Below are 72,089 nucleotides of genomic sequence, written 5' to 3' on the forward strand. Positions count from 1 at the left end.
TTCTTATATATGTAAGAATATGATATAAGAATTCTTATATTCTTCTAATATATACATACATTTATATATATGTGTGTATATATATCCTTTTTCAGATTCTTTCCCATTATAAGTTCTTACAAGATATTGAATATAGTTGAATATAGTTTCCTGTGGTATATAGTAGGACTTTGCTGTTTATCTACAGAATGAATATGTTTTAATATTTTCAACAAAATAAAAAAAAAAGAGCTCTCTTAAGGTTTTTGAGAAAGCCAGTGGGTTACACTTTTCTTTTCTCTCCACCCCCACACTCCCCAGTCTCAGCCCTGTAGCTTCTAGCAGTCAGAGACTGGCACCTGCCCACCCACGCTTTCTTGGCCTGTGGCCAGCTGCGGTCAAACCGGCAGCAGAGGGGGCGGCGGGGGTGTGGGTAGTAAAGAAGGAAGAGAAAACATATTTTCCATGAGTAATCGAGAAAGAGAAACAAGAGTTAAATCAAATCGACCTAAGGCACTAGCATCCAAAAGAGTTTAATTACATATATTTAAATAAAAGGTATCAGGAGGACTGTTCTAGAAGGGATTAAAAGGCAATGGGTGGATGAGGGACCAGGATCTTAAAGTAGTAGCAACAGCTGCACAAGCTGTAATGTGGGTGGTGAGAAAGAACTGGGGGTCCCTGTGGACAAACCTGTTCTCTAGAAGTGTAGGAGAGAGAGAGAGAGAGAGAGGCAGATTGAGGTCCCATCAGAGAAGTGAAATGGCAAGACAGCAAGACTGGGCCCAGCACCAGAGGAAGGACAGGGAATGCTCCACCCTTCCTCACTGAAAACTCAACTCCTCTTCTTCCACTTTCCACCTGCTTGTTTCTTCTCCCACCTCTCTGCTCTTAGCCCCATTGCTTCACTTCACGTCTGTGAGGGGCTTTACTAGACCTCGACCCCCAGCCAAGGCTCTAGATGATAGATGTCTCCCCCGACCACATGTTTCTCAGTGGTTAGATGCTTAAAGCAAGTAAAATCTGAAATAAAGATTCTGATAATCTTGGAAGATGTAGAAATAGATCTCTGCTTGTTGCCTCTTTCTTTTTGCTTACTCATTTAACCTTGGTTCTCTGAATTGTTTCTACCTCCCCCTTGGTCAGAAAAGAAGGCTATGGAATGGTTTAGAGCTTCTAAATTAGGCTGTTAGAGGGGCCAGTGCCTCAGCCTACAGGCCTGGCTTGGAGGCCGCACCCAAGAATGTAAAATCTCTCTTTCGATGGGGCTTGCCTAGACATAAAGCTTTTACCATGTCTGTAAGCAGGGGAAGCTTGGGCCAAGATTATATTGGGCAGGTAATAAAATTAAGGGCAATAAAACTAGATAAGCCACCTATTTAGCAGCAATTTACTGGTGAAACCATTTCAACAAGAAGAGGTAAGATGGAGGACTCCATGGGCCTGCTCTCAAGTTCTTTCAAGTAGTTTCCTCTACAAAGAAAACATTTTTTTCAGGGGTCTTGGCTTGACTGAAATGGTGTAAGTGCATTTGTCGAGCACTCGGTGAGAGTAAGTAGCAGCTCAGAAGAGAGTCTCTGGAATTTGTATCCCTCACTCTGATGCTATGAATGATCACCACTGGGTTTCTCAAACCTCTCAGAACCTTTCATCAGCCATGGAATGAAGAGAGTAGAGGTACATACCTTCACTCCAATGTTCATTGTGGCATTAGTTAACAATAGCCAAGGTATGGAGGCAACCTAAGTGTCCACTGATAGATGAATGGATAAAGAAGATGTGGTACATATATAAAATGGAATATTACACAACCATAAAAATAAATGAAATCTTGCCATTTTTGACAACACGGATGGATCCTAGAGGGTATTATGCTAAGTCAAATAAGTCAGATGGAAAAAGGCAAATACCAGATGATCTCACTTATATGTAGAATCTAAAAAACAAACAAACAAAAAATGAAAATAGACATATAGGTACAGAGAACAAACAGAGGGGAGGGAGGTGTGAGTGGGAGGGACAAAATAGGTGAAGGGGATTTAGAGATACAAATCTTCAGTCATAAAATAAATAAACTATGGGGATATAATATACAGCACAAGGAACATGGTTAATAATATTGTAATAACTTTGTATGGGGACAGATGGTTACCAGACTTACCATGGTGATCATTTCATAATATATGCAATGTGAAATCACTGTGTAGTACATCTGAAACTAACATAATATTGTATGTCAACTATATTTCAATTAAAAATTAAATTTAAAAAAGAGAGTAGAGGTCTAGTACTAATCTGTCTAAGCTCAATTAATTGTTGATTGATTTGCACATTAAAAATCAAATATTCTGTAAAGATAGAGCCATTTTCTTAACCACACACATAGTAGTGATGTTATACTGCTTTTAAGGGATTAATTAAGAAGGAAAAACATGAAAGATCAGATTCTCAAAACTGCCTGACACCCAAACCCCTACATATATACACACACCTACATATATACACATATCTACACATGCATACACACCTACACACAGGTAAAATAACTTAATTAAGGTATACCTCTAAATAGCTTTTTTAAGCATTAGCATAATTTTTCTATCAATAAATACTTTCTCTTTTCAATATTAGTTCTGCAGAGTACAAACCTCTCTAAATCTCACTTGGTGATTGGGTCTCTAAATATTACATAAAATATCTTCCTAATGCTTGTAAACTGTATTTTTTAGTTAAGAAGAGGCACAAATGATTCAGTGACTGCATTATTCTTTGGAATCTGAGTTGTGGTTATGTGGGCACCTAGCCTTTTAGGACACAATGGTGAACCATTGGTTCATGAAACACTGCCAGGAATGGCCTTCATCCAGATCCCAGGGCCAGTTCAACCAGCACCAGGGAATCACCCAGGCCAGGAGAGACTAGTCAGAAGTACAAATTTCTGCCTTTGTCAGAATCCTGGAAACCTGGCAATTATTCTCAGTACCTCCCATTTCCCTCTGTCCTATATCCAGTCAATTACCAACATCTCTCAACTGCTTTCACCTCTGAAACGCCTCTCCAATCTGTCTACTCTTCTTTAACTCCACTGCTTCTTTCCTAGGTTCAGATAGCTGGATTCTTACAAAACCTTTCCAAGTGGCCTACACCCACCCACTTTTGTCCCCTTCCAATCAAGTCCCTATACCATGTCCAGATGGATTAAAAAAACCGAGCATGCACCTAAGCAGTCCTTCCTCTCCTTAACAGTTTCCATTGGGTTCCCTTTTGCTCTTAGATTGAAGATCAAAATCCACACCATGGCCTAGAGGCCATGAACCAGCTGCCCCTGCTCCACCCTCTACTCTCCTCCTATACTTCACATCACTGTTCCTCCATCCTCCCCACTGCCCTGGCTCCTCATAGCTCAGGAGATTTGGAAACAGAGGAGATCCAGGTACTTGAATTTTCCTCAAAGCTCCTTAGGTGACTCTGAACCACTACTATAATTGAAAGCAACTAGACTAAAGATGGAGCCATTGGAAACTTGCATTATGGTAAGTTTGTACCTGTTAGCATGAGCGTTGGCCTTGGGCCAACTCTACAAAGCAGGCCAGGAAAGTTTCTAAATCGGCAAGTCACTAGGCAAACTTTCTAGAAGAGGAGGTCACTGTTGCTACTTCTGCTACTCAAAAAGGGTTTAAAGAGTCAGTTGCATACAACCCACTTGGTAGATGCTTTTTGACTTCCTAGAAAACCTAAACCTAGCTAAAATATGCAATTCTGAGACTGAGGATGCATTCACAAAAGCACTGAAATGTTACCTTAGATGAAGAAGATGGTTCCTACGTAACCACAAACTCAGCCGGGAATGTCTTTTTCTGACTTTCATGTTTGTAGATTCCATTCAATCCTGTTGTAACAGAGCTTGTTAAGTGGATTTGGATGTGCTTTGAGTCCAGTTGTGTTCCAGAAACTAGACAACTTGTAAAGGCAAAGCCTGATCAAACTGGGTATTTCTCCTCTCTTCCAAATTCATTATAGAAAGAGTCCAATGTATTGTCAATTTCACTTTTCTGCAGATCTCTCATGAATTGCATTTGGAAAGCAGGATTGAATTTGTTTGTCCCTACTATTTATAGCACCCACTGAGTCCTCAGCCAGCTGTGGGAGGATGTGACTGCGTTTAGATTCCCATCCAAGTTGTATGTGACAGTATCTGGCACCCATTCAACAGCTGCAGTCATTACTTCGAGAGTAAGCACAAAGGGAAATAAATCAACTTTTAATGTCAGGATGTCACACCCTCTCTAACGTTTTTTGGATATGAATGAGGCACTAACTATATAATTAATCTTGATCTTGTCTCTCTATAGTCAGATGACTACTTTACCAAAAGATGCTATCTATAACACCAACAAAAAATTTTTAACATCTTTATTGGAGTATAATTGCTTTACAATGGTGTGTTAGTTTCTGCTTTATAACAAAGTGAATCAGCTATACATATACACATATCCCCATTTCTCTTCCTTCTTGCATCTCCCTCCCTCCCACCCTCCGTATCCCACCCCTCTAGGTGGTCACAAAGCACGAGCTGATCTCCCTGTGTTATGTGGCTGTTTCCCACTAGCTAGCTATTTTACATTTGGTAGTGTATATATGTCCATGCCACTCTCTCACTTTGTCCCAGCTTACCTTTCCCCCTCCCTGTGTCCTCAAGTCCATTCTCTAGTAGGTCTGCATGTTTATTCCTGTCCTGCCCCTAGGTTTTTCAGAACCATTTTTTATTTTTTAGATTCAATATATGTGTGTTAGCATATGGTATTTGTTTTTCTCTTTCTGACTTACTTCATTCTGTATGACAGTCTCTAGGTCCGTCTGCCTCACTACAAATAACTCAATTTCATTTCTTTTTATGGTTGAGTAATATTCCATTGTATTTGTGTCACATCTTCTTTATCCATTCATCTGTTGAAGGACACTTAGGTTGCTTCCATGTCCTGGCTGTTGTAAATAGAGCTGCAATGAACATTGTGGTACATGACTCTTTTTGAATTATGGTTTTCTCAGGGTATATGCCCAATAGTGGGATTGCTGGGTCGTATGGTAGTTCTATTTTTAGTTTTTTAAGGAACCTCCATACTGTTCTCCATAGTGACTGTATCAATTTACATTCCCACCAACAGTGCAAGAGGGTTCTCTTTTCTCCACACCCTCTCCAGCATTTATTGTGTGTAGATTTTTTGATGATGGCCATTCTGACTGGTGTGAGATGATACCTCATTGTAGTTTTGATTTGTATTTCTCTAATGATTAGTGATGTTGAGCATCCTTTCATGTGTTTGTTGGCAATCTGTATATCTTCTTTGGAGAAATGTCTATTTAGGTCTTCTGCCCATTTTTGGATTGGGTTGTTTGTTTTTTTAATATTGAGCTGCATGAACTGCTTGTAAATTTTGGAGATTAATCCTTTGTCAGTTGCTTGATTTGCAAATATTTTCTCCCATTCTGAGGGTTGTCTTTTCATCTTGTTTATGGTTTCCTTTGCTGTGCAAAAGCTTTTAAGTTTCATTAGGTCCCATTTGTTTATTTTTGTTTTTATTTCCATTTCTCTAGGAGGTAAGTCAAAAAGGATCTTGCTGTGATTTATGTCATAGAGTGTTCTGCCTATGTTTTCCTCTAACAAATTTTATTTAATTAAAAAAAGAAGCTTTTTGGACCTAGAGAGTGTCATACAGAGTGAAATGAGTCAGAAAGAGAAAAGTAAATATCGTATGATAACGCATATATGTGGAATCTAGAAAAATGGTATGGATGATCTTATTTGCAAAGCAGAAATAGAGACACAGATGTAGAGAACAAATGTATGGATACAAAGGGGGAAAGAGGTGGAGTGGGAGGAATTGGGAGACTGGGATTGACACATATGCATTATTGATACTATGTATAAACTAGACAACTGATGGGAACATACTGTATAGCACAGGGAACTCTACCTAATGCATTGTGGTAACCTAAATGGGAGGGAAGTCCAAAAGGGAGGGGATATCTGTACATGTATGGCTGATTCATTTTGTTGTGCAGTAGAGACTAACACAACATTGTAAAGCAACCATACTCCAATAAAAATTAATTTTAAAAAAAGCTTTCCAGCCTAGACAAAAATGTCTTCTTAAAAAATAATGACTTTATGAAGGTAATATGTATGAAAGTTCCAAAAGTCAAAATGTTCAAAAGAACATACAATGAAAAATATATCAACTCCCACACCTGTCCTTCAGCCATCCAATTCCTTAGGTAAACACAGTAACCAGGTTTTTATTTATCTGTCCAGAAATATCTTATGCATTTACAAACACACACACACATGCACAGACACACACACACAATGCTGAACATCTTGCTTTTCCCCTATATTTATTTATTTTTTTCTTTTTCTTTTTCTTTTTGGCCATGTGGCTTGTGGGATCTTAGTTCTCTGACCAGGGATTGAACCAACGCTCTCAGCAGTGAGAGCGTGGAATCCTAACCACTGGACCGCCAGGGAATTCCCTCCTTTTTAAAATAGTATATGCTAATTGTGCCACATCACATACATAGAGATGGGCCTAATTTCATTGCTAATGGCTGTGTTTCATGCATAATTTCTTGACTGCCCAGTAACCCTTTTCCACCATGAAGACCTTTGTGGTTTCTCGGCTCTCAGGTATGACACAGAAAGGTCTCCACAACCATCTCTCGGCAACTATTCTTTAACCTGTTTTCTCTCCTCCAATTAAGCTGACCTACTGTGGCTCTTGAATGGAGCTCTAATCCCTGCTCTTTCATTAACTCACTGTCTGGCTTCAGACAGGTGATCTCACTCTTCTGGCCCTTGGTCTTCTCATCCCTGAATTAGGGGTGGTAGAAGGAGGGGGAAAGGGGTGGACCCATTTCTAAGGTCCTTTTCAGCTCTCACGTTCTGTGAATCTGTGACTAGATGAGGTCAAAGGGCCTTTCCAAGTCTACACTTTGATCAGCAACTTAAATTTTTATGGGTTTGGTCCTGTTTTCTCAATTGTCTGTAAGCTCTTTAAGGATGAGACTATCTCTTTATACAGTATCCCCCAGAATGTCCTGCTAGAATCATTGCTGCAGAAATGTTTGTTGATTTTCTGGGTTATCACTTAAGTGCTGTGCATTAATAATTGCTCCAATCCTATTGCTGGAAATAGGTCAGTTAATGCAGTTTCTTTCCTTGAGGACAAGTGATAAGAATTACAATGCTTGTGCTCTATCAGAACAATTGAGAACAATTCTTGATTTGAGCAGTAGGTCTCAACAATACATCTAACTTAGGCAATCTATGCATTCCTGGCATGATATATATAAATATTTTTAGCAATTTGAAGGGTAAAAGAGTAGAGTTTTAGAAATAAAGAGGACATTGGGGATGACAAAATTCAAACTTTTTATTTTATAGACGTGGAAAACCAAGGCCTAGAATTTAAGAGGTTTGTCTAAGGATTATTACTCATCTAGAGGTAGAACCAGGGCTAGGATCTAGGTCTCCTGACTCTTGTTCTAGAGGAAAAAAAAAAGGCGAAAGAGAACCTTTACAGAGTGTCTGTTATATGCTGTCATTAATTGGAACTTACTGTTCCATGAAACTACATGTACGTACTACATAGGATATTATGGTTTGTATCTTACTACACTTCCTCATCTGAAAAATTAGATTAATAAACCTACTTACCTTACAAGGTGGTAGAAGGATTACATGAGATACCTGTAGGGTCCAAGGAAAGCCCCAGGTACATAATTGTTACCAATGTTACCTATAATTATTATTTAAAGATCTTCACAATGAAAAGTCATTTGTAATATAATTTCCTTTTTACTTGATTTTTTTTAGGGGAGAGGGAGTTGGATTTAAATATCAGGTTTTGTTAAAGGAAGGCACACCTCTCTATTAATGAACGTCATAGCCACTCATTGACTTAAACTTCATCTTAAAATGGGAGAATTATTCCTTGCTTTTCCCCATCTTTCAGTGACTACGAAGATTATGAAAATTTCATTTATTCACGCATATCTTCATGACTTTTGCCAAATCTGCAAAACATCTCTATTATTATTTACTTATGTTTTTATTTAAATAGACCAACTTTTAATTTAAATAATTTATGTATAGTTATATTACAATATAGAACTTTTTAAATAAAAAGGTTTTTTCCTATGCCACTTAGGAAACACTGATATAGTGAAATGCATTGAGTTGAAGGATTAGAAGACTTGGGTTCAAATCCCACCTTTGCTGTTTGCTAGTCATGTAATTTTGAGCAAATTGTCTCAGTTTCTTTATCTATAGAATGATGAGCACAATATATAATTCACAGTGTTTTTACGGTAATAAATAGGATCAGGTATACGATAGCACTTTGAAAAATTTAAGACTCAGTGTACATTATTAGCTATTGTTCAATTGAGAGAAAATTAGCATGTTGGGAAAAGAAAGTGGTACCATTTAATAGTGGACAGTTTATTCAGAAGGTGGGAGGGTGTAGAAAACATCAACATCTTAAGGAATGGATATAGATCAATGCACTATGAGATGGGTTGAAAATGGCAAAAAAGTTAACAAAAATACTGCAAAAGGAGAGGGCATAATCCATTTACATTCAGTTTGATGAAAAGAACTTGCCCAACATGAAATTGTGGCAAGTTTATGTAAAGCTTTAAAAATAGGGCTTCAAGTGTTAAAACTTAATCATATATATAATGAATAAAAGGTATCTTAACAGTAATTAATGTTTTCTATATTCTTTTGGAATCATTAATTTTCTAAGACTAATAGAATTTTTTTACTTCATCTTTAGAGTTTAATGTAAACCATGTCAATGCTCCCGTATACTTATGACTTAATTGCAAAGGGTAGGAATAGTCAAGACTACAAGCTCCCCAGACTCAAACCATGCTTACTTTAATAAAAATCTCTTTGGAACGTATTCCAACCCTTTTCCAGTCTCTTTACTTCCCTGATTACCTGCTGTGCCCTCCTATTCTCGCTGGTGACCTTGTCTGCAATCTCATGAAGAAACTAGAGGGAGCCCACTGGACCGCCGTCAATTTCCTGTCTCCAAATCTCCATGGCAACACTGCCTTCCCCTTCTCCTTGGACCTCCTGTCTGGATCTGAAGCATCCTACTTCTTATTGGAACTTTGCACTCTCCATGCCTTCTGCTCTCCCTGTGGCTCTAACCTCGCCCCCACTGCAGCTTTTTCCCATCAGCATTAAAGACTTTCACTCTTCCCCCTAGCAGGTTCCCACCTCCACAGGTTCCCACCTAGCACTGCTTTGACTCTCTAGCCCTTACTCAAACGTGTCCAACGAACTCTCTTCCTAATGCCCTATTTTGTCCTCTTCTGCATTCCTCACCTCTTAAGTTAGCCTCCATATTCCCTTTTCCTCCAAGAATATGATTTTTTCCTCCAAAATTGAATCCATAGGAAGTTTTTTTTTTTGTTTTTTTTTTGTTTTTGCGGTACGCGGGCCTCTCACTGTTGTGGCCTCTCCCGTTGCGGAGCATGGGATCCGGACGCACAGGCTCAGCGGCCATGGCTCACGGGCCCAGCCGCTCAGCGGCATGTGGGATCCTCCCGGACTGGGGCACGAACCCGCGTCCCCTGCATCGGCAGGCGGACTCTCAACCACTGTGCCACCGGGGAAGCCCCCATAGGAAGTTTTATATACTATTACACAAGTAGTAAAAGAATAGATATATAAAATTTGGCTGTAGTGCCAAATAAATTGTAGTGTCACAAAAATTTTCCACGTGCTCCCATTTCCCCTTATGTGACTTTTTTTTTTTTTGCATGTGAGTAGGTTTTTAGTAGTCATAGCAGCCACACTGACTTTTCTATCCACTCTAGGAATAAAAGTATAGCCTGATACAAAAACAACTGGTCTACCTGAGAGATTGTTGCCTTTGTTTATCTGAGTACATTCTTATGAAGATCGACAAAGACTTCCATCCCACTAAATCCACAGTAATCTTAAATCTAGACTTGAAGCTCAACTTCCTAGTAGTGTTTGATGCAGCTGATCACCCCTTGATGACAACTTCTTTTTCCCTGGTTTTGTGATGGTAAAGCTTTCTGGTGACACATCTACCTTGGCTATTCCTTCTCAGTTTTCCTGATGGCTCTTTCCCCTCTACTGTCATTCCACACTGAAATTCCTAAGGGCTCCACGCTGAGTTCCTCTACTCTTGTCACTCTACCAACTGTCCGTAGGGAGTCTCACTTACTTTTTAAAATAAATAAATTTATTTATTTATTTATTTATTTATTTATTTATTTATTTATGGCTGCGTTGGGTCTTTGTTGCTGCGTGCGGGCTTTTCTCTAGTTGCGGCGAGCAGAGGCTACTCTTCACTGTGGTGCACGGGCTTCTCATTGCAGTGGCTTCTCTTGTTGCAGAGCATGGGCTCTAGGCTCACAGACTCAGCAGTTGTGGCACATGGGCTCAGTTGCTCTGCGGCATGTGGGATCTTCCCAGACCAGGGCTCGAGCCCATGTCCCCTACATTGGCAGGCGGATTCCTAACCACTTTGCCACCAGGGAAGCCCCAGTCTCACTTACTCTTCAGACTCCCATTACCATCTTCATGCTGGTGATCCTCAAATTCATTTCTCCAGCAAAGACCTTCCCCAGAACTTCATATCTGTCTTTATTGTGGTCAACTAGATATGTCCACGGAATGTTTCATAATAGGCATGCAAATCTCAATATTTTCTAAAACAGAACTCACCTTCCTACTCCCAAATTTTTATCTTCTCAAGTGTTCTCTAACTTAGTAGAGGCCACCACCATCCACTCAGTTGCTTAAGCCTGAAACTTAGGAGTCATCATCGATTTATCCTTTACTTACCTCTTCCTTGCCACCCTCTTCCCATTAATTAATTAACAAGTCTTTTTACTCTTATACACTTCTTTAATCCATTTACCTCCCTCAATTGTCACTATCATCACACCAAGTGCAAGGTACCATCACCTTTCAACTGGATTCTGTGACAATCTCTTACTCTCCCACTAAAGCACATGTGATTGTGCCACTCTCTCTTTACACTCTTTAATGGTTTCCCATTGCCTTTAGGATAAAAGCTCGAACCCTTAAGGCCTCCCAGGCTCTGTGTGATTTTCCTTTTGCCTAGTTGTAGAGGTTCAACGTGTGTCATTCGGTTCCTCACCTTTTCCATTCCAGAAACTGGCCTCTGGGTTCTTTACAATGAGAAGACACCTTTCTTCTTACCTTAGGACTTTGCCTGGAATACATTAGCTTAACTTTCAAGCCCCCTACTGCTCTCCCTCCTCAATTCTCCAGACCTCCCCCGACCACAGCTTTAACATAATTATCTTATTCTTTAGGTCTTAACACAAAAATTTCATCCTCAAAAAAGTCTTTGTGAACCCTCTAAACCCTTACATAACAGCTTGTACTCTTTCTCAGCATTTTCATAATTATATTTGCATAAGTTTTCTATGTCTTTCCAGCTACTAATCTGTAAGCTCCCTGAAGGCAGTGAACTTGCATTGTGCCTGAAACATACTGGGGTATAGAATAAATATTTGATGAAGGAATAATTTATTTTTGAGAAATCCTTTACTTCTGCCTATTAACATTTTTAAGATTTATTTATAGCAATAGATTTGAGTAACTTCTTTCACTCTTTTTTTTTTAAAATTTTTGACTGCGTTGGGTCTTTGTTGCTGTGCATGGGCTTTCTCTAGTTGCAGCGAGCGGGGGGTGAGTGGGGCCTACTCTTTGTTGCGGTCCGTGGGCTTCTCATTGTGGTGGTTCCTCTTGTTGCAGAGCACGGGCTCTAGGCGCCAGGGCTTCAGGAGTTGTGGCTCACGGGCTCTGGAGCGCAGACTCAGTAGTTGTGGCATGGACTTAGTTACTCCGCGGCATGTGGGATCTTCCCGGACCAGGGCTCGAACCCATGTCCCCTGCATTGGCAGGCAGATTCTTAACCACTGCGCCACCAGGGAAGCCCCGTTTCACTCTTTAGGCTGCAATAATTGGAAGTATGAAGATTTAAGAAAAACTTTTGAAAAAATAATGTGTAAATAAATTGAAGGCTTAAGAAAAAAAAATCATTTCCCCCCCAAGACTTTATATCTCTCTGTGGAGGGGGTTTCACCCGTGAGTAAGAAAAAAAGATTTCCAAAATGAGAAATGGATAATACCAATAGCTGTCATTGGTCAGGCATTTGCTATTTTTCAGGGATAGTCCTCAGTGCAAAGAGTATACTAATTAATTTAAAACAACTCTATGATGTGGTTACTATTTCCACCCTTGTGTTGGAGTGTGATTGCCATCACTTTGTTTACCGCTCCGAGGGAAGCATGAAGGCACACTCTCCATCTGTTGCTGACACACCTCTTAATTAGGTCATATTTTACAGTTACACTAGATTCTGATAATGACCGGGATTCTTTCCTGGCTGCCTAGAAAGATCTCGGGCCACGCTGCCAGAGGGCTGTCTCCCATCATGTGTTGCCTCTTGCATCACAGATTCTTCCTGGGTGGACTTGGCTCCATCCTATCTAATTCCTGCCAGAGGAATTTATCTAGTCATGCATTGCCCTTGAGGCCACAGTAGCTAGTCCTTGTGATTTTTTTTTTTAAACACTGCAGTTCCTAAACAGTGTTCAGAACAGAGGATTCTTCAGTGTGCCCACGCTGGCTCCTATCCAAGGAGGCCTCTGGAAGCATAAGGATAGGAAGCAGTGAGTGTGTGAGGGGGAGCTGGAGAGTAACATACCTCACTTCATTCATTCAGTCATTCATTCATTCCTCCATCCATTTATTAATTAAATTTATTCCATAAATATTTATTGCTTATCTGTCGTGTGCCAAGTTGCATATTAACTGTTGGGGACATAACACTGAAGGAGAAATTCCTGTCCTCAAGGAGCTTATAGTCTAGTTGCAGATGCAGATAAGTAAATATAGCACATGCTGTTGAAGGAGCATAAGAGAGGAGTGTTGTAAAGTTAGTCCTCATGGTGACAAGAGTCATAAACCCAACTGAAAAATTGATTAGGCGTAACTGTGAATATTTATTGGCTTAAGGAAAAGGAAAACCAATTGGAATAAGGATACTCTGAGAAGGGCTGTGGCAAAGGACTCAGTACCAACTAGATCCAGGCACTTGGATGTCCCCAGGAGCCTTACTGTTCTTGGTCCAAGTGTAGGCACTTTCCTCTCTTACTGCAGAACAGCTCTCCTCACAGGTCAAGAAGCAGGGCCTCCATCCGCTCAGGGTTTGACTCAGAGAGGACTGGTTCCTCTTTTTCAATTCTAATCAAAAAACCCCAGGGAAGAACTCAAATCAACTCAACTGGGTCATATCCCGTCTCTAGATCGGTGATTCTCAACTGTAGGTGGTTTTGCCCCTCAAGGGATATTTGGCAATGTCTGAAGGTGTGTTCTTTTTTTAAAATGTTTTATTTATTTATTTTTTGTCTGTGTCGGGTCTTCATTGCTGCATGCGGGGTTTCTCTAGTTGCAGCGAGCAGGGACTACTCTTCGTTGCAGTGCTCGAGCTTCTCACTGCGGTGGCTTCTCTTACTGTGGTGTGCAGGCTTCTCATTGTGGGGGCTTCTCTTGCTGTGGAGCACAGGCTCTAGGCACATGGGCTTCAGTAGTTGTGGTTCACGGGCTTAGTTGTTCCGTGGCATGTGGGATCTTCCCTGACCAGGGCTCGAACCTGTGTCCCCTACATTGGCAGGTGGATTCTTAACCACTGTGCCACCAGGGAAGTCCTGAAGATGTGTTCTGTTGTCATGACTAGTACGGTGGAGAGGTCATTACTGGTATGACCAGGAGGCCAGGGATGCTGCTGAACATCCTACAATGTACAGGACAGCCCCCCACAACAAAGAACTACCCGGCACAAAATGTCAATAGTGCTAATGTTGAGAAACTCTATTCTAGACCAATGAATTGTGGTCAAGGGGAGGGTCAAGAGGGGCGTCGGTGTTTTCTAAAAGACACTTAAAGGATGAGTAGGAGCTGTCCAGGTAAAGAGGGAGGGAAGGCTGATCCATGGAGGAAGGTCTGTGAGCAAAGAGCAAGGACTGCCCAGAACATGTTCCCATAAATAGCAGTAGTCACTCCGCTTCCCATTACTACCTGATGAAATATCATGAATCTATGGAAGGCTCGTGTGGGGCAGAGTGTCTTGTGCTTCAATACTATCATTATCCTGCAAGGCAATTTATCAAGCACAAATCATAGGTTATATACATTTCCTCTACTGTACTAAGCTTTTTGTCAAAGACTAGTGTTTCATCTGAGATTCATTTATATTTATCCGGAGATAGTTTTAGTCAGGTATTAAAACACATCAATGGACAAGACCTAGTAGTTAGGAGCATTGGCTCTGGAATCAAATGGACCTGACTTTGAATTCAGGCCCTTTGTCTGCCTACGGGTGACCACAGCCACCACAAGTAGACAGGCCAGTGCTAGGGAAATGCAGAAAGGAGGCCATGTGATGGAGGGAGGAGGACCCTAGACTTTTTAGGATGAGAAAAAATTGGGTAAATAGAAGGGAGGAAGGTATTCTAGGTGGAGAAAGCAGCACCTGCTAAGGCTTGGAGTTGTGTGTGTGGGAAATGAGAGATTAGAAGATGAAGGTGACTTGAGTAAGAACAAGGAGTGTAATTTTGGACACACAACAAGCATTTCCTGTGGAAGATCTAAGTAGGGATGTTCAGAGAACAGTCAGAGTTACAGGCAGGATTCAAATTCAGGTGAGGGGTAAAGAGCTGGAGATTTATATATGTGAGAAAGAACTCTTCCTTAATGTAAAGAGCTTTGAGAGAAGGAGAAAAGAGGAAAGGAATGTTTGTTGAAAGAAAGGAAGGAAGGAAAAAAGAAGGTAGGGAAAGGGGTAGAGAAAAAGAACACAGATGAGTGTGTGAAGAAAGAGAGAAAGGAATAAAATCATGACAATGTGGTGTCATGGGTGCCCAAGGAGGAGAGAATCTGAAGAAAGGAAGAGCTGTGAGTCGTGTCAAATACTGCAAAGAGGCCAAAGATTACTAGAGCTGTTACAGAGATCACTGGACACATACAGTGCAATTTAAGATGTGTATTTCTAGGTGGAGGGTAGAGGTAGATATCCAATAAAGGGACTCCCAGAGTAAATGCAGGTAAGCATTTGGAGACAGCTAGTGTATAATAGCCTTTTACAAATTTGGATACAAGACAAAGATGCCCATTATTATTGCTATTATTTCACATTGATTTGAAACTTCCAACCCAATATACACGAGCAAGAGAAAGAAAGAGGAATAACAATTGAAAATAAGTTAGCAAAACACATTCACTATTTATAAATTATTTTACCTTCTACCTATGGTGCCTCAAAAATGCAAAAAAAAAAACTACTAAACTAAAAAAAAACCTATTAAGGCTAATACAATAGCTCAAAAGTTGAATAATTATAAAGTAGATATATATGGCCATCAGTTAGTTAAAAAGCAATCCAGTTTGCAAGAGGAACTCAGAGTGACTAAAAAAGAGGGACTGAATCAGTAGAAGACCTAAGATGTTCAATACTGTATATGTATCAATTATCCTCTAATTAATTTAAATGCTTAGTATAACTCCAATCAAAACCCCAGTGCACTCTTGGGGTCACTTGATAAATCAAGTCAAAATACCATTAAGGGTAGAAGTCTGGATCCTGCAGAGAGAGGTGGTCAGTAAGAAATTCTTCTTTGTGGGGTAACAAAAGATTTCACAAAAGGGATATTAATATTCACTTTTATCTCATATATTCAATATAACCGCCTTCTATTTTCCCAGACATTCAGTAAAATCTGCTAAATATAGAAACGTCTTTTATGGCAGTTTCAGGGGAGAAAATCTGAACAAAAGAGATGGAGTTCCACCTTTAAATTAGTGGGGAACAGGGGCTTCCCTGGTGGCGCAGTGGTTGAGAGTCCACCTGCCGATGCAGGGCACACGGGTTCGTGCCCCGGTCCGGGAAGATCCCACATGCCGCGGAGCGGCTGGGCCCGTGAGGCATGACCACTGAGCTTGCGCGTCCGGAGCCTGTGCTCCGCAATGGGAGAGGCCACAGCAGTGAGAGGCCCGCGTACTGCAAAAAAAAAAAAATAGTGAGGAACAGAGAAAAAGAACAGCTTGAGAAGGTGAATTTATGGTTAAATCCAGTGGAATCAGAACTAGGAGCCAGAAATAATTATGTAAACCCCTGGGAATTTGAAGCAATCTTAAAGAATGAATTGCAACCTCATTGAGATTTAGGAGGAACCTTGAGCCACCTTATTCTATTATCTCAAAGTTCAGAGTAATTTCAGTTGACATCTCACTTACGAATGTGAAATCTTAATCTTTTTTAAAGAAATTCCTAGAAAAAAGACAAACTATTACTAGTGCTTATCTCTGCAGTATTAAATTATAAATGATTTTAGCTTTTTATACTTTTGAGTTTTCTGAATTTTCTATGATGAGCATAAGTTCTTTTTCTTTCTTTTCTTTCTTTCTTTTTTTTTTTTTTTGGCTGCACCGTGCAGCTTGCAGGATCTTAGTTCCTTGACCAGGGATTGAACCCGGACCCCAGCAGTGAAAGTGCTGTGTCCTAACCACTGGACTACTAGGGAATCCCCATAAGTTATTTTTCTAAGAAAAGTTTGTCAGTGAAAAAAAGAGAAGTAGGAAGAATGCTTGGGTGGAAATCAGGGTCAAGTAAAGCTTTTCAAGTTCATTTGCTTGGTGGTTTCTAGAAAGGTCATGGTAAATGATTCTCTGTATCTCATCTTCAACCATAATTATTGTGGTTCTCATTTTATGTGTTTTACTGTAATTTTGGAACTAAGGGTCACCAAGTTGCACCAAGGGTCAGCAACACATTTCTATCCATTGATACCTCTCTCTTCTGACTTTCCACACAGACTACACCAATTATACACTTTCCTGAGTTGTCTAGTTGTTTCATGTGCTTACCTATTATCTTGCTAACTAGGTTACAAACTTGTCTATAAACTTGTCATGTCTTATATTTCTGCTGATTCTCCTGTGGTACCTAATAGATAAAACTGGTTTTGTGCTTAATTAAAAAAATTTTTAAATTACCTCATAACAGGAATAGAGGTGAATGTTCAGTGATTTTCAAGAAAAACTGAACTCGTAATAACTCTTTAAGATCACATAGATGATATAGCAATAGTGTAAGTTTCCAATTTTTCATGAGATTTTCCTATGAGGTAGCCTGGGAAGACGCCTACCATACTTAACCAAGCTATGCTTGATGAACTGATGGTAGGTTGATTCTAATTCCTTATTGCTGTAGAGCTATAGAATTGTATTTTATATTTATATCTGTATTTAGAGCTGTAGAGCTTTATTTTATCAAATCAGTGCCTTCCTGTGTAAGTTCCTCGAAGACACTCACGTTTGTATTCTTCCCCCATTGTAATGCTTGGCACATAGCAAAAACTCAGTAAATGTTTGGAGGAAGTGACCTCATTTGGCTTCCAAGCAATTCAGTGAGAGAATCAAATAAAGATAGTTAAGGACAAAAACAAAATAACAAGAATTACTAATGTTTATTGAGTACATCCTATGTGTCAGGCATTATGTTAAACATCTTGCATAGGGTACCTCATTTACTCCTTAGAATAACTCCAAGAGGTAGGTGCTATGAATATTTCAGTTTATGGATGGGGATGGAACCGCAGAAAGGTTAAATGGTTTGACTAGTGTCTATCTAAGAAGTTGCAGAGCTGAGAGAAAAACTAAGGTCGTCTAATGATAAAATCAGGGCTCTTTCCATTTTCTTCTTCCGCCTTTCATAAAACCAAATTTTGTCTCAATATTTGGAATCCTCTTCTTGCTTTTTGGGAAAAAAAAAAACCCTGAGCTCCTGAAAATAAAATCTAAGGAGTCCTAAAGTATATAATAATACCAATCTGCATAGTACAAAAGGATGAAATATTTAGTACCAAGGTCAGCAACCCAACAACACAAAGAAAGATTTTAGGCCAATAGGAGACTGACTTTTTATTTTTTTATTATTATTTTTAAAAATATTTTTAAAATTTATTTATCTATTTGTTTATTTGGTTGCACCGGGTCTTTGTTGCGGCATGCATGTGGGGTCTAGTTCCCTGACCAGGGATCTGACCTGGGCCCCCTGCATTGGGAGTGTGGACTCATCTACTGTGCCACCAGGGAAGTCCTGGGACTGACTTTTTAGATCATTAAATTTAGGGGAAAAAAGAGCTTGATTTCAGTTTGAACTGGTTCACAGGAGAAAACATTTGGCCTATCTACCCCAACACCCCGTCTTTATAAAATGTTATCAAATTTATCTCTGTATTTAAAGTGGTGACGGCCATATTAATTATTAAGTTTGTCACATATGAAGCAGATTGGGGCAACTCCAAACCACATCAAGTGAATTCTGCCTTTGTTCCCTAGACTTTCCAAACTAGTTCTTTAGATCACTTCTTATTACTCTTTGAGCAGAAATTCAGGGTGAGAGTGGAAACAGGTATGTACCTCTGTTTAAAAACCCTTGATGGGCAGGACTCTGGTCCTGCCCGTGCCCCCACTACCGTTGTCACCATTCTGCCACCCCCATCTCCAGTCCTTCCAGCTTGTTGGCTCACACAAGGAAAACACCCAGAACAGGTATCATCCCGTTGTCCTGCCCCACTCTCCCTCCTTACAGTTCTCAAAGGTGAGCATGGTGCAAGGACAGGTTTGCTGGACAATCAGCTAAGTGTTGCTTGGCAGGCAGCTGTGTGCATCTGGGGTACAGTGGATCAGAGCACTGCTTGGCTGAGGTGGCAGAGGAAGACAGACTCCTTGTACACCCATTGCCCTGAAATATACACGAGGCAGGTTAGCGATATGAATTGCCTGTGGTCTAAAGACTGCAGGATGGGAGGCAGTGGGCATGAGAGGGCAGGGAGAACTGGGGGTGGATTTGGCAGTACGTCGCTTAATTTCCTGAAGCCCTAGGGTGATGGGGGACAGCTGACTGAGTCCCTTTCACTGCACACATCTTCCCACTTCCCATGATGGGACCTGGGAACCTGGGAAGATTCTTACCTGGTCAGAACCATTCAGCTACTGAAAGTGGCAGCAAAAGTGGGAACTATAATTTTGAAATTTTATAATATATTTTTTTCCTCTGGGATCCACAGGCACCATATAACACGTGTATTAATTTGCTATTGCTGCTATAACATATTACTACATATGTAACAGCTTCAACATGACAAATATATTAGCTTACATTTCTGTAGGTCAGAGGTCTAACATGGGTCTGCTGGACTGCGTTCCTTCTAGAGGCTGTAGGGGAGAATCGGTTTCCTTGCCTTTTCCAGCTTTTAGAGGCCCCTTCCTCCATCTTCAAAGGTAGATTATGGTGTCTCCTCTTCTTCTGATATCTTGCCTCTTTCTCATAAGGACCTTTGTGATTACAGTGGGTCCACCTAAGTAATCCAGAATAATCTCTCCAGCTCAAGATCCTTAATTTAATCATAGCTGCAAAATTCCTTAAGCCATGTAAGGTAACATATTTGCAGGTTCTGGGGATTAGGATGTGGACGTCCTTGGGGGCCACTATACAGTTTCACAGCATGTGAATCTCATTTTCCATTTTCACAATCTGATCTTCCAACACATTTGCAGAAATGCACAGACATGTATTGTATATTAAAGTAGAGGGCTACCTGCAGTGAGGTAGAAATATATTTCATTCGAAAATAAAATATGGCCTGCACTCTGCTCTTATCATATTAAGAGATACTACTCGGTTTTTAAAAATAACTTTATTTATTTATTTATTTATGGCTTCATTGGGTCTTTGTTGCTGCGCGCAGGTTTTCTCTAGCTGCGGCGGGCAGGGGCTACTCGTCATTGCTGTGTGTTGGCTTCTCATTGCGGCGGCTTCTCTTGTTGCGGAGCACGGGCACATGCGCAAGGGCTTAGTTGCTCTGCAGCGTGTGGGATCGAACCTGTGTTCCCTGTATTGGAAGGCGGATTCTTAACCACTGCGCCACCAGGGAAGTTCCCAGGTGGAATTTTTGCATCCTAGATGCTAATAAGGACTGTGAATGTCATGGAATTCCCGGTTTAGCTGTTTCTATTTCCCCCTGCCTAGTTGTAGGACAAAAGGCCGCCCCTCCTGGATCTGGACCACGCCCCTTCCTCTCCACCACCTGTGAATAGAGCCTTCGGGGCGCTGAATCACTCTGTGGTTTTCCTTCCCTGCTTTGGACCCACAGAGCGCCGTGTCACACTCAGTGAATTCTGTATCTATCTGCCAGCTTGTAATCAGTGTGACTGTCACTAAAGAAATGAAGTAGGGCTTCCCTGGTGGCGCAGTGGTTGAGACTCCGCCTGCCGATGCAGCGGACACGGGTTCGTGCCCCGGTCCAGGAAGATCCCACATGCCGCGGAGCGGCTGGGCCCTTGAGCCATGGCCGCTGAGCCTGCGCGTCCGGAGCCTGTGCTCCGCAACGGGAGAGGCCACAACAGTGAGAGGCCCGCGTAACGTGCAAAAAAAAAAAAAAAAAAAAAAAAGAAATGAAGTAATTTTACACTCTCTTTCAAAAGCAAACAAACCTGGACGTCCCCGTGAACCTCGCAGGGAGTCCCCACGCTGTGAAAGTGGACGCTGTGAGGAGGAAAGGCAGTGTTGCTTTTGGAAGTTCACAGGGACATGCTAAGCTAACTTTGATCCTTTTTTCTGGCACCCTGGCTCCCCAAACCACCCTCTGCTACCCAATGAGATGATGAAACCCTCTGGCAATTTGATATGCTTGATTTGAGGTGCCAGGGATGCCTAGATGGCATGTATGACGCAGGGCTGTCACATGGGGTTGGGCTATGGGCTGATCCACCCAGGAGAGCTCAGTCTGTACCCCCTAAATTTTTTGTATGAATAAAATCTGGTTAACATGAATCTGCAGAGCCTTCGGATGGCAGCATGTGAAGGCAAAAAAGGGAACAACCATAGCTCCTGTGCTAAGAGTAAAAGATATTAAAGGATGATTGTGTTGATGGGAACTTCAGGTCCTATTTGGCACTGGCTAAACCAGCCCTTCTCCCTCTGCTGCCCCCTTAAGACACTCCCCAGATGCCTGGGTTCAAAGTTTGGGGCCTAGGAAAATTTTCAGAATTCAGTACAGGTGACAGTGTACAGACCCAGATTTGAAAGCATGAGAAAAGGAGAGAAAAACCCTAGGTCCAAAGGCCAAAGGCTCTCTCATTCTCCCTGAGGACCATCAACTAATCTTCCTTTACCTCTTCTTCTTTTTCTTTTCTTTTCTTTCTTTCTTTTTTTTTTCTTTTTTCTTTTTTTAACTCTCCATTCAGGAGCATAGCAGTGACTTAATGGGTGACATAGAAAAAGAACAGCATTCGATAACAACAGTTCTCGGTACTATGATTAGTAGTTGCTGCTGCTTGTCATAAAAACATCAGAAAAACAGCAACCCATCTGTTCCAAATTGATACAGCAAAGGTTCCGCAAGAAGTGTTTATCCAGATTCTAAGGGAAAGTGTCTGCGTTTTACGGCATATTGACATGTGTGCCCGTGCAGCTAAAAGATGTCAGATGCCAGCTTTCTATCTAGCCGTGTATCATGTGACATCTATCACCACAATAGCTAAGAGTTTTGACAAGTGGGCTGTTTTAGCGTGAAAATGTCCAAGCGGGAGGAAGAATCTCCTTTGCTGGAAGTGAAATGCCACTTCAAGTCTCCAGCACCACTTGGACTAGTCTGTAGTGAGGATATAATAGGAAATGGAATCAAACCATCTCCAACCCACAAAGCAAATTGCTCTAACGCTCTGTGTTGGCGTCTCCCAGGCACCTCTCACTGGTGGTAATTAGCAGCACATAAATGCTAATGACTAATTAGCTTAGCCTACTTGATTCAGGAGAATCAAAGTAAACTATTGTCCAAAAGCCTGACTTAACAGATATATAGACAGTAAACCTGCAAGTTTTTTTTTTGGCTGCTTTGGGTCTTCATTGCTGCATGCAGGCTTTCTCTAGTTGTGCTGAGCGGGGGCTACTATTATTATTATTATTATTATTATTATTATTTGCGGTACGCGGGCCTCTAGCTGTTGTGGCCTCTCCCGTTGTGGAGCACAGGCTCCGGATGCGCAGGCTCAGTGGCCATGGCTCACGGGCCCAGCCACTCCGCGGCATGTGGGATCTTCCCAGACCGGGGCACGAACCCATGTCCCCTGCATCGGCAGGCGGACTCTCAACCACTGCGCCACCAGGGAAGCCCTCGGGGGCTACTCTTCGTTGCGGTGCACAGGCTTCTCATTGCAGTGGCTTCTCTTGTTGCAGAGCATGGGCTGTAGGCGTGCGGGCTTCAATAGTTGCAGCTTGTGGGCCCAGTAGCTGCGGTGCGTGGGCTTAGTTGCTCCATGGCATGTGGCATCTTCCCCGGCCAGGGATCAAACCCGTGGCCCCTGCACTGGCAGGCGGATTCTTAACCACCGCGCCACGAGGGAAGTCCCAAAACTGTAAGTTTTAATAGCTTTCAATAACCCCTGGGTTGAGGCAATGGTAGGCGAGGGGAGAGCTGGGTGGATGGGAGGGAGGGTATGTGAATAAATTAATGTTATTTACATGTTAGGAGGTAGAACTGGGTAATTCTCAGCCTCTGTATGCCAAGGTCTCAGAAAATAAATTTAATTCACAGACATATGAATTCTCTGTATACATTGACTTGAAGGTCTGTTTTTCCTCTGTTGTCAGAAAGTGTGATACCTAAAACTTACTGCAGGAACATCTGGTATCCTTAATAAAACATGTCAGATAAATGGGTGGCTTCTGCACAGCATATGTGGATATAAGTGGAAATAAATAATTCACTTTTCTGGAAAAATATCAAGGTCAAAGAGAAGACTCTTTACAACAAGTTGTTAATGATGTGTCACAAGAACAGACGGCTCTGACTACCAAAGACCCCTTACTGTGACCTTGAGTGAGTGAAGCTTCCAGAATCTCTATAAAGAATGGTTTAAGCTGTGACAAAGCGAGAGAGAGGCATGGACATATATACACTACCAAACATAAGGTAGATAGCTAGGAGGAGGCAGCCGCATAGCACAGGGAGATCAGCTCGGTGCTTTGTGACCACCTGGATGGGTGGGATAGGGAGGGTGGGAGGGAGGGAGACGCAAGAGGGAAGGGATATGGGAACATATGTATACGTATAACTGATTCACTTTGTTATGAAGCAGAAACTAATACACCATTGTGAAACAATTATACTCCAATAGAGTTGTAAAAAAAAAAAAAAAGAAAAAAGAATGGTTTAGGGACAGCAGTGAGTTACCAGAATGGACTGGAGAGCTTGTCTTGAAGCTGCGTTGGCTAAACAACAAGATCATCATCCTCTCCTCACCCCAAACTCATTCTTTTTCTTGTCTTTTTCTGATTCATTTAATGACATTTCTACCCACCCTGACCCCCAGGCTAAAAACTAGAGGATCTGCCTTGACTCATGGCTAACGTTTAACCAATTCTACCTCTTTAAGGGGCTAAATATTTCCTGAATCCTTCGGCTCTTCTTCACTCCTGATTCAGACCCTCCTCCTCCCTCGACAGGGTACTGCAATACCCTCCTAACTGGTTTCCTTTCTCAAGTCAGGTAAGTGTCAATTTTATACATACTCTTTTACTTGGAAACATTGCTGTTTGGAGAGGCTTGACTCCGTTTTAAAAGAACCATTGGTCTTGATTGTCAGTTAATGTGTACTCTACTTATCCTCCTCCCCTCATCCCTGATTATCACCTTGTCCTTTACTCCTTTAGTTAGCCCAAGGATGGAAATGATGTCACCACTTACTCAGAAGTGAAATGGCAGTCAGAGATGGGGTAAGATTTAGGAATGGGGTAGAGGTTAGAGCTATCTATTGAATATATTACTGATTGTAAATTGGCGCAGCCACTATGGAGAACAGTATGAAGGTTCCTTAAAAAACTAAAAATAGAGTTACCACATGACCCAGCAATCCCACTCCTGGGCATATACCCTGAGAAAACCATACTTCAGAAATATACATGCACTCCCAATGTTCATTGCAGCACTGTTTACGATAGCCAAGACATGGAAGCAGCCTAGATGTCCATCGACAGATGAATGGATAAAGAAGATGTGGTACATATATACAATGGACTATTACTCATCCATAAAAAGGAATGAAATAGTGCCATTTGCAGCAACATGGATGAACCTAGAGATTATCGTACTAAGTGAAATAAGTCAGAGAAAGGCAAATATCATATGATATGACTTAGATGTGGAATCTGAAAAAATGATACAAATGAACTTATTTACAAAACAGAAACAGACTCAGAGACAGAAAGAAAACTTATGGTTACCAAAGGGGAAAGGTGGGGGGAGGAATAAATTGGGAGTTTGGGATTAGCAGATACACACTACTATATTCAAAACAGATAATCAACAAGGACCTACTGTAGAGCACAGGGAACTCTACTCAGTATTCTGTAATAATCTAGATGGGAAAAGAATCTGAAGAAGGATATATTATGTATAAGTGAATCACGTTGCTGTACACCTGAAACTAACACAACACTGTAAATCAACTATATACCAATACAAAATAAATTTTTTTTAAAAATGAATTAAAAAAATAGTAAAAAAAATACCAGTAAAAAAAAAATAGTAAAAAGAAACAAAAAGTCCTACTTTACTCCAGTTTTGTCCCCTGTGGACACTGTTGGTACCCTGTTCAAATTGCTTTCATCCCTTTCACCACCTCTGTTTGTCCACCCCCAGGCTGTGCATGCTTTTCTGGAACTGTATTGGAAAGAGGACTGTCCTTTGGCAATGGAGCTGCATAGCCCACAGGGAAAACAGGAACTGCCCAAGAGTCTACATTTCCCCCAGAGTGGCCATTAGGTGACAACTAAATGGTGTGGGAGTACAAAACCCCAGCTACTTGCCTTAAGTTGGGGCAAACTCTGAGGTGTAATTTTTTTTTGTTGTTACTGAAGTACAGTTGATTTACAATGTTGTGTTAGTTTCAGGTGTACACCACAGTGATTCAGTTATATATTTATAACTGAATATATATATGTATAACTGAATACATATATATATATATTCTTTTTCAGATTATTTTCCCTTTTAGGAAAATATTGAGTATTGGGAATTTCCTGGTGGTCCAGTGGTTAGGACTCTGTGCTTTCACTGCTGAGGGCCTGGGTTCAATCCCTGGTTGGGGAACTAAGATCCCACAAGCCGCATGGTGTGGCCAAAAAATAAAAATAAAAATTGCGTATAGTTCCCTGTGCTATACAGTACATCCTTGTTGGTTATCTTTTTTATATATAGTAGTGTGTATATATTAATCCCAAACAGCTAATTTATACCTCCCAGCCTCCCTTTCCCCTTCGGTAACTATAAGTGTTCTTTCTTTGTCTGTGAGTCTATTTCTGTTTTGTACATAAGTTCATTTGTATCTTTTTTTTATTAGATTCCACACATAAGTGATATCATATGATATTTGTCTTTGACTTACCTCACTCAGTACGATCATCACTAGGTCCATCAATGCTGCTGCAAATGGCATTATTTCATTCTTTTTTTTTGTGGCTGAGTGATATTCCATTGCACATATGTAGCACATCTTCTTTGTCTATTCATCTGTCGATGGACATTTAGGTTGCTTCCATGTCCTGGCTATTGTGAATAGTGCTGCAATGAACTGAGGTGTACTTTATACTCCAGAGCTCCACACAGGATCAGGCTGAGTCTAGGATTGAACTTGAAACTGCTCCTGTGCTTGGCTTCTTACCTTTCTCTATCCTGTTTCTCCTACTTACTTACTAGTTTCTTCTGGAATAATTTCCTTAAAAATATCACTTGCACTCAAATCCTTGGTTCAGGGTCTGCTTCTGGGAGAACCCCACTTACACCTGCCTATAAAATTCCTTCACCAGAAATCTATTTAAAATAAAGATCCGACCATGTCACTCTCCTGCTAAAGTCTTCAGTAGGTGGTTGTTACCTACGTGACGCCTTCATGGGACATTCAAGGCTGGCCGCTGTTGGCCTTTGCCTACCAAGTCTACCATATCCCAGTATCCTAACCTATGGGGCACTAGGGTTGAACGGCTTTGGTTCCCCATTCAGCTCCTTGTCATCTGCTTGGTTTCTGGTGTTCCCATTACCTGTGAAATTTCCAGAAGCCCCTTAGCTTCCACACCTCCCCCAGATGGGTTAAGGCTTCTCTTTTGTACTCTTCTAATAACGTAGTCAATCACTTTTTTTTTTTTTTTTTGCGGTACGCGGGCCTCTCACTGTTGTGGCCCCTCCCGTTGCGGAGCACAGGCTCCGGATGCGCAGGCTCAGCGGCCATGGCTCACGGGCCCAGTGGCTCCGCGGCATGTGGGATCTTCCCGGACCAGGGCACGAACCCGCATCCCCTGCATCGGCAGGCGGACCCTCAACCACTGCGCCACCAGGGAAGCCCATCAATCACTTTTAAATGTGTTCCATTTACTACATCACAGTGCAGTTCTCTTGTTTGTCTCCCCAGCTAGACAGCCATATCCTCAAAAGCAGGGAGCATGCCGTCATCATTTTAAAATCCCCACTGCCTAGCACAATGCCTAACACATAGAAGGCTGTCATTAAAGTTTTTGAGTGAATTCACATAACCATTTTTTTCATGCCGAGTAACCAGAGATAGGAGGTAATTATAGCAGTATGCACTCCAATTCTATCACATGGAAACGAGAAACATACTCTTAGAATAATAAAAGTGGCAAAGACTTTCAAAATATTTATGCTTCTGGCAGTCAAGGCGTAACTCCAGTGGTTAAACTGATTAGGCATATATATGTATTAGGGCTTCATCCTACAATGTAAACCTTGGGCTTTTTTGCTCAAAATTCTTTTACTCCATCTTGGATTATATAACTGGATGGTTAGAGCCTTTATGTAACCATTGTTGTTTTTTTAGTGGCTTTGTTTACAAAATATTTTTTTTAACTTTGTGGTTTTTGTGGACTCCACAGGACTGCTCCCTGACCTACCTCCTGAATTGGGAACACAGCCTACTAGTTCCACGGCAGCCACCATGCCTCATTCCTTAGCTGGGTTGGCATAAGTGAAAATGCCACAGGAAAAACAAGAGAGAGCACTAAAATAAGCTCACTTGGTTTCATCCTGCCAAAAACTATTTGGGAAAATAATTCAATATCCATCAAATGTGAAGATGTCAAAATTAGACAAAAAAGAAACGTATTTGCTACTTTTACAGAAAAGTCACATCCCATTAATTGGAGAAGAATGTTTGCAACATTCAGAAACTTGGCAATAAAATCTGTGGCATGAAGAGCCGGGCTCGTAGTGGGGTGAGAGGTCAGAGCAAACACTGTCCACAGACATTCAGCTGGGCAAGGGGAGGTTTTTCTTTATATACAAATGGTCCACATCTGGAAGATATAGAGCATTGGGGGCACCCAGAGAATCACAACATATGTGTCATGGAAAGTCTGATTGAGGGTCATTTTCTCTCTTACGTTTCTCAGATTATGGTCTACCTGCCGCTCACTCCCATCCCGTCTTGCCTACTCAGGGACGTTGCTATCCCTTCTCTTTACCACATCATAAGTTTTTTCTTTCCACTGGACCATTCCCATCAACATCAACCCAGTTATTTCTTCTTTGTCTTCTAAATCCTTTCTTTCTTTCTTTTTTTTTTTTCTGCGGTACACGGGCCTCTCACTGTTGTGGCCTCTCCCGTTGCGGAGCACAGGCTCCGGATGCGCAGGCTCAGCAGCCATGGCTCACGGGCCCAGCCGCTCCGCAGCATGTGGGATCTTCCTGGACCGGGCCACGAACCCGTGTCCCCTGCATCGGCAGGTGGACTCTCAACCACTGCGCCACCAGGGAAGCCCCCCAAATCCTTTCTTTATCCTCCCTTTTCCCAATGGCTCCTGTGCCATTTCACTTCTCGCATGAGATGCAAGAGGGAGGAGATATGGGGATATATGTATACATATAGCTGATTCACTTTGTCAGAAAGCAGAAACTAACACACCATTGTAAGGCAATTATACTCCAATAAAGATGTTAAAAACAAACAGACAAAAGTTCTTTTAAAGCTTTTCTCTATTACTGTGTCCAGTTATCTCCTCACGTCCTCAGTTTAACCCTCTCCAGTGAGGCTTTTGCTCTCTCCCTCCACCAAACCTACTCTTGTCAAGGTTACCACTGACCATCACAATGCTAAAGCCAATGGTCAGTTCTCAGTCTTCAACTTACTTGATCCACCAGCAGCATTTAGCACAGTTGTTCACGCCCTCTTTAAAAACACTTCTCTCCCCTGCCCCGCCCCTACCAGGGCTTCCAGGAAAAGGCACACGCCTGGTTTTCCTCCTAGCCCACTGGTCCCTCCTTCTCAGACTCTATGCTGATTCCTCTTCAGCTATTTGACTTCTTGACACTGAAGTGCTATATACCCAGTCCTTTGAACTCTTTTCTTTTCTCTCTACTTTCTTAATGAGTTCATCCAGTCTTGTGCTTTAAACACCATTTCCATGCTAATGACTTCTAAAGCTATATTTTCAGTCTAGAATTCTCCCCTGAACTCTAGATTCATCTCTACTTGGATTCCTACCATGCATCTCAAACTTAACAGGTTTTCCCTGAAAACCTCTTCACGAACTTTTCCCCCATTTCAGTGCTATCAGAGAGTTGCTCAGGTTTAAGTTCTAGGACTCATGCTTGACTCCCCTCTTTTATTGAAACCCCAAATACAAGTCATGAGCAAGTCCTGTTGGCTCTACCTTCAAGATCTATCCAAATCTGACCACTTCTCACTGTCTGCATTGTTGTCATTATGGTCTAACTCACCATCATCTGTTTCTCCTGGATTATGACAGTGACTTCCTAATTGGTCTCCCTGCTTCTACCTATTTAAAAATGACGCCAACACTACATTCCTTGTTTTGTTTTCCTCTATACCATTTACTAACATATATGTATATATACATAATACATATATACATATACATATATATGATACAATTTAAAATACCCATTATTTTAAGTGTGCATTTCAATGAGTTTGAAAAATTTAATACACCTGGAACTACTACCACAATCAAGATATAGAACATTTCCATCATGTTAAAAAATTTCCTTTTGCCCCTTTCTTTGCGGTACATTTATTTCCCCAATCCTGGCTCCAGGCAACAACTGAAGTGCTGCTTAATGACAGGGGTGGAAGTGAGAGAAAGAACAGCATGTTTTATTCTAATGGGAAAGATCCAGCAGAGAAGACAAATAGATGATACAGATCACTATAGAATGTATTTGCCCTTTCTAGAATTTTACATAAATGGAATTACAGTATGTATTCTCTTGTGTCTGGTGTCTTTTATCAGCATAATTTGTTTTTTTTGAGATTCATTCATGTTGTTGCATCTGTAAGTAGTTCATTCCTTTTTATTTTGGGATAATCTTTGATTTTAAGGAATACACCACAACTTGTTTATTAATTCACTAGTTGATGGCCATTTGGATTATTTCCAAGTTGAAACTCTTATGAGCAAAGTTGAACAAATGCTAATAAAACATTTGTGTACAAAACTTTGCATGGATATGTTTTCAGTTTTCTTGGGTAAATACTTAGAATTTCTAGGTCATATGGTAAGAATATATTTAACTTTATAAGAAACTGCCAAATTGTTTTCCAAAGCTATTGTTCCATTTTACCTTCTCACCAGCAGTTGCTCTACATCCTTGGAGACACTTGATATTTTCAGTCTTTTTACTCTCAGCTATTCTGGTGGGTGTGTAGTGGTATCTCCTTCTGGGTTTAATTTGCATTTGCATTTCTCTCTGACTGATAAGGCTAAGTGTCTTTTCATTTGCTGATCAGCCATCCATACATCTTCTTTGGTAAAGTATCTGTTCATATCACTTGCCCATGTTTTTAACTGGGTTATTGTTTCCTGATTGAGTTGTAAGGGTTCTCTATAGTTTCTGGACACGGGTCCTTTGTCAGCTATTTGTACTACATGTATTTCCTCCCAGTACACAGGGTGCTTTTCTTTTTCTTAATGGTGTCTTTTGAAGAGAAGATACAATATTTCAAAATTTTTGATGAAGTCTAACTTATGAATTTTTTCTTATTATTTTAGCTGTTTGTGTCCTAAGGAAACTGCTTGCATCAAAGTTGTGAAGATTTTCTCTTGTAACAAGTATATTTTGTTTATTTTATTTTGTCTCCCACAAGATAAAAAAAAATGCTACTAATGGTACAAAGTGCTAGACAATATTTGAATATTTGACATAACTGTGTATGTCTACACTTTCCAATTGATAGTGTAACTAGACTATACTGTCTTACTTTGCTGATGAGCTTTTATAGGCAGACACTATAGCATAGTGGTTAAAGGTAAAGACATGCAAAATAGATCTGGAACTGAAATCTGCTGTCTATGCACAGTGGCCTTGATTGGGCAAGTCACTTCTCAGAGCCTCTTTTGTCATAGGCAAAATAGAAAGAATGATGATTTTATGAGATAATACACACAATCCTGGGCACATGGATAGGGCTGAGTGAATTTTAAATGCCATCATCATCCTTATTAAATATTTATTTATTTGGTTGTGCTGGGTCTTAGTTGCGGCAGGTAGCCTCCTTAGTTGCGGCATGCAAACTCTTAGTTGTAGCATGCATGTGGGATCTAGTTCCCAGACCAGGGATCGAACCCAGGCTCCCTGCATTGGGAGCCCAGAGTCTTAACCACTACACCACCAGGGAAGTCCCTCATCATTATTATTAAAGTAAACTTGAAGCCTCCAGTGTGAACTTAGCCAACAGGCTACGGTAAATAGTATTTATAAAATATTCAGAAGTTTAAAGTATTGCTATGATTATTATTAAATTATTATCCAAACATTTCCCAAATAGTAATAAGCCACACATTTCACAGTTGGCAGTATATTTTCCTAACAAACATTTAGGGGTGTTTGTAATTTGTTAGAGCCATATGTCAACAGATTCCTTCCAAACTTCTAAGAATAGAATAACCTCAAATTATTTATTACCACAAAAGGACCATCTAAAAGTGTCTTGCGGACTTCCCTGGTGGCCCAGTGGTTAAGAATCTGCCTGGCGATACCGGGGACACGGGTTCAAGCCCTGGTCTGGGAAGATTCCACATGCCGCTGAGCAACTAAACCAGTGGGCCACAACTACTGAGCCTGCGCTCTAGATCCCGTGCACCACAACTACTGAAGCCTGACCCATGCTCTGTAACTAGAGAAGCCACTGCAGTGAGAAGCCCAAGCACCCTGTGCACCGCGACAAAGAGCGGTCCCTGCTTGCTGCAACTAGAGAAAGCCTGCACGTAGCAACAAAGACCCAACGCAGCCAAAAATTAAAAAAAAAAAAAAAAGTCTTGGCTTGTGCTGCTTCTGTTTCATAAAGTCAGGTCGGGATAAGTTTTTGTAAGTTTAATGTATTTGTAGCAATTGCTTGTTTGTTCTCTTTTTATCCTTTACCGTGGCAACCATTCATAAGTCATATGCTAGGTCTTAGGACAGAATATCATTTATTTGCTATATTTCTTTCCCATTCACCTTCTTTAATACCACATTTACAGAAATGTGATTAAGAGAGCTTTCAGGTCCCCCTCATTATTTGTATGTCATTTATAATTAAGTTGGCTTGTTGCATTTAGAATCTTGGACTGAATATTTAATAAGCAATCTGCACTCAAACATTGGTTGCATTTTAATAAATATTTTAAACCAGCCCCTCAAAAAGGATGACTTTTGGGTTTCTTCTGATAACTGCTAAGCCATATGCACAAAATCTCATTATTTGTTCTGCTGTGATTTTCCTGGAGGATGTAAACACAGTAAAAACTGATTTTGATGTAAATAGGCTGTGATGACCCAGGGGCTTTTGCTGTTCGGATTGCTTTAAACCTGCATTGCTTGGGTAGCAGTGCCCATTCTCCAGTGAAACATCCTGAAAGAACAAAATGACTCACACTCTCACTGATCTATCCGCTTCAATTCAAAGCACATGAGATACATACAGTTTGGTTTTGACTGTCTGTCGTATAGTTAAGTAGGATTTAGCTAAATGTTTATTTGCTTCCTTATTCTTGGATTATATTCTATCTATCTCCCCATGTTTGCTCAGGACATAATATTCCTTTTTCAGGGATAGGAAATCTCGTTCTTGTCATAACAGAATTATTCTGCTTTCTGATCACTTTTCAAGTCACATAGAAGTCTCTGGGTGTCAACGTGTTTTTTTTCTGTTTCTCCACTTCTTTTAGGTTTTGCAGGAGGCTGCTCCTGAGGGGGACCAACCAAGACACAGTCCTGTCAAGTGAAGCCCAGGGAGTTATGACCAGCAGGGCAAAAGAAGCAGGCTTCTTCTGGCCAAATAGATGTCCCGTTTCCTAAGCATGGGAGGAATGGAGGAGTGACACTGGGACACTGCCAGAGCCCGTCGCCCTTGGTGAATTAAAGTTTAATTCCCTTGGCTTTATTCTACCGTATAAACAAGTCTCATTATGTGTTCTGTCAGTGCTCCTAAGAGAGCAGCATTTTTAGATGATCAGCTTTGTGTGTTTGAATGTAAAAGGGTTCCTGATCATTTCTTGTGAAATGATGTCTGGAGAGGAGATACAGGAAGGAGGCAGAACCAAATAGAACATAAGAGTGCTGGGTATGTGAGGAGGGATGGAGGGCCATTGAAGGATAGGAAAGAAAAAGGATGCCAAAGCCCCAATCTTCATATTTTCCAGTTTGTCTGAGTAATGGAAGTGGAGCACAGAAGCCTTTGTGGTGATCAGACAGAAACCACAGCCTAAAGCAGTGGTTCTCCTTCCCCTTTACTTTAACATCACCTGGAAGGCTCTAAAACTACCTAAGCTTGGGCCTCACCCCTCACCTCCAGCCAGACTGATTTAACTGACCTGGGGTGGGCCCCAGACATCAGTATTTCATTCCCTCTGTCAGTGTTTTTCAAACGCAGCCGGAGTCAAGAACCTCAGCCAAAAGGAAGCTTCAGGACTCCCCAGGAGTGGGGATCCCCACTTTATCTTTTCTTAAGGAGCCTGGGGAAGTCCTAAAGACTGTTCAGCAATGGAAGAAATCCCCACTTCTGTTCTGTGGGAAGATGAGGAGATGGTCTGTCATCACCCCTGGAAACTCCCTGGGCCCTTCTGATTCTTCCTGGTCTCTCCACACAGATACTCACCACAGAATGCCTTCCGAAAGAAGTGCAGCCCGCTGCTCATGTCCAGTTTTTCACATTCTTTCAGGACCAAATTCCTTTGGAGATATTTACAATTACCCTTTTCTCAAGCTAGATTTCAGACAAGTTGGTATGGTTATAACATGATTTTCCAGTTTGGTGTGGATGGAGACCGAGTTCTCCAGTAGTAGGAAAACCTGTGGGGGTTTATGGCACGTTTCTTAAACACAGTCATAATGCAGTTTAAAACGACAACAGGTGTGGGAAAAATATGTAGTAATAGAAGCCAGTTTAAAATCAGATGAATGAGTCTGAGCTCCGAGGTTGGAACAAATTAAAAAAAAACTGTATCAGTTTTCTCATCTGAAAAATGGGATTGCAAAGACCTGTCTTTCCTGTCAAAGATTTGTTTATGAATATTAAATTAGAAAATTTAGGTGAGTTTAGTTAAAAACTGTGTATCACTTTTCAGAGGTGAGATACTAGATAGTCCAGTTAAAGTCTATTTTCAATTTAGATTTGATTGCATTGAAAAAATGCAACTTATTTAGCGAATTTCCAATTTGAGGAGGGTATGGAAGATAAAAATGTCTATATTAGCTCAGATATGTATATCAAGATTTGTTAAAAATATCTTGCATTGGTAAAGATTTACAGTTTTTTTTTTTAACTTTTCAGAGGTTTGGATCATTTTATCTTTACAATCACTCAGTAGAAAATAAACTCTCAACCTAAACAATTTTCAGCATATGGACTGTCTTGTTTTTTTCTAGACTCAAACCACTCCCTAGCCCCCCAGAAATGAATCCCAGACTCTTTTTAACCATTTCATTCATAAGTACTTCAATATTTAACATGCTTTTGAGGTAAATGGTAGTGGGGTTTTTTTTAAGTGTTTTTTCTTTTTTGATGTGGACCATTTTTAAAGTTTTTATTGAATTTGTTACAATATGGCTTCTGTTTTATGTTTTGGTTTTTTGGCGGTGAGGCAAGTGGGATCTTAGCTCCCTGACCAGGGATCGAACCCACACCCTTGCATTGGAAGGCGAAGTCTTAACCACTGGACTGCCAGGGGAGTCCCAATGGTAGTGGTTGTAATGCTGACAATTGTGGAAACTTTTGGCACCCTGGCATCTAGCCAAAAGTCACATGACTTATCAGTAGAACTAAGACTTGAAACAAGCTTTTTAATGTTATTAGAAAGAAGTAAACCCCCCCCTTTTTTTTAGCTCATTAAAAAAAGTATCACATCTCATGGGTAAATATATATATATTCGATATTGTTTTTAACCAGTTGGGATTGGTTCTCATGGATCAGGGAATAAATAAGCTGTAGAAAAGAGTTGTAGAGTTAAAGATATAGATGGGACTTGATTATCTTTTTTTAAAATTCATTAATTAATTAATTTTATTTTTGGCTGCATTGGGTCTTTGTTGCTGTGTGGGCTTTCTCTGGTTGCAGCGAGCGGGGGCTACTCTTTGTTGAGGTGCACGGGCTTCTCACTGTGGTGGCTTCTCTTGTTGCAGAGCATGGGCTGTAGGCTCACGGGCTTCAGTAATTGCAGCACTCAGGCTCAGTAGTCGTGGCGCATGGGCTTAGCTGCTCTGCGGCATGCGGGATCTTCCTGGACCAGGGCTCGAAGGCATGTCCCCTGCATTAGCAGGAGGATTCTTAACCACTGCGCCACCAGGGAAGTCACTTGATTATCTTTTTTAAAGCCTGTATTCACTGTCTGGAACTTTATAAAGAGAATTAGTTGACATTTTACAAAGATGAGGCAAAAGATTTCAATGGGTAAAATAATTAAGAATTTGCTTTAAAAGAGTTGACAATTGAAATGAGTTCTACAAAGATTTTATATTATACTTTCTCAATATTGTGTCTCAGTGACACTAATACTGGTGATTTTAAAGGTTAGATAGTGATGACAATGGCTACGTGTCCAGACAGGTTAAGATTCATTTTGGAGCCAGTAAAGTAAAAGAAAGATCTTCATGGAGCAATGACTCTGGGCTGAAGAAATATGACAAAATATGATTATATTCAGAGCACATCTGGTCTAAAAGATTGTAGAAAGAAAAAGTTTGTTTTTGGGAAAAAAACAAACCCAACAGCATTTGATTCAATAGTTTCCTCTGGAACCCAGGTGGAAAGGTGTGTGTGCATTTGCAACCATCCATAGACAGTGACAAGCAGACTAGTAGAAGTTATAGCTGTAGAACTGTAGTCACAGGTCAGATAGGCTAGTGTCCTTCATGGATGTAATAGCAAGAGTTATGGTACCAGGGCAAGCAAGTTGGATGGGGTTCTAAGGAGAGCTTCCAGGGAGTTGGCACTCTGCCAGTATTCTTCTGAACACTGGAGGTTTTTAGATGCAATATCAGTGCCGTTACTATGTTGATTCTACCTGTTCCTTGAAAGATTTTGATTGATTACATTGGTGGCTTTCGACCATGGGGTGGTAAAAAAACCAAAACTAAAACAAAAAACAACACTGATGTGTGGGCCAATTCTTTTTTCTTTTTTTTTTTTTTTTGCGGTACGAGGGCCTCTCACTGTTGTGGCCTCTCCTGTTGGGGAGCACAGGCTCCGGACACGCAGGCTCAGTGGCCATGGCTCACGGGCCCAGCCGCTCCGCGGCATGTGGGATCTTCCCGGACCAGGGCACAAACCCGCGTCCCCTGCATCGGCAGGCGGACTCTCAACCACTGCGCCACCAGGGAAGCCCCCTTTTTTTTTTTTAAACATCTTTATGGGAGTATAATTGCTTTACAACGGTGGGTTAGTTTCTGCTGTATAATCAGGTGAATCAGCTATACATATACATACATCCCGATATCTCTTCCCTCTTGCGTCTCCCTCTCACCCTCTATCCCACCCCTCTAGGTGGTCACAAAGCACCGAGCTGATCTCCCTGTGCTATGCGGCTGCTTCCCACTAGCTATCTATTTTACGTTTAGTAGTGTATATATGTCCATGCCACTCTCTCACTTCATCCCAGCTTACCCTTCCCCTCACCCCGTGTCCTCAAGTCCATTCTCTACATCTGCATCTTTATTCCTGTCCTGCCCCTAGGTGCTTCAGAACCTTTTTTTTTTTTTTTTAGATTACACATATATGTGTTAGCATATGGTATTTGTTTTTCTCTTTCTGACTTACTTCACTCTGTAGGACAGTCTCTAGGTCCAGCCACCTCACTACAAATAACTCAATTTTGTTTCTTTTCATGGCTGAGTAATATTCCATTGTATATATGTGCCACATCTTTATCCATTCATCTGTCGATGGACACTTAGTTTGCTTCCATGTCCTGACTATTGTAAATAGAGCTGCAGTGAACACTGTGGTACATGATTCTTTTTGAATTATGGTTTTCTCAGGGTATATGCCCAGTAGTGGCATTGCTGGGTTGTATGGTAGTTCTATTTTTAGTTTTTTAAGGAACCTCCATACTGTTCTCCATAGTAGCTGTATCAATTTATATTCCTACCAACAGTGCAAGAGGGTTCCCTTTTCTCCACACCCTCTCTAGCATTTATTATTTGTAGATTATTTGATGATGGCCACTCTGACCAGTTTGAAGTGATACCTTATTGTAGTTTTAATTTGCATTTCTCTAATGATTAGTGACGTTGAGCATCCTTTCATGTGTTTATTGGCAATCTGTACATCTTCTTTGGAGAAATGTCTATTTAGATCTTCTGCCCATTTTTGGATTGGGTTGTTCATTTTTTGATGTTGAGCTACATGAGCTGTTTGTATATTTTTGAGATTAATCCTTTGTCAGTTGCTTCATTTGCAAATATTTTCTCCCATTCTGAGGGTTGTCTTTTCATCTTGTTTATGGTTTCCTTTGCTGTGCAAAAGCTTTGAAGTTTCATTAGGTCCCATTTGTTTATTTTTGTTTTTATTTCCATTTCTCTAGGAGGTAGGTCAAAAAGGATCTTGCTGTGATTTATGTCATAGAGTGTTCTGCCTATGTTTTCCCCTAAGAGTTTGATGGTGTCTGGCCTTACATTTAGGTCTTTAATCCCTTTTGAGTTTACTTTTGTGTATGGTGTTAGGGAGTGTTCTAATTTCATTCTTTTACATGTAGCTGTCCAGTTTTCCCAGCACCACTTACTGAAGAGACTGTCTTTTCTCCATTGTATATTCTTGCCTCCTTTATCAAAGATAAGGTGACCATAGGTGCGTGGGTTTATCTCTGGGCTTTCTATCCTGTTCCATTGATCTATATTTCCATTTTTGTACCATACTGTCTTGATTACTGTAGATTTGTAGTATAGTCTGAAGTCAGGGAGCTTGATTCCTCTGGCTCCGTTTTTCTTTCTCAAGATTACTTTGGCTATTCGGGGTCTTTTGTGTTTCCATACAAATTGTGAAATTTTTTGTTCTAGTTCTGTGAAAAATGCCAGTGGTAGTTTGATAGGGATTGCATTGAACCTGTAGATTGCTTTGGGTAGTAGAGTCATTTTCACAATGTTGATTCTTCCACTCCAAGAACATGGTATATCTCTCCATCTGTTTGTATCATCTTTCATTTCTTTCATCAGTGTCTTATAGTTTTCTGCATACAGGTCTTTTGTCTACTTACGTAGGTTTATTCCTAGGTATTTTATTCTTTTTCTTGCAATGGTAAATGAGAGTGCTTTCTTAATTTCACTTTCAGATTTTTCATCATTAATGTATAGGAATGTAAGAGATTTCTGTGCATTAATTTTGTATCCTGTTACTTTACCAAATTCATTGATTAGCTCTAGTAGTTTTCTGGTAGCACCTTTTTTTTTTTTTTTTTTTGCGGTATGCGGACCTCTCACTGTTGTGGCCTCTCCCGTTGTGGAGCACAGGCTCCGGATGCGCAGGCTCAGCGGCCATGGCTCACGGGCCCAGCTGCTCTGTGGCATGTGGGATCTCCCCAGACCGGGGCACAAACCCATGTCCCCTGCATCGGCAGGCAGACTCTCAACCACTGCGCCACCAGGGAAGCCCTGGTAGCACCTTTAAGATTCTCTGTGTATAGTATCATGTCATCTGCATGCAGTGACAGTTTTACTTCTTCTTTTCTGATTTGGATTCTTTTTATTTCTTTTTCTTCTCTGATTGCTGTGGCTAAAACTTCCAAAACTATGTTGAATAATAGTGGTGAGAGTGGTCAACCTTGTCTTCTTCCTGATCTTAGTGGAAATGGTTTCAGTTTCTCACAATTGAGAACAATGTTGGCTGTGGCTTTGTCATATATGGCCTTTATTATCTTGAGGTAAGTTCCCTCTATGCCTACTTTCTGGAGGGTTTTTATCATAAATGGGTGTTGAATTTTGTCGAAAGCTTTTTCTGCATCTATTGAGATGATCATATGGTTTTTCTCCTTCAGTTTGTTAATATGATTTATAACATTGACTGATTTGCGTATATTGAAGAATCCTTGAATTCCTGGGATAAACCCCACTTGATCATGGTGTATGATCCTTTTAATGTGCTGTTGGATTCTGTTTGCTAGTATTTTGTTGAGGATTTTTACATCTATGTTCATCAGTGATATTGGCCTGTAGTTTTCTTTCTTTTTGACATCTTTGTCTGGTTTTGGTATCAGGGTGATGGTGGCCTCATAGAATGAGTTTGGGAGTGTTCCTCCCTCTGCTATATTTTAGAAGAGTTTGAGAAGGATAGATGTTAGCTCTTCTCTAAATGTTTTATAGAATTTGCCTGTGAAGCCATCTGCTCTTGGGCTTTTGTTTGTTGGATGATTTTTTTTTTTTTTTTTTGTAGTACATGGGCCTCTCACTGTTGTGGCCTCTCCCATTGCGGAGCACAGGCTCTGGACACGCAGGTTCAGTGGCCATGACTCACGGCCCGGCCGCTCCTCAGCATGTGGGATCTTCCTGGACCAGGGCACGAACCCGTGTCCCCTGCATCGGCAGGTGGACTCTCAACCACTGCGCCACCAGGGAAGCCCTGTTGGATGATTTTTAATCACTGTTTCAATTTCAGTGCTTGTGATTGGTCTGTTCATATTTTCTATTTCTTCCTGGTTCAGTCTCAGAAGGTTGTGCATTTCTAAGAATTTTCCATTTCTTCCAGGTTGTCCATTTTTTTGGTGTATAGTTGCTTGTAGTAATCTCTCATGATCCTTTGTATTTCTGCAGTGTCAGTTGTTACGTCTCCTTTTTCATTTCTAATTCTATTGATTTGAGTCTTCTCCCTTTTTTTCTTGATAAGTCTGGCTAATGGTTTATCAATTTTGTTTATCTTCTCAAAGAACCAGATTTTAGTTTTATTGATCTTTGTTATCATTTCCTTCATTTCTTTTTTATTTATTTCTGACCTGATCTTTATGATTTCATTCCTTTTGATAACTTTGGACTTTTTTTTTGGTTCTTCTTTCTCTAATTGCTTTAGGTGTAAGGTTAGGTTGTTTATTTGAGATGTTTCTTGTTTCTTGAGGTAAGATTGTTTTGCTATAAACTTCCCTCTTAGAACTGCTTTTGCTGCATCCAATAGGTTTTGGGTCGTCGTGTTTTCATTGCCATTTGTTTCTAGGTATTTTTTGATTTCCTCTTTCTTTTCTTCAGTGATCTCTTGGTTATTTAGTACTGTGTTGTTTAGCTTCCATGTGTTTGTATTTTTACAGATTTTTTCCTGTCATTGATATCTAGTCTCATAACGTTGTGGTCAAAAAAGATACCTGATACGATTTCAATTTTCTTAAATTTACCAAGACTTGATTTGTGACCCAAGATATGATCTATCCTGGAGAATGTTCCATGAGCACTTGAGAAGAAAGTGTATTCTGTTGTTTTTGGAGGGAATGTCCTATAAATATCAATTAAGTCCATCTTGTTTAATGTGTCATTTAAAGCTTGTGTTTCCTTATTTATTTTCATTTTGGATGATCTGTCCATTGGTGAAGGTGGGGTGTTAAAGTCCCCTACTATGATTGTGTTACTGTCAATTTCCCCTTTTATGGCTGTTAGCATTTGCCTTATGTATTGAGGTGCTCGTATGTTGGGTGCATAAATATTTACAATTGTTGTATCTTCTTCTTGGATTGATCCCTTGATCATTATGTAGTGTCTTTCTTTGTCTCCTGTAATAGTCTTTATTTTAAAATCTATTTTGTCTGATATGAGAATTGCTACTCCAGCTTTCTTTTGATTTCCATTTGCATAGAATATCTTTTTCCTTCCCCTCACTTTCAGTCTGTATGCGTCCCTAGGTCTGAAGTGAGTCTCTTGTAGACAGCATATATATGGGTCTTGTTTTTTATCTGTTCAGCCAGTCTATGTCTTTTAGTTGGAACATTTAATCCATTTACATTTAAGGTAGTTATTGATAGGTATGTTCCTATTACCATTTTCTTAATTGTTTTCGGCTTTTTATTGTAAGTCTTTTGCTTCTCTTGTGTTTCCTGCCTAGAGAAGTTCCTTTAGCATTTGTTGTAGAGCTGGTTTGGTGATGCTGAATTCTCTTAGCTTTTGCTTGTCTGTAAAGGTTTTAATTTCTCCATCGAATCTGAATGAGATCCTTGCTGGGTAGAGTAATCTTGGTTGTAGGTTTTTCCCTTTCAGCACTTTAAATATATCCTGCCACTCCCTTCTGGCTTACAGAGTTTCTGCTGAAAGATCAGCTGTTAACCTTATGGGGATTCCCTTGTATGTTAATTGTTGCTTTTCCCTTACAGCTTTTAATATGTTTTCTTTGTATTTAATTTTTGACAGTTTGATTAATATGTGTCTTGGCGTGTTTCTCCTTGGATTTATCCTGTATGGGACTCTCTGCACTTCCCAGATTTGATTGACTATTTCCTTACGCATATTAGAGAAATTTTCAACTGTAATCTCTCCAAATATTTTCTCAGTCCCTTTTTTTCCCCTCTTCTTCTGGAACCCCTATAATTCAAATGTTGGGGGATTTTATGTTGCCCCAGAGGTCTCTGTGATTGTCCTCAGTTCTTTTCTTTCTTTTTTCTTTATTCTGCTCTGCAGTAGTTATTTCCACTATTTTATATTCCAGGTCACTTATCTGTTCTTCTGCCTCAGTTATTCTGCTATTGATTCCTTCTAGGGAATTTTTAATTTCATTTATTGTGCTGTTCATCATTGTTTTTTTGCTCTTTAGTTCTTCTAGGTCGTTATTAAAAGTTTCTTGTATTTTCTCTATTCTATTTCCAAGATTTTGGATCATCTTTAATATCATTACTCTGAATTCTTTTTCAGGTAGACTTCCTATTTCCTCTTCATTTGTTTGGTCTGGTGGGTTTTTACCTTGCTCCTTCATCTGCTGTGTATTTCTCTGTCTGCTCATTTTGCTTAAGTTACTCTGCTTAAGGTCTCCATTTAGCAGGCTGTAGGTTCGTACTTCCTGTTGTTTTTGGTGTCTGCTCCCAGTGGGTAAGATTGTTTCAGTGAGTTGTGTAGGCTTCCTGGTGGAGGGGATTAGTGCCTGTGCTCTGGTGGATGAAGCTGGATCTTGTCTTTCTGGTGGGCAGGACCACGTCCATTGGTGTGTTTTGGGGTGTCTGTGAACTTATTATGATTTTAGGCAGCCTCTCTGCTAATTGGTGGGTTTGTGGTCCTGTTTTGTTAGTTGTTTGGCATAGGGTGTCCAGCACTGTAGCTTGCTGGTCATTGAGTGGAGCTGGGTCTTAGCGTTGAGATGGACATCTCTGGGAGAGCTTTCACCATGTGATATTACGTGGGGCCAGGAGGTCTGTGGTGGATCAATGTCCTGAAGTCGGCTCTCCCACCTCAGAGGCTCAGGCTTGACACCCAGCCGGAACACCAAGACCCTGTCAGCCACATGGCTCAGAAGAAAAGGGAGAAAAAGAAAGAAAAAAAATACATAAATAAAATAAAATAAAGTTATTAAAATAGAAAAAATTGTTAAACATAAAACAATTAAAAAGTAATAATAAAGAGAGAGAGAAAGAAAGAAAAGAGCAACCAAACCAAAAAATAAATCTGCCAATGATAAAAGTGCTAAAAACTATACTAAAAAAAAAACCATCAAAAAGCAAACAAACAAACAAACAAAAAACAGACAGCCAGAACCCTAGGACAAATGGCAAAAGCAAAGCTATACAGACAACATCAACCAAAAAAGCATACACATACACACTCACAAAAAGAGAAAAAGGAAAAATATATATATATATAAAATTTAAAAAGGAAAGAGAGCAACCAAATCAATAAACAAATCTACCAATGATAATAAGCTCTAAATACTAAACTAAGGTAAGCATAAAACCAGAAATAAATTAGATTCAGAAAGCAAACCCCAAGGCTACAGTTGCTCACAAAGTCCACCGCCTCAATTTTGGGATGATTTGTTGTCTATTCAGGTATTCCACAGATGCACGGTACATCAAGTTGATTGTGGAGATTTAATCCGCTGCTCCTGAGGCTGCTGGGAGAGATTTCCCTTTCTCTTCTTTGTTCGCACAGCTCCTGGGGTTCAGCTTTGGATTGGCCCCGCCTCTGCATGTAAGTCACCTGAGGGTGTCTTTTGGGAAGTCTGAGGTCTTCTGCCAACGTTCAGTGGGTGTTCTATAGGAGTTGTTCCACATGTAGATGTAGTTTTGATGTATTTGTGGGGAGGAAGGTGATCTCCATGTCTTACTTCTCTGCCATCTTGAAGGTCCCCCTCCTGTATTCTTGAAAAGACATCATAGAGAATTGAGGTGTAAGTCTGTCTCCTCAGTTTTTCATGGCCGGCCAGTTAGCTGTGGCTTTCCTGTTCTCAGTTTGTCAAGTCAGAGAGTCCGGGTAAGATGGTAAATGCACAAAATAATCCACCTTGCTAACTCTGAAGGGCTGCTAAACCTTCAGGAAGTTCTGGGCAGACCTCGAGGATCCCAGAGATTCTTGATTTAATCGAAATGAGTGATACCTAGACAGTGGTATGTTTTTACATGCTTCTCAAGTGATTCTGAACTGTGCCTGGGTTGAGAACTGCTAGCTTAGGTGACGAGGAGCCCTTCCTGACTGGAGCTCTTCTGGGGGATGAGGCGATGCCTTCCTATAGTCAGGAGCCCTCCACATCACTTCCATATTCTCTGGGAGGATGTAGGGCCAGTTGGAATGGGGGCTAATAATGTGCTATCCATGTCCTCTCATTAAGTTGACTCCCTTTAGCTGGGTGGTCAAGTTCAACTGTGAAGACCCCTATATGTCATCAGATTTCTCATCATTGAAGACCAGGACAGCCTCTGAAACCAGAAGAGAAAAATATTTTTAGGTCAGATCTTAACAGAAGACTTCTCAGGACAAATTTCTATTCTGTGTCTGGCCTAGATATAACTATCAGGAGTTGCTTGTCAGATCAGCTCAAAGCAGTTCTGTGCTGCCTGTGAAGAAATGAGTATTATATGCCAGGAAGTCACTGACTGAAACCAGCCTGTCTTCTCAGGGCATATAGCCTTATTCTATGGCTCTTTGTGGCTGAACTTATACAGAAAGCATTATTTCCACTTTAGAATGAGAACTGAGAATGCAGATGGATTCTCTGAATTTGAGTGAATGAAGCAATGTCCACACCCTTTTCACCCAAAAGCAGGAAATGACTTTCTTTTTTATTTCCTATAACAAGATGTGTTTCTTATCAGGACAACTACATCAACTTTGTTACTGTAGGCAACTCATATTAAACAATTATTTCTCCCTTTAATAAATGGGTTTAAATATTTTTCTTTTTGTTATTTATTTTTGCATTAAAAAATACTACATATTTCATCAAGAAACCTTAATAATTTGGAAAGGAAAAATGAAAAAGAAAAAGAAAGGCTAACCTTACTATTCAGAATGTCACATTTACCATTTTGGTTTATGTCTTTTCAGATCTTGTTTTTGTTTTTTAATTTTAGGAAAAAGACAACTGACAAGAACAGGGCAGGACCCAATCCTAATAAGGAACTAGAGTAGTTAAAAGAGTCTAAGAAAAGATCAAGTCAGAAGCTCAGTTATAAGAAGTAAGAAGCCTAGTAATCAAACTTGGACACCACAAGAAATAGACATTGAATCACGGAGTGTTGGTCTGAAGGCTAAGAAGTGTTTGATTTCTCAGTGTAGGATAGGTTCTGGAAACTAGGATCAGGTGGGGATTTAAATGGCCCCATCTTTGGGGAAGTAGAGGGCTACAGAGTTCAGGAAATAAGCTGGGTCAAACAAGTATCTTTCTTATTATATCATGGGCATTTTTTCCTTTGAAATATCCTTTAAAACAATCCCTCCTCTCTACTCACGTAAAGCAAATGCAGACTGGTTGTCTTCTCTGACTGAGAATCTTCCTTTCTCCAGATGACCCTACATACTGCTGCCAGATGAGTCTCCTTAAATGGCTATTTTAACATTATCTTTCCCCTCCTTAGAGATAAAAAAAAAATGGCTCCAATTCTTGAATTGGGTCAGTTCCAAACTTCTCACCCTGGCTTTCACGGTTCTCTATAATGTAGCACTAACCCATTTATTCAGCTTTGTTTTTTATGTCATACTTTCATTCTCTCTCACTCCAATCAGGTTGAATGACTAATTGCCCTAAAAGTGCATCATTCTCCATACCATTGTCCCTACCCTCATCCCCATATTACCATCTTGTCTGGCATGTCCTACCTTCTTCCCTCTGCCTATTGTCAATCCTTCAAGGCTTGGATCTAGTAGCAGCTCCTTCACAATATGTCCCTCGATAAATCCACACTGATTTATGTTTTCTTAGACATACCACACCAGTCATAATTTACCACTACTTACTTACTACCTTGTATTAGTCACCATTTTATTTTTGTTATCTGTTCCTTTTCAACTTGATTGCAAGCTCACTGAAAATAAAATCTATAACTGGGTCATTTCTCATCTAGTATATAGTGTCAACTTTGTATAAATACATAAATACTCAGCTTATTAGATAGAATAGAGATTGTACATAGAAAAATTTAATATTCAAATTCTATTACAGTGGATTTTCCTAGGATTTTAAAAGAAATTATGTTTTGCTTTCTCCACTCACTGAAATAGTTTTCCTATTTATGCAACATAATTCAGCATATGCAACACAATACATAAACATTATACAACAAAATGCATCAATAATAAAGCTTAGGAAAGACTAATTTACGTATAATAATCAAACTCAAATATATTTTCCTCTCTTTTCATATTCATCAATGGCATTAAAACAGATTCACTCAAAGTAATCCAGGGTAGATATGAGTTTATCATCCTCATGATGACTTTATGTGCTCAAGGATAAGAAATTATATTCTTTTTTTAAATTAAATTAAATTAAATTAATTTATTTTTGGCTGCGTTGGGTCTTCACTGCTGCACACGGTCTTTCTCTAGTTGGGGCAAAAGGGGGATACTCTTCACTGCAGTGCGCGGGCCTCTCATTTTGGTGGCTTCTCTTGTTGTGGAGCATGGGCTTAGGCTCACAGGCTCAGTAGTTGTGACGCACAGGCTTAGTTCCTCCGCATGGCATTTGGGATTTTCCTGGACCAGAGCTCGAACCCGTGTCCCCTGCATTGGCAGGCAGATTCTTAACCACTGCGCCACCAGGGAAGCCCCAGAAGTTATATTCTTTTGTTGTTCTTGTTGTTATATTCTTTATCTAAGTTCATTTAACTACTATTTTATCTACGTTCGCCTTCCACAGTTATATTGGAATTTTATATTTAGAAAAAATAGAAACTTGGAGGACCCATATTTAAAGAACATGTAAAATTGTAATGATTATAAAATTAAATAAATTATAAAATAACAAGCCCAGCCATGAGAAAGTACCAGCGTAGATAAGAACTGTCATCTGGGTACCATTTCCTCTTGGAAGACAGAACCATGGATGTAGAGGGCTGACTGTGAGTTATACTCGGATTTTTGACTGTGTGTTGGGGGTTTGGCACCCTAACATCCACTTTGTTCAAGGTTCAACTGTATATCCTTTCAGTGCTTTCTAATGTAGATGGGTTCATAGCATATATCAAGTTATGTAACATTTTTCAGGGACATTTTCCCATGAAATATATGCAAATACACATTTTTATAGGCTTAGAGTCTTCCATTGGATTTAACCAATCTCTATCAATAGACATTAGTTTGATTCACAATATTCCATTGTCTCTAACCCTTTTTAGCCATTTAGTTTGCTTGTTTATTTTGTCTTTGCGCTAGTATAAACACTGCACAAAAACCATATATATTCTTGTAACTACATCTGTGTGCCCATGACAGATTAAGAAACATGATTTAAAATTTTTTCTTCTGCTTATGTATTCATTGAAAACAATCACAGAAATAAGCAAAATCTCAAAGAAAAATCACCCATAAGCTTGACATTCAGAGATAATCACTCATAACATAACGATCTCTGTCCTTCCAAATTCTCTGTTTATCTGTATGGTTCATTTTATTTTAGTTTTTTAATTGAAGTACAGTTGATTTACAATATTATATTAGTTTCTGATTACACCATAGTGATTCAATATTTTTATAGATTATACCCCAAGTTACTATAAAATAATTATCTATATGGTTTAAAAGGATAACAATATTCATTTGTTTCTCAGTAGAATCAAAATTCAAAAATTCCTTTGTTCCCATTGCATCCAATGATGTGATTACAAGCTCTCATCAGAAAAAAAAAAAGTTTGCCTTGGAATATATACCTGGAACTAAATATCTTAGAAAATGTATGTGCAATTGTGAATGTTGCTTTTTCTGTTCCTTTAAAACCCTTGGAATCCAGCTATTTTTCAGTAATGAAAACATGTACAATTCTGGAGGCTGAGCCATGCCAGGTGTTGGTGAAGAAAAGGTTGGGTAGAAGAGTAAGGCAGCCAAAATGTGCCTGCACTCACCTGCAAATACCTTTGGAGAGAGACCAGGTTACTGTCTTACCATTTTCTCTGGGGAGGTGGGAGTTGGGTGTCTCTGTCCTAAGGAGGAGGGGAAAGGGCAATACCGTGATTTCCAGTTGTAAATTTCAGCTTTCTCCTTCCCTTGGAAAGATGGTTTGGGATGAACTCAAACTTTCATTTAAAGTACACACAGCACTTTGAAATGATAAGTTGTAATTTGGGATACGTCCCTTGCTCTTAACTTACTTTCTGTGTACGAAATTTCTAGTTTATCAAGAAGTTTCATCCTCTGTAAAGTGAGGAACGTGGAACAGGTGATTTATACAGTTTTTCTCAGCTGCGAGCTACAGAATTCCAGGATTCTAACTCTAATCCTTAACTGTTGGAGGGACACCATCACACATTGCCCAGCACAAAACAGTCTCTTGGTAAACATCTGTTGAGTTAAATTAAACAGGGACAGAAAAGATTAAAGCTAACTAGATTAATTACTCTATAAAAAAATAGAGACTCTGTGTAAATGAAAAAAGCAAATTCCACTGTGGCAGGATGTCCGGTAATTATTTTGCTCTTAATTAGTCTTAAGCTGATGATTGCCAAAACTTTGACTGGTAATAGAAGTAGAGTCTCAAATATAATATAACCAGACTGAGGAAATAAATACTAAAGTTTGAATTCATTCTGACTGGACACTTAATAAAAGTATGGCAAATCAGAGAAGAATCCATTGCAGATATTCAAGAAAGATGGAAGGCATCTAGTGGATAAAAAGGAATGACCCCTATGTTTATACTTCATCTCACCTTCCTTTTTCATCAGAGTAGAAATAGTAGGAATTCTCTTCCATCTCACATACTCACCTCTTGTGCTGCCCTTTGATGACTTCTTGTCCTCAAGATTGTTCACTTAAACAAGTTTCCCCTCTCTAAAAACATTGGAGGTGGCCCTGGGGGTAACCCAGACGTACCATGGAACTTGTCCCAGGTCACCCCCTCTTCAAGTGAAATGGGAAAAACCTGAGGCGCTGGTGCTAAAATCTGGAGTGAACTCATGGGAGGCTGAGCCACATGGACACCCAGGTTGATTAAAATGTGAGTATCCTCAATGATCTATTCTCATACTCTTAGATTGTGTCTTTAAAGAGAAAGTGTGTCAAGAGGAAAATTTAGATAGTTATGGGATCTGAAAAACGGAAGTCTCCAAACACTTTAACTCAATATAAAGTCAAACAATTTTTTAAAATTTAAATGAAATTGGAGGATTGTCTCAGTGCTTTACTTTGAAACTGCATGTCTGGTTTCAGCCAATCTAACTCAGTATCTCAAACACCCATGGGACATACATGACTTTTAGAACATGAGTGCCAACCACTGTTATCAAGTCAACACTGAGTTTAAGACACACTTCACTTTACCAAGCACTTACAGGTGTGAGGTAGCCCAAGTGTATTTAGTCTTTGAAAAGATTTATGGTTATCTGCAGGGGGTATATATGTGTGTGAGTATTCTCACAAATGAATATATGAGACTTGCATCTTTAGAAAATGTGCATATCTTGTTTTTGTTGTCATGCCATAACAAACTAGTACAGTTATTGCAAGAATGCCCAGGAAATTTCCTCATGACAAAAAATCAACCACATTTTTCCTGTCACCATGGAGTATTCTGTCTGCCTATGATAGACTACTTGAAAAACAGAACTGAAATGATACTCAAGTAGACTTTGTCTACCAATGTGATAATGTCAGTCCAATTAGTACAATGTGTACCTGCATTACATAGTGTGACGTCGGTCACTAAGGCAATTCCTGTAAGTCATATTTACTCTAACTTGTAGACCATTCCATTTATTTGCTTCTGTTTATAATCCTTTAGGATTTCCAGGTTGTGCCAAATGGGTCATCTGAATCCATGTGCAGAGTGTACAGAGAATTTGAGGTGCTCTCACATTGTTGACTCCCTGTGGGGATCCTTTTTGGAATGTAAAATTGTGTTCACACCCTAGGAGGTCCTTTGCAGCCAAGGTCATACCGGGTCTGTCTCTCCTACCAGATCGTCAGCAATGCGAGTTCAGGGACTATAATCTCAGCGTCCTTGCCTCAACTTAATAAATATTAGTTGAGTAAGCAATTATATCCACAAACAGGAATAATTAGCAAAATTGTTAAAGCTCATTTATTCTTTTCCTCTCAAGTTTGAATTAATATGTTCTGCTACTAATAAGGGCATTCGTGCTTGAGATGGAGGCTACTTTTTCCTAAAGATAAATGAGTAAAAGTTATCCTTCCTTAGGGCTACTGTTTGGTACAGTGCCTGACTCATCTTGGGTTCAGTAAATTGTTCTTGACTTAAATGGACTTAGCCACCCTATATATTACAAAGATCCATTCAGATGATAATTTTACCCCGCTGAGTACTTTCAAACTGAAATTATATAGGAAAATAATTTTTAAGTAATATAAATAATATCTAAAGTGCCTAAAAAATACTTGGCATCTAGTAAGTACTCAGTACATATTAATTTTTTCCCTCACACATATTTTTATTATTATTATATTTTTATTTTTGGCTGCATTGGGTCTTCATTGCTACGCGCCGGCTAGTTGTGGTGAGCAGGGGCTACTCTTCATTGTGGTGAGCGGGCTTCTCATTGCGGTGGCTTCTCTTGTTGCAGAGCACGGGCTCTAGGCGCATGGGCTTCAGTAGTTGTGGCACGTGGGCTCAGTAGTTGTAGCTCATGCGCTCTAGAGCACAGGCTCAGTAGTTGTGGTGCACGGGCTTAGTTGCTCCGCGGCATGTGGGATCTTCGCAGACCAGGGCTCGAACCCATGTCCCCTGCATTGGCAGGCAGATTCTTAACCACTGTGCCACCTGGGAAGTCTCCCTCACACATATTTTAAAAGCATAATGAAAACCCTCACTCTAAAGCTTGGTGGAAATACATAAAATTAATGTAAGTAGAGGGCAAATGGCAAAAAGAAAAGGTCAGAATTATCTTTTGACCTAGCAAAGAGGTTTAACTATCTCATCAGAATTTTCATACGCTACCCTGCACTTCTCATGTTTCTTGGCATCATAGTGAAAATGTATCTAAATTAAGGTTGCCAGATAAAATACACAGCACTTAGTTAAATTTGAATTTCAGACAAACAATGAGTACATTTTTAGCATAAATATGTCCCATGTAATATTTGGGACATACTTATGCTAAAAAATTACTAGTTGTTTATCTGATATTCAAATTTAACTGGGCACCCTGTTCAATTTAAAAAATTTTTAATTTTTAGCTTATAAACAGTATAAATTTATTTCTCATAGTTATGGAAGCTGGGAAGTCCAAGACCAAAGCACTAGCAGATTTGGTGTCTATTGAGGGCCCACTTCCTGGTTCATAGATATCTTTCTTCTTGCTGTAACCTCACATGGCAGGAGGCGTGGCACTGTATTTTTATTTGCTAAATCCGGCGACCCTAATCTAATAGCAATGAGCACCGGCGATATGAAAAACAGTAATACTTTGGTGAGCTCTTTTTTTCTTTTTCTTAAAGAATGTTTGATTGGCAGTCGACCAATTTCTTTAAAGTTTTTCAGCTAATTTTTTCCTCATCCTACACTTATGGTTAGTTTGCAGGGTGATTTCACCTTCCTTTAAAAAAAATGTTCTAGAATCAAAATGTCTATTTTGACTCTCCATGGTCACCAGAATGTGGCTTACAAGAAGGGAACAGTTGTTAGTCCTGGCTAAAAGCCAGACATTTGGTGTAGAATTATCAGTTGCTTATTCTACTAGAAGTTTCAGTGGAAGCTTGTAAAGCAGGTTTTCCTTATTGGTTTGGATGAGTAGCCAGGAGACCATTTACATTGCTGTTTATTTTCATTGCATAGTCAAGAGCCCCAAGCATTCACACTGAAAAAGACAGGGCAAAGCTCGATAAGCAGTGTGGCTACGGGCTCATGACCAGCTTGTGACCTCACCAGTGAGCTCTGGGGCATAGGGCAGAGCAGCAGTGAGCCAAGGTTGGATGGAGACCACCAGCAAAGAAAGAAAAACCAGAAGTTTTACTAAATTGGTCATTTTGTGGACACTTTTTTCCTCATTACTCACCACTCTCAAGAAGCCATATAAATCATCTTGTGCCTGAAATCTAAAATTCCAAAGAGCTGGGTAGGTGAGCAGCTGTGGGAGGCTGAGGCCTCTTGCCAGCATAAAACCCGAAGGACATTCCGGGTCTTTAGCCAGCTCCCCAAAGCCCTCTTCCCTTCCTACTCGGAGCCCTGGGGATTGGCCAGCCTGTTTCCTTTCCACTGTTACCACCTGTTATTTCCAACTGCATTTCTCTCCTCCCTTGGTACAGAAGACAGCCCCACAGCTTCTGGCCTACCTTGTTCATACTGACTGCCATTTACTGACCACTCACCGTGCATCAGGCTCTCTACTGTGTACTTTATACCATAATATTGTTTAATCTTTATTATAGTCTTGAGATAGGCATTGCTGCCTCCCATCTTACTGAGGAGGAACTGAAATTCTGGGAGGTCAGAGAACCTACCCAGAGCTTAAGTAATGAAGTTGCACTTCAAATACAGTTATTTTACCTCCACGCAGTTCCTGAGTCAAGTGACATCACTTGTCTAGGTGGCACTGCCAGTAAAACCATAGGAGGGGCTTCCCTGGTGGCGCAGTGGTTGAGAGTCCGCCTGCCGATGCAGGGGACAAGGGTTCGTGCCCCGGTCCAGGAGGATCACACATGCCACAGAGCGGCTGGGCCCGTGAGCCATGGCCACTGAGCCTGCGCATCCGGAGCCTGTGCTATGCAACGGGAGAGGCCACAACAGTGAGAGGCCCGTGTACCGCAAAAAAAAAAAAAAAAAAAAAACCATAAGAAATGGGCTTTCCCTAATTTAGCACCAGATCATCTCACAGGAGAATACAGAGACCACAGACGTGATAATAATGGATCTCTGAGGCTTAATGAGACTTTCTGAGGTGAGATGAGGAGATAGATAAGCAATCTGGTAAAGAAGTGGTTTTCAAACTTTGATGTATACGACATGGCTCCAGTTATTTAAGAGTTAAGTGGTAGAGTGTGGCTTCCTTCAGCACCGGGAGGCAGAACTGTAAAAAAGGAAATGCAAAGGAAGACAGTCAATGTTTTGAAAGTAGTTTGCTCAGGCCACATATATGATAATGGTGGAGGCACAGAGACCCACATCAGTAACATCTGGCAGGGAGAAGGGTGAGGTGAAGGCAGGGAGGGTTTTAGAAGAGAAGTACCACTTGATTTAATGTCACTTTATTACTTTATTTTTTCATTTTTATTTTTTTATCAATTTATTTATTTTTGGCTGCATTGAGTCTTCGTTGTTGCATCTTAGTTGCTGCGTGGGGGCTTTCTCTAGTTGCGGCGAGTGGGGGCTACTTTTCGTTGCAGTGGCTTCTCTTGTTGCGGAGCACGGGCTCTAGGCACGTGGGCTTCCGTAGTTGTGGCACACGGGCTCAGTAGTTGTGGCTCGCGGGCTCTAGATCACAGGCGCAATAGTTGTGGTGCACAGGCTTAGTTGCTCCATGGCATGTGGGATCTCCCCAGACCAGGGCTTGAACCCGTGTCGCCTGCATCGGCAGGCAGATTCTCAACCACTGCACCACCAGGGGAGTCCCCACCTTATTACTTTAGCTAGAACTCAATCTAGTCCCCTTTTCTGAGGATTCTTTTTTTTAAACCTCTTTTTTTTTTTTGGCCAAAAGAACCCTGCTTCCTCATATGGAGTCTATTAGATTCTTTCTGCTCTCTTTGGCATAAAAATAATCTTGGTCCTCTTAATTTCCTGATTCTTCACTCTGCAGTGTGAGAGATACAAGATCTGTTGATAGTTCAAGAACTAGCTTCTTCCAATACAGCAAAACCTTAACAATGATTCCTCGCAAACATTTGCAGGTACTTATATTTTACAGTTTGCCGCAAGCCTGTGATAAAATTGATTTATAGCATAAATAAGTTTTTAAAGGAAATGTTCCTCTTTTCTTCCTAAATATTTTGAAAACATTCCAATAAAGCTAAATAATTTTGAAAAATAGATATTATTCACAGAAATAGAAATGGGATCACAGGGGAATCTAACTAGTAGGTAATAGGATGATACTGGCATAAGAAAATCTGTGCAGATTTAGTGCACAGCAGCTGAATTTTGTGTGTGGTCGTGAGCATACATCAAATATCTCCAGAGGAGGAAAGAAAGAACTGAGTTTTATTACCAGCCTTCTCTATGCTTAGAATGTTCATTCTTCATCTTAATTAATCCTCATAACAATCTTTAGCTGCAAATGATATTTTTCTGCACTTTCTTGCCTATCCTACGATCCTCATACTTCCTCTCAGGACAACTTCTAGTTTATTATTAACACAAAACAAAATGAAACAACACGTTGCTTTAATGTGATTTAGGGAAGAGTGAAGTAACAGATTCTCACTCTTTGATACGTTCTTTCTATACTTAGCAATGCAACAGTAAAATCACACAGAAAGTAGTGTTATTGAATCATATAAAAATACAGTAGGTAACAATTTATCAGTGTCTTGGAAAATGACATCAGGAAGATGTAGAGAGGAGGAGGATTCCAGTGAGAGAGACTCAGTATGTATGAAGGCAGGGAGGTATGAAATAATGGGGAAAAAGACGAGAAGGAAGACTAAATGATTCAGGATTGCTACAGAGCAAGGGTTGGCAAACTATGACCATAGGCCCAAAATGGCCAGTCATCCAGTTTTATATGGCTTGTGAGCTAAAAATGGTTTTTACAACACTTTAAAGTGTTTGGAAAACAATCACAAGAAGAATATTTTATGATGCATGAAAATTATATGAAATTCAATTTGTGTCCATAAATATAGTCTTATTGGAATGCAGATACACTCACTTGTTTACATATTATATATAGCTGCTTTCACGCAGCAACTGCAGAGTTGAGTAATTGAAACAGAGGATGCGTGAAGCGCTCTCACTGCTTCCCACTGCTTCTCAATGCACTATGCATCATAGTGATGCCCTTATAACTCTACAGCATTTTGAATGTGACACATATCAGTACACCAGAACATTTACATTTATTACCAGTGCATATCTATCATGTCAAAACAAAAAAAGAAAAGTAGGCTTCTTTTTCTTTTTAATTAATTAATTAATTTTTGGCTGCATTGGGCCTTTGTTGCTGCGCGAGGGCTTTCCCTAGTTGCGGCGAGTGGTGGCTACTCTTCCTTGTGGTGCATGAGCTTCTCATTGCGGTGGCTTCTCTTGTTGCAGAGCACAAGCTCTAGGCCCGCGGGCTGGCTCGCAGGATCAGTAGTTGTGGCACACAGGCTTGTGGTTCTCGGGCTCTAGAGTGCAGGCTCAGCAGTTGTGGCACACAGGCTTAGGTGCTCCGTGGCATGTGGGAATTTTCCTGGACTAGGGCTCGAACCCATGTCCCCTGCATTGGCAGGCAGATTCTTAACCACTGCGCCATCAGGGAAGTCACAAGAAAAATAGGTTTTGAATGTCACGTTTTAAGGCAAAGTGGAGTGTGGATTATTTTGTTATTATATGGCAAAGGATTGTGTTTATTATGCAAAGACATGATAGCTGTGCTAAAAGAATACAATATACATTGGCATTACCAGACTAAGCCCTCATCACAATATTCCAACTCACAGAAAAGTCACAGTCAGAAGAAATAGACAATTTTAACTTAACACAGAATATCTCATCACAGCAAAATTTCTGCACAAAAATAAAAAAATGAAAATGGGGCTGCAATCAAAGGAGGTTTCGGAGTGATTTGTTATTCAAGCAGAAAGCCATTTACCAATACAAGTTAATTAAATTGTGCTTGATTCCAACAGCTGAAGAAATCTGTACATAAAAATAAACATGTTTAAGACTGTTCGCCTCTTAGTGAGAACAGTTGCTTGCAGAGTTGAGGACCTGGGGAGCAACGTCAACAGTTAATTTAAAAACAAGGCAAATGATTTTGCATTGTGTTCCTTGGCTCTGGATGAGTTGACAGATGTTACTGATCCTCCTCAATGGTTGGTTATTCAAGGAGTCCAGGTGGAGTTTGAAGTGACTGAAGAATTAGCCTCTGTGAAAAGTATGCGTGGAAAAAGTATAGGCGAGATAGATGTTGAGAAACATGAGTTCAGCACAACCTGAAGCGGAATCTGCTATGGCGTGTGACAACTGATGATGGGAAAAATATGTGTGCAAGAGAAAAAGGCTCAGTTGGACAAACTTACAAAGCTTGTGGAAAAGGAAGGTTTTTCATTGTTTGTTCATCAGAAGCTAGTTTGCAGAAAATACGTGACTTTATCGTTTTCTTGAAATCTACTGTGTGCTATTGCAGTTTCAGTGGTGAACTTCATTGCTGTCGAGGACTTAACAATCGTTAGTTCCAGAAATTGAAGCTGAGGACTTCCCTGGTGGAGCGGTGGTTAAGAATCCACCTGCCAGTGCAGGGGACACGGGTTCGAGCCCTGGTCTGGGAAGATTCCACATGCCGCGGAGCAACTAAACCCACGCACCACAAAGAAGAGTAGCCCCCGCTCACTGCAACTAGAGAAAGCCTGCGCCCAGCAACAAAGACCCAACACAGCCATAAATAAATAAATAAATAAATAAATAAATAAATAAATAAATAAATAAATTTAAAATAAAGAAATAAAAGCTGAATGTCTTGACCTGCCTAATTACAGAGCAGTTCAATGGCTTAGTGGTAACGTTTTATTGTGATTTTTTAAAGTTTAGGGCTGAAACTGATTTTTTTTTTTCCTGAATGAGAAGAACCACTCTCAAGTATTATTACTGAACACTGAATGGCTTAGTAATAGCTTTTGCTTCAAATCAGATAATGTTTCTTAATGAATTCAACTTAAATTACTAGTTAAGGGGCTTCCCTGGTGGCGCAGTGGTTGAGAGTCCGCCTGCCGATGCAGGGGACACGGGTTTGTGCCCCGGTCCGGGAAGATCCCACATGCCGTGGAGAGGCTGGGCCTGTGAGCCATGGCCGCTGAGCCTGCACGTCCAGAGCCTGTGCTCCGCAACAGGAGAGGCCACAACAGTGAGAGGCCCGTGTACCACACACACACAAAAAAATGTCAATTCCTCAAACTCATCTATAGAATCTGTGCATTTCCAGTCACAATCCCAATAGGTTATATTACAAAATTGACAAATTTGTTCTAAAGTTTAAATGGAAATGAAAAAGTCCTAAAATAGCCAAAATAATCTTGAAAATAAAGTCCAATGTTGGGAGAAAAAAAAAAAAGAGTCCAGTATTGGAAGGCTCACACAATTGTATTTCAAGACTACAGTAATAAGGCTACAGTAATCAAGACAGTGTGGTATTGGCATAGACAAGGATACTTATACAGCTCAGTGAAACAGAATAGAGTCCAGAAATAGACCCACACTTATTTGGTCAATTGATTTTTATAAATGTACCTTTTTAATGGGAAAAGAAAATCTTTTCCACAAATGGTGCCGGAATAACTGAACAAATATATGAAAAAGTTGGACTACATTCCCTACAGCACACTATATACTGAAATTAATTCAAAATAAATTCTACATCTAAGTGTAAAAGCTAAAACTACAGACTTTCCAGAAGAAAGTATAGGACAATATTTTTGCAAACATGAATAGGCAGACTTCTTAGGAAAAGTACCAGAAAAAGCACTAAACATTAAATAAAGATTAAATTTATCAAAAATTTAAATTTTGAAATTTTGCTCATCAAAAATGTCATTAGTAGGTCTTCCCTGGTGGTGCAGTGGTTAAGAATCCACCTGCCATTGCAGGGGACACGGGTTAGAGCCCTGGTCCAGGAAGATCCCACATGCCGTGGAGCAACTAAGCCCGTGCGCCACACCTACTGAGCCTGTGCTCTAGAGCCCTCGAGCCACAACTCCTGAGCCTGTGTGCTACAACTACTGAAGCCCGTGCACTCTAGGGCCCCCATGCTGCAACTACTGAAGCCGGCACGCCTAGAGCCTGTGCTCCACAAGAGAAGCCACTGTAACGAGAGGCCCACGCACCACAATGAAGAGTAGCCCACGCTTGACGCAACTAGAAAAAGCCCACGTGCAGCAATGAAGACCCCATGCAGCCAAAAATGAATAAATTTTTTTAAAAAAGTCATTAGTAAATGAAAAGGCAACCAACTAAAGACTAACAAAAGTTATGTATCTAGAACATACAGAAAGAACTACAAGTCAGTAATGAAAAGAAAACCCAATAAACAAATGGGCAAGACTTAAACAAGCACTTTACAAAAGATTACAAATGGTCAATAAGTACATGAAAAGATGTTGAACATTAGTAGTCATCACAGAAACGCAAAATAAAACCACAATGGGATTCCATTTCAGACCCACAGAGTAACTAAAATGTTAAAAACTGACAGCACCAAGTGCTGGTGAGCATATGGGATAACTGAAACACTTCCTACATTGCTGATGGGCAAATAAACTGCTACAAACACTTTGAAAAACTGTTTTGAAATTCCTTACAAAAGAAATCCAGGAATTCTCCCCCTAGGTGTTTATTTATCCAAGGAAAATAAAAACAAATGACCAATGAAAGACTTGCCTAAGAATGTCCTTAGTAGCTTTATCCATAATAGCCAAAGTATGGAAACAACTCAAATGTCCATCAGAAGAATGGATAAGCAAATTGTGATATATTTATACAATATGAAACTCTTCAGCAATTAAACAAGTGAACTATTGATATACAGGAGAACCAGGAAGTCAGGCACAAAGATGTACACAGAGTATGGGGATGTATGTATATGTATAGCTGATTCACTTTGTTATAATGCAGAAACTAACACACCACTGTAAAGAAATTATACTCCAATAAAGATGTTAAAATAAATAAATAAATAAAGCTAATATTATGGTAAAAAAAAAAAAGAAGTACACAGAGTATGATTTCTCTTATATGAAGTTCAGGAACAGGCAAAACTAATCTATGTAGATGGAAATTAGAGTATGTGGGGCAGGTATTAACTAATCTGCTAGAAGGGGACACAAGGGAAACTTGTGGGGTGATGAAATGTTCCATATCTTCACAGGGAAGTTGGTTACACAGGTGTATACATTTTTCAAAACTCCTTGAATTGTACACTTAAGTTCTTTGCATTTCATTACATGTAAGTATTAGCTCAATTAAATACTGAGTGCAATTAAGTAAGAGAGGCTGGGAAGATGAGGCAGGCCCAGTAATGCTTATCCATGAAGGGCCTTGTATACCCTTGTACATGCTAAGGAGGTTGGATTTGGCTCTGTAAGCAATGGGGAGCTATTGATGGGTAACAAGTAGGGTAGTGCCATCAGGTATGCATTTTAGAAGGTTACTGAGGTCCTTCATGTGAAGAAAGAAGTTAACTTTCCTAATACTCTTTTTTTTATAATAATATTGTCAGTGGAAATGCCCTTGTCAGTTGCATTATTGCCAAATATTTTCTCCTATTCTGTAGGTTGTCTTTTCATTTTGTTCATAGTTTTCTTTGCTGTTCAAAAGCTTTTAAGTTTGGTTAGGTCCCATTTGTTTACTTTTGCTTTTATTTCTTTTGCCTTGGGAGACTGAGCTAAGAAAATATTGCTAAAATGTATGTCAGAGGATGTTTTGCCTATGTTCTCTTCTAGGAGTTTTATGGCATCATGTCTTATATTTGGGTCTTTAAACCATTTTGAGTTTATTTTTTACATGGTGTGAAGGAGAATTCTAATTTTACTGATTTACATTTATTAGAGAAAAATCTCACTGTTGGTGGGAATGTGAATTGGTGCAGCCACTATGGAAAACAATATGGTGGTTCCTTAAAAAACTAAAAATAGAGTTACCATATGACCCAGCAATCCCACTCCTGGGTATATATCCAGAAAAAATGAAAACTCTAATGTGAAAAGATACATGCACACACCAATGTTCATAGCAGCACTATTTACAATAGCCAAGACATGGTAACCACCCAAGTGCCCACCAACAGATGACTGACTTAAGAAAAAATATATATAATAGTGGAATATTACTCAGCTATAAAAAAGAATGAAAGATTGCCATTTGCAGCAACATGGATAGACCTAGAGAATATTATACTTAATGAAGTAAGTCAGCTAAAGACAAATACTATATAATATCATTTATATGTGGAATCTAAAAAATAATACAAATAAATCTATATGCAAAACAGAAACACACTCACAGACATTGAAAACAAATGTATGGTTACCAAAGGAGAGTGAAGATAGGAGGGAGAAATTAGGAGTATGGGATTAACAGATTGAAACCACTATACATAAAATAGATAAGCAACAAGGATTTACTATATAGCACAAGGATTATATTCAAAATCTTGTAATAACTATAATAATAATATAATCTGAAAAAAATAACTGAATCACTTTGCTGTACACCTGAAACTAACACAATATTGTAAATCAACTATACTTCAATTAAAAAAATATGGAATCGAACTGGATTTCTGTAGTCAATGTGTTCTTCTTCCAGAATTTTCTGGAATTACCCATCCATCTTCTCTGATAATTCTGCAGAAACCAAGTCCAGCAGACGACTGGTCCTCAATGAAGTGGCTGTTTCCATGAGATTAAGCAAAATTTCTGGTTAAAATACAATTCTTATGTCTGCTCACTCAGCTGTATCACTTCAAAGAGAAAAACAAATAAAACCCAGCTTCCTGTCATCTCCCATCATCTTTTGTCATTAAAGGATGACAAACTACAGTTGCTTTCCATTTGACTAGAAGCAAAACTGCAGATAAATAACGTAACAGATCAAGAAGCCAAACAAACTGCAGTAAACTCTTCATCAGCAAAAGCCAGCCAGTTAAAGACAGGGTGAAAAACTCCCACACTGACACCCTCTCCACCTCCAATGGAGTAAAGAAAAAACAAAGAAAAGGAAGAGAAGCTCTTTTCTGAACAAGCCAATTATAACATAATACTGTACCTAAATTAATGAAATCTATACGTTCTTTTCAGCTACTTATACAGAATTAAAAAGAAACTACTAAAAGAATAGAATTGTACTCACTTACCATGGAAGCTTTTCCTTTTCTAGAGACGAATCCCAACATGACATTGTAAATCAACTATACTTCAATTAAAAAAAGTTATTAAAAATGTATGGGAAGGGCTTCCCTGGTGGCGCAGTGGTTGAGAGTCCGCCTGCCGATGCAGGGGACATGGGTTCGTGTCCCGGTCCGGGAAGATCCCACATGCCGCGGAGTGGCTAGGCCCGTGAGCCATGGCCGCTGAGCCTGCGCGTCCGGAGCCTGTGCTCCGCAACGGGAGAGGCCACAACAGTGAGAGGCCCGCGTACCCCCCCCCAAAAAAAAAAAAGTATGGGAAGATCCCACATGCCACAAGGCGTGCCCAAAAATAAAGATATTTTTAAAAAGAGTATAAAAATGAATCCCTTCTCTTGCTACCTGACAGAAAACTTTGACTATTAGAGACCAGGATGGGGGCTTTTGGGGTACCCAGAGACGGTCCTCACACTGTCTAACCCTTTTCTCTCCTGTCTTCAGATAGAACTCATCGTCTCATTCATTCATTCATTCATTCAGTGTCTACTCCCTGTCCACAAATATCGTTAGAGGACCACATGAAAACATTATATATACTTTTTATGGTTGTTGCTTTTTGGTGATGCCAACATTTGATTAATTTACTTTGTAAAGCAATGGCATATACCTTCTTCCACAAATTTTCAACCTTACCCCCATCCCCTTAGGGTAAAACTAGTAGCTTTTCATAAGAAGGCAACCACATTCTTATCCCTGTTCTTTTAAAATGTAAGCAGAGGGATGACAAGAATAGCTGTAGAAACACTTCGATGACAATTACATCAATTAGCTCACCAAAGATCATGGGCAAGTCACACCTTTTACCCTCAGCAACCTTACTATAGAAGAAAAAGTTTAGAGTAAGATTTTTCAGTGTGCTTTCTGTGGGGTTCAGGATTATGGGGGGTGCTTTTAAAAAATGTACATTCCTAGGCTCTACCCCAGAGTTACTGAATCAGAATCTCTGGGACTGAAGTCCCTAAATCTTCTTTTAGAACAGGCACCCAAGGAGAGTCTTATATGCTATAAAGTTGACAAGCACTGAACTAATGATCTCCAAGGTCCCTTCCAGTTCTAAAGGTCATGACCACTGTGTAGCAGAGACAGTGTCATTGAGAGGATGAGTTGTTTTTTTTTTCTTTTGTCCACTCCACGCGGCTTGTGGTGATCTTCGTTTCCTAACCAGGGATTGAACCTGCGTCCTCAGCAGTGAAAGCGTGAAGTCCTAACCACTGGACCGCCAGGGAATTCCCCGAGAGGATGAGATTTTTTTGACTGAGGTTGGGGGATGTTGCAGTAGGGGGATAATTTTGGGAAACAGAGAACTTTAGAAGTTATACAATCGAGTATACAGAAAAAAAATTATATAGGAACAAGGATGATGACATTTACCCCACGAAAGAGTAAAATAAATGTTATTTTGATATGAATACTTCTGGCATGTTTTGTAATGGAGAAGCCTACTAGGAATAACCATCTTAAAAATGTGTGGTTGATAAATTAAGCTATACTTAGAAAGAGAATAAGAGAATAAATTCCAGATGCCTCTACTTCGTGTAGCAGCACAGTGACACTTAAGCAAAGGCTGTTCAACTTAAGTTAGAGATGACAAGTGTTTGCCACAGAATGGAGTAAATATTTTTGGTAGAGTGCCTTTAATCATCATTCTTGTGGTAGATTATACTTTATTGGTGATAGAAGGAAAACAAACTGAAGAATCTTAGCGTAACTGAGGAAGCATAACATTTTGACTTACAGTTAACGGTGATTGTTTGGAAACTGTCATTTATTCAGCTGTTTTCAGAGAGCCACTGAAATAAAAAGCATATTTCTAGGTCAGAAAAATCGCAGAAAGGAAAACATTTTAAAGTCCAATAAATCCTCTCACTAAGTGAACCGAATTCTCTAGGCTGGAAGTAGCTATACACACTGGAATATTCAGTCTCTCCTAGGAATACAGTTAATTATTGAAGTAGCCACTAAATGGGTTAGATGATGTCCTCAAAACAGACACAGTGAATTCTTGCCCTATCAACACTTTGGGCCACACTTATTATCTTTCCCTCTGACATCAAAATTAATTTTGAAAATACATGTTGCCCTTACAAGTTTCTGAGGGAGGACCCTCTGGAGGCATCTAACCTTATTAAATTTGCAAACTTGTGAGTCTTCTAGGGCTCCAAGTCCATCTCCACAAATGTAGAGTTTATAAAATTATTGTCTGCTTATAGCTCCATGAGCGCTGCATCCTCTCTGGCAGTATAACAACTATTAATTTGTGGAACGTGTTGCATGGTACTTTTGTAAATAATGCTATGCATCCCAATCCATGTACAATTATGTTTTCCAGAAAAATCACACGTGGACCAGATTTCAATTATCTTATCCCACTGTCTGCTTAAGAGCATTGTCTGCTTGTTAGGCACCATTAAAAATAAAAAAGAGGGGCTTCCCTGGTGGCACAGTGTTTGAGAGTCTGCCTGCCAATGCAGGGGACACGGGTTCGAGCCCTGGTCTGGGAGGATCCCACGTGCCGCGGAGCAACTGGGCCCATGAGCCACAACTGCTGAGCCTGCGCGTCTGGAGCCTGTGCTCCGCAGCAAGAGAGGCCACGACAGTGAGAGGCCCGCGCATCACGATGCGCACCGTGATGAAGAGTGGCCCCCGCTCACCACAACTAGAGAAAGCCCTCGCACAGAAACGAAGACCCAACACACCCAAAAATAAATAAATAAATTTAAAAAAAGAATAAAAAAATAAAAAAGAATAGAGGTCTCATTTCAATCTTTTTAAACTTATCTTTAGACAACTCCCTCTTCAGCTCCCTTTTGTGTGGGACATTCCACATTTCAGCTGCTTCCTCCATCCCTGCCTTCGTTGGACCAGTAGCTATCTTCAACCATTTCTATGAAGAAAAAAAGAAGTGTGAACATTTTATAAAACTTCTTGTCTACCTTTCCTCTTCTTGCCTACAAATGTACGTGCAGACCCAGTGTCCAATCCTTTGTTCTCAGAACAACAGGTATTCCTCCTACTATGTAAGAGCTTTGGAAATAACATCTTTACATTTTTACACAGTAGTATTACACACTCATTGTAGAAAAATAAGAAAATCAGATAGTATAGGTATTCAAAAATGACTTTTATCTTCTCACTACTCTGACTCTAATCAATCCTACCCTTTCACTTATTAATCATCACTTACTGCTGTTGACTCCCAAATCCTCATCTTCAGCCTAGACTTCTCTTCTGAGTCCAGACCAACATATCCCCCTGACTATCAGACTGTCCTCATTTGGATGTCCCACAGACACCTTAATTCAATCCCCTTAACAGTCATCTCTATCTTTTCTCCAACATCTATTCTTCCTTCCATAGTTATCTCTTCACTGGGGTCATGATCAGAGTTGTCCCTGATCCCTCCTGCTCATCATCTCTTCATCTAATCAGTTCTCCAGACCTGCCAATTTTACATCAATACTCTTGAATACTACCCTCAGGCCTTCATTTCCCCAACTCCTTACTCCATCATTATATCCTACCTGGATGATGGCACTAATCTCCCAACTGGTCTTCTTGCATCCAGTCTGGCCCACCCTGCAATCCATCCTCATTACATTCCCAGACACGCAATTATGTTCACAGCCATCACCATAAATGTGAGCTACAGTTCCAGAGTGTGTTGGCCTCCTTGTCATCTATGGGTACTTATACATTCCTCATATCTGTCGGAAATGCCCTCACTTTCCTTTGCTCTGCCTGTGAACATACTCTCGTCCTTCAGCTCTAGTTTTCTCCCTCCTGGGCATCCTTCCATGCATTCATGGACATGGTTAAGTGCATCTTCCTCTGTGCTCCCATAATACCTGTGTCTAATCCCCTTTTCATATTCTCTGTCCAGCCACATCAGACTTTTGTCATTTGCTCATATGTGCCAAACTCTGTATTGTCCCTGAGCCTTCCCATATGCTTTTACCTCTACCTGGACCTTTTTCTCCCACATGACTCTTTTTCTATCTGTCCTTCAGTTCTCAGCCTAAACATCACTTCCTTTAGGAGGCCTTCTTGATCATACACTAGATTAAGTTCCTTTTGTTTTTTTTTTAAGATCACTCATAGATCTCTGTACTTCCCCTGTCACAACCTTTTATTGTTACTACTTGGGTAACTGTCTGCCTTCTCCACTATACTAAATACTTGATGGGGTCAGGAGCTGGGTCTTTCTTCCATCCTGTCGTACCCAAGACATTAGCACCATGCCTACCACCCAGTAGGAACTCAATAAATACTTCTTAAATAAATACATGAATTAAACTACTTATCACATTGTTGTAATAATTTGTTTAATATGTCTCTCTTGGCAAGGATTGTTCTGTTTATAGTTGCATGATTAACACCTAGTACCATGCCTGTACATGGCAGGCATAATAAATGCAAGTTGAATGAATGATCTGCAATCAGCAAATCAGAACAGCTGGATCTTTTTACTGAGCTGGTGTGGGCATCTTTTACTCATTCACTTTACAGCCCTCAGTTTATCTGACTATGAGCTTAAACCCACAGTTTATATAAATATGTTATTGTCAACATATTTCTCCCAGCAGAAATATAAGCTAGAAACTAGATCACTTCAAATTTGGTTTCCTCTCTCTTAGTTTTCAAACATTATGAGAGTGATATTAAATTATAAGTCAATTTCTGTCCAGAAAGGGGTGGGCAGAGAACATTCTATACTATGAACCTAACTCTACCGTAACAGCTCTGTGAGGCAGTATGGTTATGCTCATTCTCACAGATGAGAAAAATAATGCTCAATTAATTGAGAAACTTATGAAGATAGGTGGGCCACTAAATCCTACACTTTCCCCATTGTATCATACTACCTAGGCACAAAAGATGCCTTGCTTATTTACCTCTAATGTCTCTATTGTGTTGTATTTCTTATATTTAAAATTATTCACTGTTTAAACAAGTTAGCTCACATTTATTTGAACCCTACTGTAAGCCAGGGACTAAAGTTAGGTACTCTAGATATACTAAACTTCAGAAAGTTGTATGAGCTTCTTGTCATATCATAGATGTCGAAACTGAGTCTTAGAGTGACTTGTAATATAGTTTGTAAGCAGTAAGCAACAGAACAGGAATTCAGACTCTGATTTGTGTGACTATAAAAACTCTGGTCTTTCTGTTTTTCTGTGGTGAACACTATATTTCTGTTGGGCTAAATAAAGATGACACTTCAGATAATCTAACCAAATATCTCTGGATCTTGCCTCTGTCTTGGAAGGGAAAGAAAGGTTCTTATAGGGGGAAAACATTTCAGTCCATCAGCTGACACCTTTGACCTCTTCAATGTACAAACCAGGTCGGAGTAACAAGCCTCAGCCCTTAAGGGCAGGGAGAGGATGAACGGAATGGAGACATTTTGTGCAAGTCACTTTACGTAGAATAAATAAGAGAGTTAAGTTGTCAGGTGTTAGACAATTGATGATGCAAATTACTTAATGACAAGCAAATATTAGTGTTGGACAGTAATTTAAAAACACAATGAATAATCCTTAAAAATGATGTCAACAAATAACTTCATCTGCAAAACATACAATAAAATATTGACTGCATGCAGAATGTACCCCTAGTGAGCACTTAAGTCTTTAGCAAGTTTCATATAAATAAGGAAGGAGCATCTCTGTATGCTAAACTGCTTCTTTTCAAAATTAGTATAAAAGCATTTTGGAACTGATGGAATTTTTCAGTTTTCCATGACTTCCATTCCCAGAGAAGTGATCTGAAGGTTCACTTCTAATCCAAATCAATTTTCAGCAATGTAAGAACTTCACATTCAAATGGTCATAAAAAATGTTACCCTTGGGCTTCCCTGGTGGCACAGTGTTTGGGAGTCTGCCTGCCAATGCAGGGGACATGGGTTCGAGCCCTGGTCCCAGAAGATCCCATATGCCGCAGAGCAACTAAGCCTGTGTGCCACAACTACTGAGCCTGCGTGCCACAACTACTGAAGCCCATGTACCTAGAGCCCGTGCTCCACAGCAAGAGAAGCCACCACAATGAGAAGCCCACGCACCACAATGAAGAGTAGCCCCCGCTCACAGCAACTAGAGAAAGAAAGCCCGCACGCAGCAACGAAGACCCAATGCAGCCAAAAATAAATAAATAAAATAAATAAATTAGAAAAAAAATTTTTGACCCTTTCTAGTTTAAAGGTAATTTTTTGTAGGTCATCTTTCGGCCATTAGTATCAAGTGTAGTCTAAATATCATATTGTTCCTGATCAGCAACGTTGTTTCATGTACATTCTAGAACTTCTTTAACAGTTTCTTTCAGATTCTAGGAAAAAGGAACAGGAACTGAGTTAAGCTAAAACGCTGCTTTTTAGATGTCCTTCAGAAATATTTCAGTGTGTCTGTATGTTGTGCTCATGAAATTGGCCATCATAAAATCCCAGCATATTTATAGCATTGCAGTACTATGAAGATTGTTCAAGTAATCATCAATCTATGCCAAGGCTGTTCAGGTGACTTTCCCAAAATTAGTAAGAAAGCAATTTACTTTTCCTGAGTTAATTTTTAAAAATTCATGTATTATTATTTTTAAAATAAATTTATTTATTTTTGGCTGTGTTGGGTCTTCTTTGCTGAGCGCAGGCTTTCTCTAGTTGCGGCGAGCAGCGGCTGCTCTTCGTTGCGGTGTGCGGGTTTCTCATTGCGGCGGCTTCTCTTGTTGCAGAGCACGGGCTCTAGGCAAGCGGGCTTTAGCAGTTGTGGCTCACGGGCTCTAGAGCGCAGGGTCAGTAGTTATGGCACGGGCTTAGTTGCTCTGTAGCATGTGAGATCTTCCCGGACCAGGGCTCGAACCCGTGTTTCCTGCATTGGCAGGCGGATTCTTAACCCCTGCGCCACCAGGGAAGTCCCTCATGTATTATTTTTAAGGATATTTTCTTTGATTCTGGAAAATACTAATTAACATATAACTAAGAACAGCAGTGGACCTTTAAAGAACATATTTTTCAAACCTGAATGCATGGTCTGATAAGCAGAAGTATAATGAATGGAAAACAAAGTAGAATCTTTGAAATTGGGACTGCCCCAGGAAATCTTAGACATATGGTGACCATGACAATCATATAGCATTTTTCACTTTTCATTATCCTTTAAACAAGTAGTCTGCAATTCCTAGCTGGCAATGCAGTGTTATGAATTTACACTGATGATAGTAAATCATCAGAATCTGTTCTTTGTGTCTGAAAAAGAATTAAGTCATGCAGAAACTGTCTTATGGTATCTTTTGTGTGCTCATGCATCAGTACACTTTATTGCCCTGAAAAACTTCTTGGAGAAGAGGAAGTGACAGATTCATATTTGCTTCTTTGGAGAATGTGCATGGTCTACTCTCAAGTTCATTTCCATTTGCTCAATCATTGAGGCTGCTTCATTTGTAAGAATCTGAGAGTTAGGAAGTCAGAAAAGATGAATCTACAAGCTGTTTGCTGCCACTTCCTGGATAACCAATCGTCTTGCCTAAACAAATGGAGAAGAATGTTTAACTGCTTCCTGGCTGTCATATACATGGGCCTTCAAATGTCTCAAAAGGTCAGAAAAATGTCAGGGACATAATTGATAAAAAAAATTACTTCCCAGGGCTTCCCTGGTGGCGCAGTGGTTAAGAATCTGCCTGCCAATGCAGGGAACACGGGTTCGAGCCCTGGTCTGGGAAGATCCCACATGCCGCGGAGCAGCTAGGCCCATGCGCCACAACTACTGAGCCTGCGCGTCTGGAGCTTGTGCTCCACAACAAGAGAGGCCGCGACAGTGAGAGGCCCGCGCACTGCGGTGAAGAGTGGCCCCCGCTCGCCGCAACAAGAGAAAGCCCACGCACAGAAATGAAGACTGAACACAGCCAAATAAATAAATAAATAAATAAAATTAAAAAAAAAAAAAAAAAATTACTTCCCAAATCAGTTAGATGTCTTCTTAATAAAACATAAACTCCCTCCTGCTATTTACTTTATTTTAGTTTTATTTCCTGCCCAGGAGAAGGAATGTATAGTTTATATCTAAAACAGAATTTCTTGGGAATTCCCTGGTGGTCCAGTGGTTAGGTCTCTGCACTTTCACTGCTGAGGGCCCAGGTTCAATCTCTTTTCCGGGAACTGAGATCCCGCAAGCCGCATGGTGTGGCAAAAACAAACAAACAAACAAACAAACAAAACCCCAGAATTTCTGGGGATAAAAAAGAGGAAGCGTTACAATGTCACACATAGAGTGATTAGAGACTAAGAAGAATATTAGTAGTTAATTATAACTTGGAGTGTTCCAATAGCATAAAGCTACAAAATGGAACACTTTTCTCAGAATGAGTGCCATCGGTTGCCTCCACAAATGTCTGTACAGTTTATTTGCTTCTTGTCAAATATTCCAATTGGGTAGGCTATAGGAACCAGTACTGCATGTCATCGCCCCAGATTCCTGTAGTATCACACATCCATTAGAAAGAAGCCTTTGAACCCGGTCACAGTCAACAGGTGTCTAATCTTTCTAATACTACATTTTTTGCCCTTGATTCTGCCTCAGCTGTTACTGAAGTTTGCATACTTAAAGCTAGGGGCATCAGCTCTTCCAAACAGCCGCTTTACTTGGGGAGTGATTTTGGCTTGTGAAATTATTTTTGTGAGTTTGGCTTGTGTGTTAATGTTTTGTGGACATCTGTGTAAATGTAGTCAGAATGCCTATAGTTCTAATCCCAAATAAAATTTGATCAAAAATATTACCAGAAAAATATATAATTGAATTACATTAACCCTATCTGACATAATCTTATATCTCTGAATTGGAATCAGCTTTAAAGGCAATTAAGCTTTAATAATCCTTAAATAATGGGGTGGGCTCGCAGTTTCCTTCTCTCATATGAAGTACAGGAAGATACTTTTGAAGGTGAAGGGCGATGGTGACAGTGATGATAATTATCGCTATGGAGCACTTTGCATGTGCTAAGTACCTTGTATATATCATTACATTAACTCTGCACAGCAACCCGACCAGGTAAAAGTGTTCCATCTTACAGATAAGGAAACTGATACTCCAAAAGGCAGAGCAACCTGTCATAGGATGTACAGTTAAGCAGTGCAGAGCTGGGACTTTCAGTGACTTTGACAACAGGGCGCATCTCTTAACCGCCGTGCCCTCCTGCATCCCTGATTAACCTAGATAAATGAAGTATTAATATCCTTGGCACATGTAATGGCACTTTTGTCTACCATTTGCTGATACTACAATTAATAAAAACTATTATTAATTTATATTCTTTTTAAGATAAGTATAGAATAAGTATCTACATCTCTAAGCCAGATCTATTTTGGGGGATACTGCTTCTCAACAGGTCACCTCCACTCTCACGATCCTCAAACTCCACAAATCCCAAGCAGGCTTTGCACGGACCCTCAAGGGTGCTCCTCATCCTGTGTACACGTGGTAGCAAAGGCAACATCATCCATCCACTCAGTTGCCTAAGCCAGAAACCTGGGTATCATCTACATTTCTCCTCCTCCCTCTCTCCCCACATAAAATCACTGTCTGTTGATGCAATCTCCTACATATCTCCTAAGTCCATTTACCTCTTTCCACCTGCAATGCTCAATGCCTCATTCATACCATCACCATACATAGCTTAGGCCACCCCAGCAGTCTCCTGATGGGGCTCCCTCTCTTGCCACTCTCCAAACTGTTCTTCACTATTCAAATTGTACTGCTACAGAGCTATTGCAAGTATAATTCCATTCTTCCCTCTCCCTTCCTTAAACTTTTCACATTTCTCCTGGGGTCAAGTCCCTTCTCATCATGACCTTCACGTGATCCCGGTCCTGCCTACCTCTCTAGTAGGAGAGACACATGACAATGCACAACAAGCCAAGAAACAAGTGCAGGCGTTTACAAGTTGACCTAAATGGTGTGAAGGAAATAAACAAGGACCTGAGATAGAGAGAAGCAGTGTTGTGGGCTGTGGCCTTTGGGGTTCCTTCAAGTAAATGTAAACTGAGTAGAGAACAATTTAAAGGGACTTCCCTGGTGGCGCAGCGGTTAAGAATCTGCCTGCCAATGCTGGGGACACAGGTTCGAGCCCTGGTCCAGGAAGATCCTACATGCTGCGGAGCAACTAAGCCAATGTGCTACAACTACTGACCTTGTGCTCTAGAGCCCATGAGCCACAACTACTGGGCCCATGTGCCACAACTACTGAATCTCACGCGCCTAGAGCCCGTGCTCTGCAACAAGAGAAGCCACCACAATGAGAAGCCCATGCACCGCAGCGAAGAGTAGCCCCTGCTCGGCGCAACTAGAGAAAGCCCACGTGCAGCAACGAAGACCCAACACAGCCAAAAATAAATAAACAAATAAATAAATTTATTTAAAAAAAGAACAATTTAGAGGCCCTCAGTTGGGGAAGAGAAAGGCCCGATCAAGGACTTGTAAAAGGTCTGCGTGTCTGGGACAAGATGAACAGAGGAAAAGTGGCATGAAATGAGCTTCACAGCCCTGCCCTCTGGGATGGTGTATGGATTTTATCCTAAGAGAAATGAAAATCCTTTGTCATTTAAACAAATATCTCTGGCTGCTTCCTGGAGGGTGGGTCATTGAGAACAGAAACAAAGAAGCCAGTAAAGAAGAGATTGCAGAGGTCTAACAAGGAGAGATGTCGCCAGACTAGAGTGGTGACAGAGGAGGGGAACACTGCTGAAGAGACCTGGGGTGAGTTTTACAGCTAGGATTGACATGATCTGCCAACGATTTGGATGCAGATGTCCTGGAAAGGGAGGGATAAAGGCAGACTCCAGGTTCCTGACCAAAAGTGCTAAATGGGCCATCTTCTGAGAAGGGAAACTTGGGAGAAGAGCAGGCCTAAAATCAAAACTCTTTTTAAACCAATCATCTGTTGATGGGCACTTGGGTTGCTTCCAGTTCTTGGCTATTGTAAATAGTTCTGCTATGAACATTGGGGTGCCTGTATCTTTTTGAATGAGTGTTTTTGTTTTTTCCAAATATATACCCAGGAGTGGGATTGCTGGATCATATGGTAGTTCTCTTTTTAGTATTTAAAGGACCTTCCAACACACGATTGGTTTAAGAAGATTTATACACACACACACACACACACACACACACACACATACACACACACAATGGAATATGACTCCAGCCATAAAAAAAGTTAAATATTGCCATTTGCAGCAGCACAGATGGACCTAGAGATTATCATACTAAGTGAAGTAGTCAGACAGAGAAAGACAAATATTATATGATACCACTAATATGTGGAATCTAAAAGAATGATACAAATGAATTTATTTACAAAACAGAAACAGACTCACAGACATTGAAAACAAACGTATGGTTACCAAAGGGGAAAGTCGGGGTCGGGGTGTTAATTAGAAGTTTAGGGTTAACAAATACAAACTACAATACCTAAAATAGATAAGCAACAAGGATTTACCGTATAGCACAGGGAACTACATTCAATACCTGTAACAACCTATAATGGAAAATAATCTGAAAAAAATAGAGAGAGAGAACTGAATCTCTTTGTTGTGCACCTGAAACTAACACAATATTGTAAATCAACTATACTTCAATTTTTAAAAAATAGACTCTTTTTAGACATTTGAGATGCTCGTGAGACATCCAAGTGGAACTGTCAAGGAGGCAATTGCTTTGGGGTTTGGAATTAGAGAATAGATCTGGGTCATAAATTAACAGTGGGCATTTGTGCACACATGGTTGGCACATGTGAACATCTCCAGGAAGCTTCTCCTGACTTCCAGTCTGGT

This window comes from Mesoplodon bidens (genome assembly GCF_964165515.1).
Source record: "Mesoplodon bidens genome assembly, chromosome: 16".
In the NCBI taxonomy this organism is placed as follows: domain Eukaryota; kingdom Metazoa; phylum Chordata; class Mammalia; order Artiodactyla; family Ziphiidae; genus Mesoplodon; species Mesoplodon bidens.